Raw genomic sequence first — 72,089 nt, forward strand, 5'->3', positions numbered from 1 at the left:
TTATTATATTGATAAAAAGTTACTAAATTAATACAGTAATAACTCTACACACATATGCTTTCTACATAATGTTTGCCCTCAAATTAAAACACACACACACCAACTTCCAGTATGTCGGATTCATTTCGGGCGATGCCGCTTTTGGGTGTGATTATGCATATAGAACTGAGATTTGATACTTTGTCTATATCAGAATGCAAATTGTCTGCTATAAACACACAAAATGAAAGACGATACAAATTTTAAGCAGTAAAGAGCGTCAGTCGAGAGTGATGGGCTAGAGGATACCCTAAACACATCTTACAAAATGAGATAAAATCATTTAAGATGAAAAAGAATAAGTGATATGCAGACAAACAGTAAAAAAATAAATACTCTCCAATTCTGATTTTTAATAAACATTTCTACATTCCAAATACCCATTTCATCCATTTTTATAAAGCATAAATTATACGAACGTCTAAAATGAAGCCATCAAAAAGTTTATCTAGAAAGCAGAAATTTATTAACCAGCCTAACCTGCCAATAAAATGGCAGCTGTCCAAACATAAACCGATACCAACCGCTGAGTAGTTGGCTTAACCTTTTTCCCGAAATATCCGATTTTTCCGTTGCCTGCCAAGAAAATAACCTGAGCGTGGCCAATTTGTTAAAAAATTTGCTCGCTTCAATATATAAAATAAAAATGAAGCGCAAAAGGGAGATGTTTCGTATAAAGGAAGGAAAACATAAAAAAATCGACGCCTGCTGCCCGAATAAACGACCCATGTCAATTATGCGCTGAAAGCAAATATATTACAATATCAAAATGAAAATGAAAATGAAAATGTAAACGCAAACAGCCAAAAAGTCGACGGAACGCACAAAGAGTTCCTGTTCCATCTACAGTTTTTTTCATCGTCATTACAAAGTCCGAGAACAAAAAGAGCAATACCAACACTTTGTAGGAGAAAGTCTAAAGCTAACAATAGTCCTTACCCCATGCCATGAGCAAAATTACTTGAATATTTGTTGTACTCCCAAATTTTATTATGCTCCTTCGACTTGAATGCAAAAATAATAACAGGTTTCTTAGGAAACATTTACCCCTCGCTTTTGAAAACATTCGTCCATTGAAAGTTTTTAAGAAATATTTTATGAGTTTTTGAAATCAATAGATATATTTTTGCTCCTTCGGGTCTTGATAAGGAAGCTTGGTAAGGGTTATTTGTTTAGTTCTTACGAAAATCTTAAATTTAAATTAAATATTATATTTTTATTCCTTGATTTCAATGACTCATAGATGCATCAAATACTGCCTTACTTTAAAAGTGACCAGTTCATAATCAGAAATAGTTAAAGGTAACAGCAACTGCATTGATTTTTCAGTGAAAGCTTTAAATTGCCTCATTTTAAGGCCATTTGACGCTATGGCTAAAGCTGCCATTATCACACCCATACACACGCCATACACAATGTTGCATACGCACACATATGCAAATTGTTTGCAGATATGTATGTGTATACACAGTTGGGCACACACAAGAGCCAAGAGCGTGGCCAACTGGCGCTTGGTCATATTGAGTATAAACCAGGCCGATAGCCAGATAGTTAGCAAAACAAGGCGCCTACTTCCGTTGCCTGGCAAAAACGCATTTCCACAGACGAGGTCTCGGCCAGGCCATGGAACTGAGCCTGGTTGATTGCACTGGGTGCTGTGTCCATTGGGACTGAAGCTAGCAGGACTTGGGCAATAATTGAAATTATCATTAAGCCAAAACGAGTCTCATGCCAAAAATGAAAAAAAGGAGAAAACTTTTCTGTTGATACTTTTACGGCAACAGTGAAGTATCTGACCCATTAAATAGGTGACTAAAGGGTAGAATAAAGGGTATAATAAAGTTCGTTAGACTGGCTGTTATAGACAAAAAACGACCCTATAAATCATGTATTGAATCGAATAATCAAAGATATTTATGCATCGTCTTGAAAGGTAAAGAAAACCAGAATTTTGAATGGTTGAAATAATTTAAAAAAATTAAATATTGTCTTCCTTGTCATAATATGTATTTATTATAGTACCTTTATTAATATTTGCATATATATACAAATATTAAATGGGAATCATCCAAATTGATCTTGTGTTTCGCTTGATGGTATTTGTTATCGATTTGATACTTTGGTCATATTTATTTTTTTTCTCGTCCCTTATCGAGTCAGCTCTTAATGTTCTGTCAAATCTCATACACTCACACATACATACATAGATCAAAGGAAGTGCCTTGCATAAAATGAACTCTCGAGTTGAAATCTTTAAGCCACATTGCAATTGTTGCTGTTAGTAGTCTTGTCCTCCTTGGCTCGTCCTGAATGCATATCCTAAGTGGACCTTAAAAAAAACATTGCCTGTTTGCTTTTAAAATATGCAACAACAACAACACTCATTGGCAGCATATTTATGCGATTAGATGCAACCAGAAGCGGTTAACTGACAGCTGGAAGCTGCCTCAGACAGGACACGCACGGAATCAAGAGGCAGACTCAAAAGAAAGGGAAACTGCTACGTTGGCAGTTGGTTTTTGGCTTTGTAAAATATGCTTGTCTCCCGTTCCACCACACACACACACACACACATCCGACTTTCGAGAATCACAAAAAATGTACAGTAAAAGGACAACATGCCACCGACAGTTGCTTTTACCGTTTTGCTTCATTCTTCTTATGTAGGCTCAAAAAAAGGTGACAATGGCTCTGACAAACGAACTAAATGGATAAAATGGACGGCAAATGTGCACCGGACAATGAACATGGGAACGATGATGGGTTGGACCCAAAATGACAACTCACATATGTGTAACATATGTGATTCTGGGGCGGATCGACTTACTATTGTGAGACTTAGGCTTAAGCAGGAAAGGCGAAATGACTAGGGAATGCCCTTTGGACAGATTCGAAGCAACTCTGCGAGTATTTACCAACACTGATTTGCGCCTTACCACAAATAACTCTGGTGAGAAATTAATAAAGCTAAGGTCATGATAATATAGGTTCTATTTTGAGAACATATAGTAGACAAATTATTACTATGAATATTTATTGATTACAAATATTTAATTTAAAAAAGTAAAATTTAAAAATATTCCTAAGTTACGTTTCATATTTATAAAGATCTGAAATATCCCTTGTGTACACACAGACATGGGATTGTATACATACATATGTATTAGCACAGAGTCTTGTCAGAATATTTAATATAAGCGTTTTTTTGTTTGTTCTGACCATGTTATTGTGGAAAAAGCCATAACGAAAGGGTCAAAATCAAACAAATTAGAATTTTTTATCATTTGCAATAAAGGCTGTTACATTTCTTCAGATCTATTGAATGCTCGACTGAAGGATATGCTGTAGTATACTCTATTTTCTATTTCCTCTTCTCTCCTCAATATGCTTCCCACAGCTGACAATGGACTTTTAAATAACTCTGTGTCTTTATTATACGATCGGTAAATAGAAATGCGCATATTCAAAAGCCATAAGCACCAAAGTCATAACTTGTTCAAATGCTATTTAGCCACAATTCCCGTTCAATCAATAACGGGTGAAAATTTCATACGCTACATTGGATGTTGAATGCCACATGCATTGAGTATAGCAAATAATTAGCTATTGTATTATGTGTGCACGTAATTATAAAGTTGTTTATGTGTGAGTGTATTAATGGAATTCTGTGTGTGTGTGTATGTGTGTGTGATTTTAGCTCATATCTTATTTGATAATCAAACTACTGCAGCGGATTATAAAGCACATTTCAAAGATGATGGAGCCATTATACGAGTATTGGTGTAAATGTGTGTAGATGTAAGTGTATATGTGTTGCAGATAATGCACTCCTTCACATTGCTGCCAATTGCATCTTATTGGTTGCTGTTGCTGTTGCTGCTGTTGCTGCTGTTGCTACAGCAACCACATTAACAGCAACAGTTGCTGCAGTGTCTTGTTTGCAAATGAGCAGCCATAATTTTTTCTGGTCAACTGACTTTCTCCGTCTGCATCGATTACCTTCATGTCCATCTGCATCTGCATCTTCATCTCCATCTTTGTCTCGGTTCTCCAAGCGAATTTGATGAAGCAGCCATTGGGGAAGAAGACAAGCGCAGACACGTTGACATGCCGCTTACTGTTGGTCATCCCCCCTCCCTTGCCCAGCCTATCGCAGTGACACCAACAATGTAAAAGTTGCAACAATTTCGTTGCCAAATGAAAAGGGGGCACTCGGAACGAATTGCGAATCATTCGATCAACGTTGTCGCGACTTACAGCAAGTTCTACAGATATTGACATATTCTCCTCTTGCTGTCCTTGTTGCAATTGCGATTCGAGTGCTCTTTAAACAGCAAGAAAAAAGCGTGAAAAAAAGAACTTAACTTACGAGTACATTTTCCATAAATTGCGCTTTTTCGCCATTTCTTTTTACATACATTTTTATCTGGATTTTGCTTTTCCTTAAGTGTCTTCATCATACAAAAAAATAAAATCAGATTGAAAATTCAATTGGATATGATTATGGTAAAGTTACAACACATACAGAAAAGTTGTTTAATATTGCAAAGATTGTTGATTTAACAAAGAATTTAAAGGTTTGTTTCAGTATACTATAAACATTAGATTGTGGTACGGTTCAGGGCGATTTAAATTTGTCAAAGGTTGTGTACAAATATAATATTCTAGCTTATGTCCCAGATTTATCAATATTTTTTAATTTTTACTTTTTCAAGCGTTATCAATTTTTATATTATTTTTTCAGTTTCAAGCAGCTTAACAGCGTCCTCTGATCTGTATTTTCGAATGTTATCATTTTGCGGCTGCCATTTGCTATGATAGTTAAAGAACTACTGCTCTTTTTATAGCTGACTGTTAACATTGCGATTGTAATGATTTTATTTATAAAATAAAATGAAAGCACATTGATTATGGTTGAACTTTATGATCAAAATCTCGTACAGTTTTCAACGCGAATGCCAGTTTGCTTTATCCACAGCGAAATGTTCTTATTGGAGAACTGCAGCTGCGGTGCTAAAGGGTGAAGGGTAAAAGAAAAATGGTAAGGGTTTGCTTCAGTTACAGTTGTTGCTTCTGTAGGGTTTACTTTGTGGTTGGGTTGCCTTAGCTTTTTGTTCAAATTTCTCAAAATGACAAAACTTTGCACCCGCCAAACCGTTGCCCGTATTTGTTTGAATCTTTGCACTTTTGGCACTGGACAAAGTTTTTAATTAGTCTTTGATAGGAAACCGAAACTGAGTTGCTAACTTTAAACGTTTGGTAATGTCGATCCAGATGGCTTGTTCTCAATTGCTCCCAGTATTTCTACTACAACCAGTGCTTTTGTCTGTTGACTTAAGTTTTTGGGTCGTGTATGCCCTGCAAGGGGTTAATCAAAGTTCGGTTTACCTGGGGCTGCTTAGTGTGCGATATGGCTTTGGCTTTGGCTTCAGCTTTGACAACAGATTCAACTAAACACCCTCACTCACACACACACACACACACACACACACAGACAGAGAATTTGCTGCATTTGATTGCACACGCCGCAAGTTATGTGCCAATGCCGAAATTACGCATACGTCATGTGGCAGTGACAAGTAGCGCATACACATGTTGTGCCAATTAGGTGTGTACTACACTGCGTATACATATCAAACTACTAGTTATACACAGATATACTCGTGTATCCATATATATATCTGTATGTATCGTGTATATCTTATCTCTGTAGCAATGCACAATCATGTGTCGCCTGTCAGGCAACTATGGCGTCTGCTTCTGCTTCAGCTACTGCCACTGCTACTGCGTGTGGCATTTGTCAACTGATTTTCTGTTGCACTTTGCTTGAAATACATATGCATGCCACTTTTATTGCCACATGGCTTCGCTCTCATCTCTGTGATCCGCCATTCGCAGTGTTTTTTGTGCTTGCCTGCATTCTACATATAGCTGAGCGTAATTTTAATTTACAGTGACAGCCACGAGCCACGCCCTTCCATTCCCCGACAGCCCACCAACCCACCAACCAACCAACCATCTAGTCAACTAACCAACCAACCAACCCACCGACAATCCCACCCATCTCCCATCAGCCATCGGGCAATGTTTAGCTTAAATTGCTTTTTCGCTTAGTTTTAGTCGCTTAGTCGCGTCTCTGTTTCTGTTTCTCTCTCTCTCTCCCTGATTCTCTTTCTTTCTCTCTATTTTGTTACTTGGTTTCACAGCTGCATATCTCGCATTTCCCTCCACTCGTATCCAACGGAAAGTAAATACTTAATTATACCAAAGAGTGTGGCACACATCTCTTCTTGCTACTGGCTTACAAGCCAGCTTACATTATGCGCATCCTATTGAGGGAGCAGTAAGAGTGTCATCTTTCCCCATGCAACCATTAAAATTATAACACCGAAACGGAGACACATTTTGATTTCAATATACTACATACATTTAAGAGCCGCAGCAATAGTCAGGTTGATTATTGTCCAAATATTCTAGTTCTAATTGTATTTAAAAGGCTTATCTTATATTTAATTTTCATTTTACTCCGATCTTACTCATTTTTTTTTATTAAAGATCAGTTGATAAGTTGCAGAAAAAACAAAAACATTCCGTATATAAATTATTCATACCTGTTCAAGTCTTGTTAGTTATTAAGTTATTAATTCAGACTTCTGGATTTTGGGAGAACTTTGATTATAGGCAGAAGAAAGAATTAGTTTTATACAGTTAAATAAAAATATATATATAAAGAAACTTACTTATGTGTATCTATCAGCATAATAATATAATAAAATCTTTTTTCACCCGTAGCTATTATTTAATTCAGTATTCCTCTTTTTATACAAATTCTTTTTCTACATTTTAAAGCTTCTCCTTATCAATTTATTTTAATGCTGCAATCTGTGATGCGTTCTGCTTCTGCTTTTGCTTCTGGTTTTGATTCTACTTCTGTTTCCAATTCAACTTGCCTTTCTGCTTCTGGTCCTGTCGCACAGTGCTCGATGCCGTGAGGATTTGCTGTCATTTGCGTTCTGGCTTTGCAACTCCTTATCATCCCCTATCCCCTTATCTCCAATCACTTTCGAATCCCTGTCAAACGCTAAAGTTTGCGCGTGCTGGCAGCAGTAAAAGTTTCTAATATTTTCAACACCTCAACATGGGAGATAAGATCTCTTGCACGTTGTCGTGCTGGTCTCACAACCTTTTAATTAGTTGAATTCTATGCATTTTCCGAACTGAAAAAAATAGAAGAAAATGTCGAATAGAAATTGTGGCTGGCAAAACGTAAGAAAATGGGAAAAGAAAGAAGAAACTTTGCACTTTTAGCATAACTTTTCTAATATTTTGTTATAATAAAGTTTCGATGTTTGATAAAATGTGGCAAATACAAATTGTTGAGCCGTGTAACACGGTTCTTCGGGCCAAGCGGAAGTAATGGTTTGTTGAGTTAAGAAATGACTGTAATTTTACTCGTAATTAAATTTAAGTAACTTTCATAACTCTCGAAATTAAAATCTACTTCATTTGTCGATTAACTGCATCAAAATAAATTGCAGACATATGTTGTTCATTGGCAACTTCATATCAACGCATCATTTATGCACATTTTCCACACTTCTCTCGAAAGCATTTCTCTTACTTTTTATTATTTGGTGGACTTACGTCAATGCAACTGACAATTTTTCAATCTCAGCCCGAAGCCGGCGTCAGAAATAATTGCAAAATGCATCAATCAGCTGTCAGAGCTGATACTTGACTATCGTTCAGCATGAGCTAAGCGATGAGTAAAACCAGAAAACCAGTAGAAATGCTGCACGACTAGCAGATGCCCTGTAAACAGAGATCTTATCGGTTGGATATTATTATATATTTATCACACACAGCTGACAATTCGATTGGTTAGGCGAGAAACACTCTCTCATTGATTTTACTTGTATAGGGTATCCCAAATTGAGTAGACGTTACTTGTGTCGTTTGTCAGCTGCAGCTTCCATGCCGTGTTCATATTTTGACAGGCGACGAGACGAGACGAGTCGAGTTGTGTTGAGTCGGGTCGTTCGCTAGGGGATGATGGGTCACTTTTCAATTTTTTCCGGGGATGGGCACTTGAGCCTGTCGAAGCAGCTGCTCATTAGCTGAGATTACGTTGTTCTGAATGCCCGGTCTAGACCGCATTTCCGATAATTGTTCCTGTATTGGCAGACGTCAAAAGTTTCGGTCGGCCCCAAAAACTAATTCGAGCACAAAAGTAAAGAAACTTGCTGCGTGATGCCGCAATGCCGCAGTGGCCACAGAAGAAGACTTCGAGAAGGACGACAACAAGCCCGGAGGATTATAGGCGTATGGCAAAGCGCAACCGGCCAGTTGCCTGTGGTTTCTCTCTTCTCTGCTCTCTCTCTCTCTCTCTTTTCTGGCTAGTTGGCCAGCTAATGCGGTCGAGATGTCGTCGTCCGGTTCTGATTGATTTTACATGCCGCATTGTTGTCTCCCTGTCCTTGTCCTTGTCCCCGCTCGGCCAATACTTTTAATTGATAATTGCGGAAATGCATGGAACCAACAGACCGCAGAAAAGTTTCCAATATATCAGCTACAGGCAACAGAGCCACTTCCAATGACGATGGCTACAGTTCAATGTTCAAATTGGCGGCCAATGCCATTTTATTATATCGTATATATAGTGAAGTGGTAGCTTGTAAATGGAAATCAAGCAAATTGGTTAACAGCCAGACCGCAAAACCTTTTAATAATGGCCAAATGGAAGACAAAGCAAAAGGATAACGACAAACAATTGAAATAGTTGGCCTTGTTAAAGGACAGAAACACCAGAGTGTATTCCAACAGGTAAGAGATCCTACCCAAAGGACTCGTTGAAGAAATCGTCCCACAAGTAACTACTGAAGTTACTTAACTTATGTAACTTACCCTTTCAAATTCGACCCTCTGTGCACATTTAATATTCATGCTGCGTTTGGGTTTTCGCAACATACACAAAGCAAGGACGCTCAGAACTTTAGCCAAAAATCAATTATACACCATGAAAATATGATACGAGTGTGCTGCTAGTGTGTATATGTGTATGAGTGTGTGTGTGTGTGTGTGGGTATTCTGAAGGAGGCATAGCTAATATAACGTGTAATTAAGCCGCGTTTCGTCGACCGAATCCAGTGGGAAATGCTCAGGTCCTCTAAGGACACTGGACGCGAATGAATTTGAAATGCTGGCAACGTAATTGCCAAATTACTTGGATTTTTGCTAACAGTAACACTAAACGCATCCGCGAGTGTGGAATTTCAATAAAATATGCAAGGTACACCATGCCCACTGTCAGTCAACATTCCTTTATTCGCATTCTCATGCTCATCCTCATCCTCATCCTCATCCGCATCCGCATCCGCATTCTCATCCGCACAAGAGAACAACAGCAGCGTCTGAACAATGGCATCACGCATACGCAGCGTGTGCAATGCGAACCGAATGAAATCTGTCCTACAAATTAAACGACTCTGAAAGCTTAAAGTGTGTATGTATGTATAAGTGTTGGTGTGTGTGTGTGTGTGTATAGTCATTTGCGTAACTTATTCGTTGTTCATGGATTGCTGCTGACCGTGTTGAAGCCACTCCAAATTGATTTGGCCTATGTCCTTGATTGATTCAAGCCATTAATGCAGCCGACTGCCTACACACAGTCTATTTACTTTTCCAAAGAGAAATTGTGTGGCATTTTATCACGTTGCCTGTGATTGGCTCAAATTTGTTTGCCTTCCAAGGCGACTGAAAGAAACTTTTTCAAAAAATCAACTTTAACTAGAGATGAGTGCGTGATCTGATTGATTTGCACACATCGAAAGAAATTTGCAATCGCCATTTGATTTCTTTTATTGATATTGTAAGCACTCCTACAGCTTATTTTAAAATCACTGAAGTTTGTTACGTTAACTATTGATAGTACATATAACTACCAAAACCGTACTGCTATAAACGTTTCGGTTAATATATATATAAAGATTCATCTGATTTAAAGCAATCGTTAAATTTAGTTTATATCATTCTAAATTCTGCATAAAAAAGGAATTGCTTTCATGAACTACGATGTTGATGACTCAGAGGGATACAGAGTTTATGAATGCTGATTAAATTCAACTAGTTTTACTAGAGGGCTTTAGTGTAGATGTCTCCTAAATTGTAAAGATCATTTTTATTCTTAACTTAATGCTTTAAAGTGCTTCGTAATAGAAAGATTGTCTTCATAGCATGCATTTAAGTCAAGTCGATAAAGTGTGAGTTCCATTCGGTATTTTTACCATTTCCGCTTTGGGTTTACTGTTTACGAACCTTCTTTTTGTTACCTTTTTCCTCGTTCCCTGCACTGTTATTGTGTGGGTGTGTCCCTTTTTTTTCGCTGAGTAAAGTTTAAAAGGGAGCTAATTTTCTTATGTCTCAAATTTGGCAGATGAGAGAAAAAAGGGTTGCATAACTGTGGCTTGGGTTTCCCAGAGTTTCCAGTTGTAGTAGCTTTTATGCTAATGTGAAGAGGCAGCGCACCTTGGAAACTTGCAGTGGCCTTTAAGAGTAAACAGAGGTATCCTTAAGCTTCCTGACAGGACAGCCCTTCGGTCGCAGTTGCCACTGGCTGTGTTAATTACTGCGGCGAGCCGAGCACTCATGAGTCATGAATCATGACTTCCGTCTTGCCACGCAAATGCCACCACTGCCGCCTTCTAATTATGTCAACAAAAAGCGAGTAAGACGGCACTAATTGAGTGTGGTCGACTAGCAGATGCTCTTCATTTACTCACATACTTTCAAGCAGAGTAGAATTGATTATTTGGTGGTACACAGGGTATGCAAATAGCTTGGCAACAATTAAACCGCAAACGTATTTAGTTCATGTTGAAAGTCCTTTCGAGTTTACTGTAAATAGTTTAACCAATCTAACAAGAAACGTTCTGGGGGAAAAGCGGTTAGAGGAGGGGAAGCCAGCTGATGTAACGGAACTAAACACGACAGTACCATAATGAAGCCGTCTTTCTCCAACAATTTCTCCTCCTTTGTGTTGTGTGTGTGTGTGTGTGTGTGCGTTGGCATTTTGGAGTTTCCGCATGTGGCAACTGCGGTAAGCCGACAATTTGTGCAAATGCTTTCAGATAGCTGAGTTTTCGAATTGCCTCTGCAACTCAGAGTAGTTGTTATTTGCTTAGCCAAATTAGTCTTAACTCATTTGGATTAATCGCATAGTCGAAAGCCCAAATAAGTCAAGCAGTGTCGGACGAACCTTTTTGATTGTAAAATCACACGACAGTAAATAGAAAGAAAGAGAAGGAAGAGAAATAAATCAACAACCAGTTGACAAAAGCAAACACAACCGCATTTAAAATGTTTATTATTTATAATAGTTTTATTCACCTTTTTGCTTTTACTTGTTTCTCTATATTTAAACTTTGGTTTTTGTATATTTATTGGTATTTAAATGCAGTATGTAACAATATGTTGGCTTAATATTAATAAATATATCAAATATTCTGTTTTCACTATTTACCGTGACAAAAGTTTTACATACCAATAAAAAAAAAACATACAAATTGCATACGTGTGTAAAAATGTACAGCATATACATATAAAGATTTTTTGGCAACTGACCGTGAACTAAAAATATAAATATAAAATATGTAAACATGTTGTGTAAACTTGAAATCAAAATGAATATTTTTGATTTGTTTACTTTTTTTAATATTTTTTTACTAGATCTCTAGATATACACTAATGCTCGCTCGTATATTGTATTTTTTTGATTTCTTAAATGTTTTATTAGAGCTGGTGTGTTAATCCTTTGAATTTCCTTTTTTATTTCGGATTTTTAATTGCAACAACACACGCATCGCTTTGCATCGAGTTGAACGTATTTCTTTGGCATTTCCCTATATATAGTATATATAGTTGTATTCATAATTTTACCTTTATTTTCACATATTTAAACGAGTATGTACGTGTAGCTCGGTAGTACTATATCATTATGTTATTTATTAATGGTTTTTATAAGATTTGCTTATTTATTTGATTTTAGTTTTGATTTTTGAATATTTGATGTCGCAGATGAGTTTAACTGTAGCAGAAACTGAACTTTTAAATGCATTTTTCCTGCAACTGTTTTGCTTGAGTAGTTTCTAATAAAAGTTTATAAAAAGAAACTAAATAAATTTATATTTATATTATTTTCTAATATATTTGAGTTAGCAACAGTGAATACGTAAATAGTTTACAATAGTAATAAGTACAATCATTTTATATTTCATAAAGGTTATCTCAGTACCATTAAAATCTCTTGTTTGATATGACTTAAATAAGTTAATGGTATATTTGCAACTATATATATTAAGATTATAATGAATCTATGTACACTAATGACCGCGACACACACATATGAATGCAAAGGATACTAACACTATTATGTATGCCATGGACTTTTTATTATACTCATTATTAATTTATTTATACAGGTTTCACTTCCATTTAATTATAGCTAGTATTTTCTGTTTTGAACATTTCTACGCTAAGCTTTTGAATTTGTGCAGATCAGTTTCATTTATATTTGATAAATAATTCAATTAGTTGTTAATACAAAGAAAAAATAGTTTTATTTGAAATTGAGTTGAATATTAAATTAACATATAGTTGAGCTCGCCACACAATAGATTGTCAATTTATTGTTTGTTAAACAATTTGATCTTTTTATTATATACTCGCGCTATTGCCATACTTTATACATATATGGAAAATCAAATCAAAACGATTTCAATTAAAATGAATTTAATTAAATTTTGCTGACCTGTCACAATTTTTTTCTCTGTGTTTTCCTTTTTTTTTTTTTCTCGAATTTTGATAACAATTTAAATTGTTTTCTTTGCGCCAATTAATTTATTACAATATTTTTTTATTAAGCCCCATACTTATGCTGCCTTCGGTATTCATTAGTTTTCGCTATGTATTATCTGTAATTTAATTATAAACAAATATGTAACAACAAATGCACATAAAAAATTTCATTATGAGACTTATGAACACTTTCAGCTATGTTTCTCTTAATGCCTCGTTTTTTCCCACATTGAATTTACGCAATTTTTATACTTTTGTTTGTTTATTAAAAATATTAATCAGTCATTTGAATGCAATGAATTGCAGTGAGCACACACAGTCATCTGTTAATGTGTATGTGTGTGTGTGTGTGTGTGTGTGTGTGTTTACACACTATAAATAGTATTTAAGACTCTCGTTCTCATGCCACCGCCCATAGTTGACTGTTAACAATATTGCAATAATTTATGCCATTCATTTGCATCGCATTGCTGACAGGACTAAAACTCAGCCAACTGATTGCCAAGTGCAATTATTTGAATGTGGCCACATAAATAACATTGCATACTTTTGTGCGCTTGTCATTTGCCAATGTCGATGCCGATGCCTGCGAGCTTTTTGTGTTAAAATTTATTAAAAAATGCTTTTTGCACTTATTAAAAAATAATATAATTGCATATAGTATTCAATTACATGCTCACATCAGTAGACATTTAATTCAATATAATTCTCTTCGAATGAAATTCAATTTTAATTCTTTAATTGCATTTCTTGATTGATTTAAAAGTTTGCTGCTTTCTGCATAACTCAGGACATTATATCAATTTGTGTTTTTTAGACTCAAAGTTTCGACATTTTATTGGCACTTATTATCTAGAATTCTTATCTTAATGTGTGCCTACTTCACTTACTTGTCGTAGGGATGTGAATGCGTATGGGGATGCTTTTTAATATCTGGAGAATGGCGCATTAGCGTCGCGTTCTGACCATTGGCGGGGGAAAGCGTTAGACTGCCCTCGTGGTTGCCATTGATGATGCTACCGCCGGCCATCATCTTCTCCGTCTCCTGGCGGCTGTTGGCCATTATTCTACGGATGGTTGGCGCGCAGGGTGTGCGTCAAAGACGCGACTCCTGCACGTGCTCGTGTCAAACCTGACCATGGGCGTTCATGTGCAGAGCCTCGCCGGCATCGGAGGGAGCAGGTGGATAATACTGTAGAGATGTGCAATTGAGATACTGTGCGTTGGTTAGCATCTCTGCTCATATAATTAACATAAAATGTGCGCTTAAAATAACAAGCAATTTGAAACTCTCAAACACCCCCCAAACATCCCCCAGCTAAATACGTGTACTCACCCCCACACGACCGTTGTCGTAATCGCGACTCGCTTGAATGGTCAATTTGGCCTTGGCATGCATGCTGTCCGTCATCGCGTTCCTTTGATGTGTCGACGCCACAACGCCAGGACCAATGTTCGCCGGTCCGAGCATCATGGAACCGTTGCTTTTACTCGCCCCGAGCGTCGACCCGGAACTGTTTGTCTTGCTGCGGAAGCAAAACTCAATAATTGCCACGAATACAGAGACCATGAGACCACCGATCAGTATATAGAATATGCCAGCCACATTACTCAGCGTCAGTTCATTGTGCGAAGCCTCCTGATTGTCCTTATTAAAACTACACTCGGCCTTGTCGTACCACCATTTGTTGCGCAACTTGATCAACTCGCCGTTCTCCTTCAGCGACAGCACAGCCAAATTAATGGGATCTCTGCCAAAGAGGAAAAGAAAAACATACAATAAAGATGTGCCAGCTACTTAGCAGTGACTTGGACTTTTTAATAAAGCCAAAGAAATTGATGGCTTTCCCTTATTCATTATACACAGTCCTATTCACTTGTCCGGCTACTCGGTCTACTCACTTGAGTGCTGAGCCGAGGGGCGTGGCAATGCCAAATCCTTTTGTATCCAAGTTGGGTCCCACTTTCATTGTGTCGCACGGCTTTCTGGCATTCACGTATTCATTTTTCGGCGACTCCACCAACAGCGCATATTTCCCCTTGGATGTCCGCACCCGCCGGATGCCCTCATCGTAGGTATTTACAAAGACGTGCTTGTGTGAGTTCATATACTCCCACATTTTGTTGTGCAGTCCAATTGGGGAACGCTGTGGGTTAAAGGTCAAAGCACATAATGAGCAGATAATTATAAATACATAAATGGGCGATTGTAATTAAGAAGACAAAAGGGATATATTGAACAAGCAACAGATTCAATAACTTTGCAGGGCCCTGTATTTTATTTCCGACTCAAACAGGACAAGTACCTTAAGGCCAAGTATAATAATATTCTTTCTTTAAAAGATAAAGTTATCAAGTGATTAGAATAGCACTTACCCTGAAGAAATCCCAGGTGGAACCGTGCAACAAGGTGCCATATTGTACCTCCGTTTGCATAGCCAAATCCTCGGCTGAATTGATTGGGGTCACCATGCGCTCGACGGTAAGGAATGCAGCCAAGTTGGCCGTATAGGAGGAGATGAGGATGAGTGTAAAGAAGAACCACGAGGCAGCTGCAATGCGACCCGAAATAGATCGAGGCGATAGATCGCAACCCTGTTGCATGAAGGCCGATAAGGAGAACCAGAATGAGTTCAAGATACTGAATTCATTGACCGCCGCTGAGTTGGCTGTTGCTCCGGATGTCAGGCTGCCTGCTGATAGGGATGCCTGCAGAGCTGCCGCACAGGCAGCCGACTGTGGGCCAGGAGTTGGAGGTCCGGGCGGCGGGGGAACGGTGGCGCCACCAATGATGCCGGGTGGCTGCTGATTGGCAAGTTGTTCGTGATGTGCATGTGGATCTGTAAAGGAAGCACGAACAAATTGGTGTGAGTAGACCACAAAACGTAACCGCAGACAGCAAAAGCAATAGGAGGAGCAAACTACAAGTAAATGCTGGACACTAGTCAGTTGTCCTAGTCAATATATACATGTATGTATACTGCTAGTGCTATTGCTGCTGCTACTGCTGCTCCTCTTGGCTGTTCAACTGTCAATCATTTCGTTTGGCTTGACTTTTTGCGCCTGCTCTAATTGATATGCAATCAAGCGCACAGCAAAAGCTGTAGCCAAAGCCAAAGCCAAAGCCAAACTCATGCCAAAAGCAGCTTCAATTGCAAAATCATCGATTGCCCCGAAGTAGGAGCAGGAGGAGTCCTGCTTCTGTTCATGCTGCCGCTGACATGTTACTGCCACATGCATTCGCATGTCAGATTTTATTCTGCACTCGCTTCTGTGTGCTTGTGGCTTCCCCATTTACTCTTTTTTTTTTGCTGCCACTTTCCAGTGGCTGATAACACGTTGCCTGCATACAAAATGTTGTTTACTTTCCGCTAAAATTACATTAAGGATGTTTTGCAGGATGCCAATAGATTGTTATGAGAGGCAATTGTCTGTCTGCTCTGCTCATATGTGACCTCCGTTTTGGATTTTGATTGCCGCCAACAGTGAATGGCAGACATTTCACACTACACACCGCACACCACTCTCTACACACCCAGCACCTACAAAATTGAATCAGATAATTCAATTACATGCCATCGCATGCAAAACAAGTCCAATGTTTTGCCACAGATGCCACTGTTATATTCGTATTCCCATTCCCACCCAATTTTCCTCAGCATCTGCTGTTTTCCCAGGCAGCTCATAAAATATCAATATCGCGCATAAAAAAGAAACACTCACGTTGTCTGTACATTATTGTCTTGCATTTCGCCAAAAATTTTAGTCTATTACATGAAATGCACATTAAAAAAATGCTTTCTTCCTTTGGAGATAGACACGTGTCTTTACATAAGCTGAAGATAAAGAAAAATTTATGAATGAAATCTGGAAATATGAAATTAAAGTGTGAATAAGTCCAGATTTCTTAAAATTTTCATTTGAAAAGGTTAGATTTAAACTGCAACAATGCATAATTACATTTCTGAAGAAGTCTTTCTTATTCATTTGTTACGCTATCATCTCCATTTCTCCATATTCCTTAGCAAAGCAAATAGCTCAATAGGAAATGGAAATCCAACTGTTTAAAGCTTTTAGCTAATTTCCATTTGGGTTCAACAATATCTCAACTTTCAAAGCACTGTGCATTCGTAAATATACTCCACCTCATCCTGGTTTAGCACAGGTCGGGTGTGGATATTTGTATATGTATGTATGTAGTATAGTATAGTATGTAGGTATGTGCTCTTACCTGGCAGCTGTGATTGTTGTAGCGGCTGTTGAACGAGACGCCATTCATGTGGAGAGAAACGGGATACAAAGAAGAGCACGATGCTGACACCAATGTAGCTGAAGATGACGCTCACCTGTTGGCGGAATGAAAACATGAAAAGCTTGTAAGATACGACATGATAGCTGCCAGGCGGCAACAGCAACGACAGCAGCTGTAAAAGCAAACTCTCTATATTTCTGGCTAAAACATTTTTCATTAAATTTTCTTTACTAATTGAAGCGGAAGCGGCAATGGCTTCCTAGAAATTGCGCAACATTAGCTTAATGGGACGACGACGCCGCCACGCCAGAAACAATGGCAGACACAAGCCAGGAGCAAGGAGCCAACAGCAAACAACCAACAGCCAACAGGCAACATCCAGGACATCGACAGCCTATCTACCTGCCTGCCAGGACTCCTTACTGCCAACTGTTGCCGTTGGTTCCTCTTTGGTGTTGCTGGCGTTATCAATGCTTCAATGGTTGCCACAGGGCGCTCGCATTTTAATTTGTGTATGTGTGTATGTGGCACAGAGAAAAGGTGTCGTCATTCACACACACACACACACACACACACACGCTCAGTAGGGCACTCCGTATGTCTGTGTGTGCGTTGGTTTTTATTGGGCGTTGCTGTCAACGCGTCGACATCGTGTGTGCAGCGAAAATGCTTCATTTAATTTATGATACATTTTTTTGTGAAAGTCTTTTATATTAGCTTGCTAACTTTGGAGGTCCTTTCAGGCACCTTTTGCTCCTTTGGCGCCTCGCACACACTCCATAACTTGACTTAACTAATTTGCATTTGTAATTTTTTTTAGCTCATGTCAAAATAAGCATAAGCTTTCACATCGCTGTTCACTAACTTTGATTAGCATTTAATTTAGCGTTTGTCGCGCTGTCAACACTTTTCATACCCTGCGTAAATTAGTATCAAATTAAAGTGTGTAATGAAACACACAGAAACACACCTTTAAGAAAAGGAGCTAGAGGTAGACAGAAAAAGGTATATCCGGCCATATAAGCTATGTTTTCTAGGGTATATTAGATTTGCTTTGAATACTTCAACTAATTAAAGTATACATGATGTTGCAATAAAACTCACTGTTTATAACAAAGTTAATGAAAGAAAAAGGCATTCCCACTCCTAAGAACTATACAGAGTATATTAGTGACCTTAGAACTGTTAAAACTACGCCTTATTTTATACCCAATATTCATGAATTGAGTAAAAATGATCTCCCAAGAGATAAGAATTTGAAATTAACGATATTTCCCAATTGTGATAAGATTAAAGAGCCACTTGGACTTGGTCAACTGAGCAGGAAGATGATGTTACAACATCAGCGTCAGCAACAGCATCAACATCAACATCATCAGGGCCAATATCAACTAAATGCTCATATAATTTTTATGGCTGGCCATTATTTAAACAAGCGTCAAACGGCCAACTTTGGACTAGAGCCAAATTTAAAACTTGACGGCAACGTAATTTTTGCTTGCAGCGCTTGTCATTGTTGTTGTTGCTTATAATGTAAAAAAAGACAAACAGTAGCAAAAGCAGAGGAAAAAACTTTGTCGTTTACTCTATTAAACTTTGGGAGCTTACGAGGTACCACGTTGATGCCGAAACCAAAAGAAATAAATATACAAAAGTCCAAGTTTGCCGCAAACTTTCGCAGAGAGAGCGAAAAAAAAATGAGCCAACATAAATGAAAATGAAAAAAAGAAGCAGGAAGCACGAGCGTAAAAATTACCAGGCAATGGGCGCCAACAAAAATGAAAAACTTTACTCATTTGTATGCAGCGCAAAATTTTGCATTATTTTGACTCGTTACCAAAGCGAAAATAAACACAAACCCGATTCACGTCTAGACTTGATTCAGTTAAGGCGCAAATAATCTGAAATGGGTTTGTTTTCTATTGGGTTACATATATCGATAATAGATCAAGATAGCTTAACATTATCAAAAAGGAGCATGACCTTAAAAAGTATCGAACAATCCTTTTAAAGACACTTATTTCTCCGCAAATGCTCTTGCTTTCAGTTTGATGATACTGCTCTGACAACCCGTCATGCTGTCCTACATTTGATAACATATAATCCTTGTACACCTTTCTGCCATGTTTGGCATACATATTTATGTATATGCATGTAGTATATAGATGCATGAAGTCAGGCCAAAACATTGCATTTACATGCTGAAGCAGAAGCAGAAGCAGAAGCAAAAGGAGCAGTATTAAAGGAGGGCAAGGACTCCACTCGCTATCTCGAAGGCAATATGACAGCTTACAGCAGGAATGTGGCATCAAGTCAAAGTTGCCTCTTAGCCACTGGCTGGAACGTTGCAAAGTTTCTACTCTTTGTGAAGCTTGAGTGGGCAAAGAGGGGAGAATGCAGGTGCTAGAGAGGGACAGCTACAGTTACACACATACGCACCCAAATTTCCTGTGATAAAGGATTCATGAAGCTGAACACGCCGGGCGTCTGCTTCACTGGTTTCTTAATCATAATGGAAATGCCCAGCGACATGAAGGGCTTGCTAAAGTCGATGACACGTTCGCGTTCAGCGGTAATCGTCATGGGGGCGATGGCAATATCCGCTTCCTGTAGTTCCAAATGAGAACGGGAGAGATACAGAGACAGAGTGAGAGAGAAATAGAGAGAGAATAATTGTAGGTAGTCAGTTATGTGTGAGTGCTCAAGCTCGAATTTCTCACCTTTCGCACCAATTCGCCCACCATGCCATCCCAACCACCTTGCACCGCTGGATTCTCCGATCCATAATTGCCATCCTTTACCAGACGTAGTTCATCTGTGAGAGGGAAAAGTCATGAAAAGGTGATATTAAAAATAGTTATTATAATTATCAAACAAATTAGATTAGATACAAATTTCAAAAATAGCTCTTGCTTACAATCAAGTCCGAGCCTTTTGGACAACAAATCAGCGAGATCCTTGCAGTAGCCCTCGAAGCGATCATTGCCATGAAGTTGCTCTCCAAAGGATGGCTGCTTTATCATAATATACGGCTCCTCTAGTACAGTGGTCACAATGTACGTGCGATTCTTCTCGAACTCAACATGTGGACGCAGACGCACAAACTTCGCATTCAGAGGCTGCAGCCCTGTGACGTCATTCCACTCAGCAACTTTTACCTGCAGCAGGCAAGAAAGCAATTAGCTTGAACTTATAAATTAATTATATTCTATTTAACATTATTTTTTTCCCTTTATTAACGTTTTCCTTTTGATAAATAGCTGAAATATTTTTAAAATAGTGCTGTAAAATATCAACTGATTGTTGCGAATTGCGCCTTGCTATTTATCGATAGCTACTTATCGATAAGCAATGATTGATCGGTCTTTAGTTTATTGAATTTTAATAACTTGATAACTTGACAGAAAGTGAAAATATTTAAGTGTAAACTAATACTTAAACACTACCATGTACGATTGAAAACACAAATATCAAACATTGAATTGCGCTATTTGATCGATTTGAAATTGACTGCATTCGGCAAGCATTCATATCAATTACATAATTAATGCTAGACGTTGTAATTCATATCGATTTTGTGGTGTGCGATATCTCTTTGATGGCTCTAACTGGGCCACAGTTGTTAACTGCCTTTTCCCTGTTCTCTGCTGTCCCGCCCGCCCACACGTATCCCGTTACTTACCATGGCACTGTTTACGGTCATCTCGACAACGTGCAACGTGTAATTGACTCGTCTGCCGTCATCGTTGAATTTGATATCCCCGGTGAGGCCCTCGATTTCCACCTGCAGCGGAAAGACGGAAAGCAGGAAAAATGTGGCGTTTTAATTGCTTTGTCAGCACCGTTACTCATGATGATCAGGACAGACATTAATGTCTAACCCACCTTTCTCAAATAACGTGATATTTTATCGCCATGCTCCCAGGCATTCACCCATCCCTTGGCCGTGTTACAGTCCAACGAACGAGGTGCGATATTGAAGTTCCCGTTGCCGTTGCCGTTGCCGTTACCGTTGCCACTGGAACCAGAGCCAGAGTTTGACCCGGAGTTGGAGTTGAAGCCGGCATCACTGTTGCTGCTGCTGTTGGAGCCATCTCCAGCTGTTGAGGCAGCTGCCATCAATGTCTGACTGCGTCTCTGTACATTGTTCCTGAATTGATCCGGCTTCTTGCGGAGTATTTTGTTGAATGCCTCAACCAGCACAAAGACCGCATCGTACATGAGAGCAGCCTGAGCCTAGGTTTCATAACGGGAAGGATGTGTTAGCGGAGATTGGGATCTCTCACTTTACTTGCTGCCATTTAATGAGTGTATTACACGCTGTTTTTCACAATTTTCCCCATCATTGACAGCATTTTTCATTTTATATTTTATTTTAGAAAGGATGCTTTTTCAGGAGTACTTTTATTAAAGCCAAAACAGTGATTAAATATCTGATTAGTTCATGAAGTGAGTGGCAGACAGGCGTTAGCATGAATATCCTGTCGCATCACAACAAAATGGAGTGAGGCTCACAGACAAGTCAAATAAACAATAAGGCATTGTCAAAGAGAGCAGCAGCAGTTGGATGATGAAAAGAGAAGGGAAGAGGATAGGAGAGGAGAGAATAAAGCAAGGAGTGCTATAGCATTGAAGTCCTGGAGCAGAATTCAACTAACATTTAAGCGCCACAAAGTGAAATCTTTGTCAACAAGGATAATGCCAAGGAAATACAAATATAAACAGCACGCAAACTAAACCAACTTGCCGCTGTCGAGTAGTTTCTTTGTATATATGTGACTGTGTGAGTGTGTGGCAAGCATGACAAGGACAACGGCAACATCAGCAGTAGCAAGGACACACACATATGCCTTTGACTGAAAGTTGGTGCTGCTGAACTATGTAAAAAGTGAAATCTGTCGCCCGTTGTGCTGTTTGTGCTGCTATTTGACTACACACAACAAATAAACACACACTCAGACACACACACGCACACACAGAGAGAAAACTATGTTAGAGTCGTCAGTGTAAACATTAAATGTCAGCAAATATGTAACAGCTAGCAGCAGTGACAATACGAGTACTACTTGGTCTAAAAAGGATTTTACCGAAATCGATTCACGGCCAGCACCGACACTCATCTGCGGATCCAATCGTTTCCAGCTATCATAGAACTCGCGAACCAGACGCCTGTTCGTATCCACAATGCGAAATCCGGTGATGTTAATGGCGCCAAATTCGATTATCTCACTTTCCCAGCGATCGTCCATGACCTGAGGAAGAAACGAAGTAATGCAATTAAACGGGAAAGGGACAATGTGGTGACAACAGCAACAACAACAACAGGAACAACAACACTTACCAGACCACTCAGCAGATAGTGATAGGTGCGACGACCCAAACGTAAATCCCGCACATGTTGTATCAGTATTTGCTTGGCCATTTCCGTGGGACAGTCCAGGACAATGTGCTTCTTGGTGAATCGCCCAATTTGCTCCAGAGTGTGCAGGAACTCGATGGCCATGCTGACATTCGAGATGCGCTTAACCAGCTCCACTTGAAAGGACTCGTTGCCAGGCTTCAAACCCTGGTAGATTTGTTGCAGACGCAGCAATCCTGCAGCACAAAGTACAAAGCGTAGTAGATGGATAATGAGCGTGTTAATTAACTAGGATAACCCATACACACTCACACTCACGCAGACACAAACACACGTAGAACTGGAAGCACACAAATTATAACTATCTTGCTTTATGCCCTTTAACCCCTGATTAGCATAAACACATTAAGCAGCAACAAAGCTGTGGAAAATATTGAAATGAGCAAAGCAAAAAGGGATGAAGGAAAGTGAGAATTATGCAATCAGATATACCCGATAAGAAAGTTCAAGTGTGTGCTTCTTATTCAGCACAGAATAGGAAGAAACATGTAGTAAATTTAAATATTGAATCAAAAGACTGTTAAACATGTAAATGAGGTAATTAAGACAATATATAATAAAATTGTATTAATTCTAATATAAAAAATAAATTTTAAGGTTATTCTTATATCTCAACTAAGATATTCTGATAAATTTTAGTTATTATTACATGTAGTTCTATTTAAATTATATTCTAATCAAATTGTATGTTTTTACAGTCCAAATTGTCCCTTATAGCTTAATGTAAGTTTTACTATCTGAACTGTGAACTTTTATCGGACATTTGTTCAGTTTTGTTTTGTGACAGTCAAGACAGATACACACACCCACACAGAACAACAAAACTCGGCTTACAAGAGCTAAACCAACAGAATCAGCTTCAATTAGAAATTTCCCGAAAACGGATGCAAAGGGAAGATACACAGATATGTGCCGTATCTCACAGATACACAGAAATGGCACCTAATGCCATGCGACAGTCCACCTAGAGCTCCCTTTGCCACCCCCCCATCAGTTGGAAACTGCCCTGAAGTTATCATCATCCTTGTGTTGGTCTGATATGCAGCAGAGATTTCATTGCAAGCGCAATTTGCATTTGGGCTTATTGAGTTATGGCTGCAACTAACTGCCGCTCCATGCAGCACTCATTCGCACTTAAACAGACACCAAAGACAGCAACTGCCACCGGGAAGGGGGGGAGGCACAACTTGTGGGTCAAAACTCGACGATTGAATGCGCTGGGGAGGCCAGATGGATTGGATAGAATTGTGATATACCGCATTGATGGACAGATGATTTGTATGACAGGAGTATTGCAGGCAACGAAGAAAAAGAGACATATCCCCTCTCACTCTCTCACTCTCTCTCTCTCTCTCTCTCTCATTCTTTGTGAATGTTGCATGCAACAACTGGAATTGGCCTTCAATTTATGCTTGAGGATAAAATGGGATTTGCTTTGGTTTTGGCCCCAATGGAAAGTTGCGACTGTCAGGAGTTCTGATTTAGACATTGTTATAGCCACATCTGTACCCTTCCCTCCCCATTCACCACTTCTACTCACGGCTAAAGCGCACTCGATATATATCCAATTTGTTGCTGTTTTGATTTGCACTACTCTCTCTTTCTCTGCCAATGCCGGGGCTAAGTATTTTTATACCCCGTTTCCATTAAATTCTGTCAAAGGGTGCCATGACAATTTGCAATTCTGTGTAGTATTAAGAATTTGATAATCCAACAGAAATACTATAATTTGAAAGTTTATTTTACCATTTTTACGAAATATCGAATAATTTGTTTTAATGGTATTTATAAGATTTTATTCAACATTTTTTGTGTTAATTCCAGTACAGACTACAGGGTATCTCTTTGTCGAACATGCTTAATTGCAGCACTCTTACTTCTTTCCGTTATTTTTTGTTGCCTTCGTGTGGCAGAACCATTTTTTGCGCTGTACTAGTGCAATAAATTTTGTGCTTTGCCTTTTATACAATTTCATTTGCTGGTGCTCATCCCTATAGCCCTCACCTCCCCTCTCTAACCGCTGCCATCACCCCGAGTACCCATACTCGGTGATTCTATCTGAATCGGTGGGTTCCGCCCTATTCCCTTTCCCATTTCCATTTCCATTCCCACTGCCATTCCCATACCAAGTATCTCTATAGTCCTCACGCTTGGCTTGCCTTTGGATTTGAGTTTTGTGTTTTTCGATTTGAGATTTGCTGTTCGGATTTTCTGCATGTGCGTGTGTGTCACTGTGTGTGTGTAAATATCGAAAGTGTAATTGAGAAGCGTACTGTGTTGTGGCTTGGGCTTTTGTTTTATTTCATTTTTGATATGAAAACATTTGCCCCTCGCATATAAAATGTCCCCAAGTTGATGGCTTGAAATTGGCTTCTGTCTTTTTGATTCCTACTCTTGAACTCGTATTTCGGTATCTTTTGTTTTTCTTCCTTTTCCTTTTCATACGTATTTCGCCTTTGTGTTTAGTGCGTATGTGTGTATTTCCGTTTTGTATTTATTGTATTATTTTCGGTTTGTCGACTGTCGCATTTTGTGTTTCCTTTTTGTTTATGCTTCGAATTTAATTTACAATTATATTTATTTTTGATGGTCGTCTGGATAAATTCAATTATTTTTCAAGCGCAATTCGTCATAACAAATTCATTGAAATGGAATTTTTAAAATAGGCTCAAGATAAACTTTGTAGCACAGTGTAATCTGTATTCTGTGATCTCAATGTATGGATGTATCCCTCTGACTGACTTCCTATGCAAATTCAAAACAGCTGCCAGCTTGTTTATGCGATGCTGTGACTAAACTACTTTATTTTCACTCACATACGAAAAGTAAACAAGACAATTTGTTATGTTAAACAAAAGTTAGTTTTGCGGAAATGAAGTTTTCCTGCCATCGGTAGTGACACTCCACACGCACACGCACATACATACATATATATATACATACAGCTACAGCAGCAAATACAGCTAGCTATATACATTTACGTATACGTAATATAAGGCACGTAAGACATCAGTCGAGTCTAACAAGACATTTGCTTACATATTTTATGACTGAACAAATGAGAAAGGTAATGTAATTATTACCAACACAGTCTCCTGGCAGAGATTACGTTTCCTGGATACTTCAAAAACAAACAAATACATGGAAATATATCAGCTTAATTACATAGATGAATGAATGGTCATTATCATTATTCCCTTCGTGTGCTGCTAATTGAACAGATTTTGTTTCGAATTCTTATTATAAATATTCAAGTATCATTGCTCTCTCACAACTACTATCTTTCTATTAATGTTGTCCTACATTTTATACTTTTAGTGCTTAAAGTGGAAAATTTGCTGCGCCCCAATTAAGCGGTATATTATGGGTTATCGCTTGTTGTGTTATCAGAAACTTTGCTGGTTTAATTACTTATACAATGTCTCGTTCCTTATGCGCTGACAAGCTCAACAGAATTTGCTTCACGCATATGTTTTCAATGGCTTTTCCAACAGGCGTCTTTTAGAAGTATCCAATTACTCGAAAGTGAAAACGCACTAAAACCCATAATGGTTAAATTAATGGTAGACAAGAAAGCAAACTTGGTTCTTGACTCTACACAATTTTACATGGATTCTTACACAAATATGACGCAGTTTATTTAAATTTCTGATGTTATTCTATAAGAATTCTACGATGCATCTGCTGCTTCAATGCAGGAATCACAGGAACAATCAACGTTCAACATTTGCTTGTTATTCATGATGCTCTCAACAATCAGATTTCTTTTAAATGTTTATATACACATGCCAGATGCATAAGTCAAGTTATTAAAACTAGACTGCTAGAATATAGCATACCCTTTAGGTTGAATAAAACTATAATAAATCCTCTTTTTCCCTATCATTATTATTTCTGTATTTTCCAACTTTATCACTTCCTCCTTTGCATTTTTATGGCAGAGGGTATAGTGCAGATTTGATTGTCGGCCTACTACTCGAATATTTGAAAAGCAATCAATAACAATCAATCTTTAAATAAAAGCATTTATATAAATCTTCTCTTTTCCGAATGTCCTTTATGTCATTTCACATTGATTAGCTGCAGAGCATTCGAATTTAGTACCTGTTGTTTGGGGCATTTAATAAAAAATTTATCAAGCTCCAGGCCTGCAACTTTCATCATTCCGTATGGCAGACAATGGAGGGAAAACTCAACAGCAGATGGACAGTGTACACTCGTATGCACTGCCCGATGGAACAAGCAATTTTGCAAATGTCCTAACCAGGACGACGACAAATGCAAATGGTTGAACTCCCAGCTCAGTTGTTTGCTCCTTGTGTCCTGCGTAGTAAATCTCATGTCACAGCAAGTCGAATGTGCTTTTAAAAGCGGCAAGGGGGCAGCAACAACAATGCCACAACGCCTACGCTTCCTCAATGTGTTTGCTTCACTTTTCTCTTTTCTTCGTTTTCTTTTTTTTTTTCAACTGACACACGTAACACATGAGATTGCTTCGTACGTATAAATGTGTGTTATGGGTGTGTGCGTGTGTGTGTGTGTGTGTGTGTTAGTGTGCTTCACAATGTGCTAAAAAATAAGTGAGACATTTACTTTCATTGCAGACTGCTGATTGTCTGTTCTTAATATGAAATCAGAATCCACAAATATAACATGCAAATGTCCCTACTTTAGGAGCACATCTCCAGTGTGATTTCAGCTGCTGTTTCATCAACTACTTGATAAAATATTAAATGCTGCATTGTTATACAAAACGTTTCATTGGCCCCAGAAACGAGGTCATGTCACCAGGGCAATAATAAAATTCAAATAAAGCAGTTCTCTGGGCAAATCGAACTAAAGTCATAAAGCAAGTTATTTCTATAGATAAACTTTATTTTGATGATGGTCCTGCACTTGGCATGGGGTTGTTGAAAGGGGTATTGACCACAAACCTCTCGAGAATTGACAGAGATTATTTCTCTTATGAGATTGCCAGACAGCTTACTCATTCCTTAGGCATGGTTATATCCCCTGTAGAGCTGTCTAACACCTGTTGTGCAGTGGTTGGGTCAATGAATAGCAGTTAATTCTCTTTAAGGCTCTCAAGCAGACTGAAATAAGCTTCAGCCTTTTACTATTTTATTTTAATGAATACAAAATGCTGCTAAATATGCGTACTAACTGGCTAAGTGTTTGTTAATGATTTCTAAAACGCATGAGAAAATCGTAAGCAGAGCAAGTCTGTCGTGATAAGTTTTTCGGCAATATCAAGTATACGCAAAGTGGTGCAAATGTATTTAAGTGCGAAAATTATTGTTGCCCGGCTGCAGGCACACATTTTATAGCGGTTCATCGGCTTCAATACAAAAGCCATAATCTTCTAGCTAAAATTAAAATGGGCATACGCCAATTTCCCGTCCGAGTCGTAAATACAAGCGACAATAAACTTATAAGCCGGCAGGCATATCCGCATGAATTAGGGCCAAAAAAAAAGAAGAAATCAGAAAAAATAGAGAAAGAAAATACACAAAATATTTTGGTGGAGTGAGTTACTATAGAGTGGCTATTAGTGTTTGTTGGCATTGTTGTTGTTGTTGCTATTGTGATTGCTTTAGCGCTTCTTGTTCAACATGGTACTCCAATACCGATGCCAATGGCCATAAATAGTTTTTTTTTTTTTCGATGTTTTTCTTTTACTAGGGGGCGTAGGGCGAAGTGTGTTGTTTCTTCTATTTCCCTCAGTAATAAACTCGTTTGCGTGGCCCAAATAAACACAAGAAGCCATTTCGTATAAACAGTTGCCAGCCACATGCGCTGCTGCTAGCCAAAATAAAAGCCGTTAACTTGCGTTGGCGTTACGTGCCAAGCAACCGATGAGGATTCCAATACCCTCAATCCTCCCACCCCCTCTCAGTCACCCTCGGCGCGCCGGCTGTGTAAACATGCCCATAAAATGCCTAGCTACAATAATTGTAGAAAAATGAAAGACGACTGCGTCGATGGGCCGAACAGAAAACTCTATTTTGACTTTTTCATTTTTTGTTTACAATTTTTTTTTTCTTTTTGAATAACAGAGATATTGAGTACGTGCGAGAGTGGACTTAAGAATTACTCTGAGAGTTAAAAGTGACGTAAAATTTAAAGGTTTTAATGGCGTGATGTTGCTAGAAGAGTTCTTGCAAATAGAAAAGTAGCTGCAAAATAGATGAAATCTCAGTTCAGCTTGTGATTGTATGATAATGGCCGGATTACCCCAACTGCACTCCGCCCAAGCCAAAAACTGGCCATAAACTCGAAGGAGTCGCCGGAATGGCAGAGAATTTCTAGAGCTGCTTTCGTATTATCCCTGAAAGCGAATGAGGCAACTTAAACTCAAAAGTTGCTATCATTTTGGCAAACTGACAGCTATTCAATGTGGCACATAATCCGTCTGCAAACACTTAAATTGATAACTAATTTAAGGCACAATTAAGCATCTTATAGAAAACATCATTTGATATACAAACAAAGGCATTAAAATTCGAAATTAATTTAATGCATTTGCTCTCAAGATGGTTATTAGATCAACTCGATTCTCGGAAGTTGATTGAGCAGCATGATTTCAATGAATTCATGACGTTAATCGGATAGCAAATAAATCGCCTTAAAGCAGGCAAAACATTGCCTGAAGCCCCCAAATCCACTCACACACAAACACACATACCCAAGGACTCATAAACGCCAAGTTAACACAGACAGGAGCCTTGGCTAAAAGGAAGGAGTGGCTGTCGGGTAACGGTAAATTGATTGAGTGCTGTTCGCGACCATAAAAAGATTTTCACGTGGCATTCATTAATAATAATAATGCAGACGGCGGCTAGTTGTCCGCCCATCTGTCTGTCTATCTCTCAGTCTATCTGTTTGTCTGTCTGTCTGTCTGTCTGTCTGTCTGTCTGCCTGTCTGTTTGTCTGTCATTGCCTTCATTGAAGCCAGCAGCCAACCATCCATCTATCTATACAGTGACTCTGTTTGCGATTGTTGTGGCAGCCACATAAGCCAATTGTCTGTCAGCGTCGAATCATCTCTCTCTTTCTCTGTCTCTCTCTCTCTCTCTTTCTGCCTCTCTTGACGGCACAGACAGCTGTGTCATTACTTTTTATTTATAAATCGACTAAATGGAAAATGCTTGCAAAACTTATAACAAGGCAAATTTACACAGTCAGAGAAAACAGAGTCATCTCTCTCAGTCTCGTAGTCAAGAGAGACGGCGAAAGAAACGGATTGTGATTGTGGGCTGAGGGGGTGACAGGGGTATAGGTGGGGCAGTCAATGAACGGTTATTGACTCACTTGGGGCCGCCGGAACTCGTCGCTCAATCTTACACTATATTAAGTATGTATGCATGTATTTGTACTCACCATCGTGGGAATCGTAGAGATAAATTATTTTGCGCCAGCCATAAAATTGTATTGTATCAATGATGGCCTGATGATAATCCGGGCGCATGCTGAGGGCAAAGTCGAGGAAACCAGACGATGGCGTAAGCACCTAAAACGCGAAAATTATGGAAAACAGCGTTCATATAGTTCGTTGATAGAGACAGAATGCCAATGACAGAGCGAGAGAAAGAGAAAGGATATGGCAAGTTAGTAAACATGAATCATTATTGAGTAGTCACTGTTATTATTGTTGTTCTTGTTGTTGTTGGGCCATTGTTTTGGCTCGTTTTGGGCATTTGCCTGCTTGATTTATATGGCTCCGCCCAAATGAGGCCAAAAGTGTGTTATAAATTTTTAAAGAGCACGCACAGGAATAGGACAGAACAGGACCTTGCTTGTATTTATAATGTTTTCGACCTGGGTTGCCTCATAAATTTTATAAGCTTTTTGGTAGCATTTCCAAGGTTACCAATTTATATGAAAGTCAACTTTGCGTATGATTAATATTTCATATTAAAATAGGCAACGACTTTTCCTACTCTTGTTCTGCCGTTCTCTGTCTCTATCTCTTTCTCTCTGACTTGCTTGGCGGGTTGGCCTAAGCTTTAATATTTATTTGGCTTTAACGCTTACCTTCTCCGGAAACCAGGGCGTCACAAAGGGCATCTGAAACGTATTCGAGTAGGAGTGCAGTGTATCGAAGGAGTCGGGCGATACGGCGCCGAGCATTGAGTAAACCCCACGCGAGAATTGATTGCAAACTGCGGAAATAAGTAAATGGAAAAGGGTTGAGTCAAGCGAAAAATTATGAAAATTGTTTTCGACGCGTTGCGATTGATAAAAAGGCTTTAAACGAGTCACTGCAGATGTCATATTTAAAGAGACACTACTCTTTGTAAATAATTAAGAAAAAATATGTGAATTTTATTTAAATTAAAGATAAAAAATATACTTAAAAATAATAGTGCAGTAGATTTTTTGTAAAAAAGAAGAGAACTTCTAACAATTTATTCAGATAGCTATATAAATATTCTGATATTTTTTTAAGAAATTTTCAACTAGAACGCAAATTAAATTCTTAAATTAACGTGCATGCTAGTTTAACGAGTTTTATACTTACTTAAACGTGACAATTTAAATGCATCCGCCGTGTTGATGACATCCACATAAGCCTGCAGTTCAAAGCGTCGCGAGGATACGTTCAGATTGTGATTGAGCATTGCATACTTGAAGGCTGATTGAACCTCATCCGTGCCCTGCTCGAAGATGGCACCTGTCGCGACCATATGTGTAAATGTATTAAAATATATGTATGTTAAGCAAAGGTTAAATTTAATTGTGCTACTGTTGCTGCTGTTGTCGCTGTTGTCGTCGTGAGCGAGCGAAATTGTCAATTAGGTTCAAGGCAAAGGCACTTTAAACTTTGTAATTGCTTTTTTGCTCAAATTTTATTTGAGTTTTTCTTGGTGAAAACTTGAAATGTTTTTGTTGTTGCTGTTGCTGTTGCTATTGTTATTGCTGCTGCTGAACAAATTCTTAAATGTCGCTTTCTGCAAGTTAATAAACGTGCCGTTTCAGTTTTCAAAGCTTCAATGGAACTGGACTTTGGAGATTTTTCATGCTCTCAGCTCAGTTTATTCAATCCTGAAACAGGCAGCAACTTTATTGCATTCAAGCTGCAAGATTGTGTCAATTCAACAGGCAGCAACAGAAACGGCAACAGAAACGGAATCCCAGGGGAAACGAAACCAAATTACTGGATGCCACATAGAGGAAATGGGGCGTGGCACCTTAATATAATTTTGTAGCACAGCGAGCAACGAGCTAGACGAATCCTGTGCGGGTTTATGCTTCCACTTTCCACTTACCTAACGGTATTTTCTCGGTTAATGATGGCTGTGCGTTGACTCGACTGTTGCCACTGCCACTGCTGCAAGTTAGCCATAAAAGGAGGCAGCTCAACTTCAAGCCAAAGTCCATGTTGCAACTGTTGTCACTCTCCTTGTTCTTCTTCTTGTTGTTGTGCGTGTTGTTTTTGTGGCAATTTATTTATATTTTACTTGTTCACTTATTTGTTTTTGTTGTTGCATTGTGCGAACATTTTGTTGCACTTAGTGTGACATTTGCATTATTTGCTTGCTTTTGTTGACAATTTGAAATGTTAGATTTGAAATTTGGTAGGTCACTCAATATTAATATTGACATTTCTCTCTATATCTGCAAAATATTTACACAACTTATTAAATTGAATTACAAGTTATCAAGTTGTAAATAATAATTAAACTTTTCATAGGGAGTATTTCCGATTTATATCTATTAACTCAAAAATATATTTATAATTAAAAATATAACTATTTATGTGACCAGGGTAACAGCTAGTCGATCGTACTATGCTTGAGCAAGCTTACTTCTTGAATTCATTAATATTTTTGGGGATTTTACAGCTACTTTGCTTCAGTACGCCTCAGTTATTTGGTAGCCCTTTTAAGGTGCTTAATTTATGTGCTCTCTATTTGAGCTGTCGACAAACATACACACACGCACACACACACACACAAAGGCTTATAGTGTGGCACACACTTTCGCATTCACGCTTCGACTTGCACGTGTCTTTTACACCCTGTACAATGGGCCAAATTGAAAACAGTCCCATTCACTTTCCACTGATGTTCACATTTATGTCTCTTCCCTTCTCCACTCCTCTCTTTTTTGTCCAACCCTTTAAAAAAGCTTGACACTTTGTAGTCGCGTCTGTGCATTTGTATATGTATGTGTGAGTGTGTATGTGTGACTGTGTCTGTTCAGTGAACTGTATGTAAATATGTACATATACTTGCCCATCTGACTGGCTATCCCTCCCATACCTGTCTCTTTCAGTCTCCCCCTCTTACCCTCTCCGTCCCTCCTTCTGTCCGTCAGATGCGTTCCGTTGCACTCTTCCTCTTAATGCCACTTTTGTTTTTATTTTTATTGTTGTTGTTGTGTTTGCATGATTGTTAGTGTGTCAGTGTGTGAACAACTTGTACCCTTATTGTTGCTGCTGTCGCTGCTGAGTCTGCTGTGTCCTGTTACCTGCAACGGCTCAGCAGCAGCTCCTGTTGCTGCTGTCGTTATCCTTTCGGTTCGCTGAATGTTTTTGTGCTGATTTTGCGCTTATTTTAAATGTGCTTTTGTTTTTCCGCTTTTTTATATACCCTCTATAAGTTTAATATATGCTAAAGGGTATTATTGAGTGTCAAAAGCACTAACTGTTTGCTAATACAGCTTTTGAGCATCATTAATGGGTATCTGCTAGTCAGTGTATCGCTTTTTCTTTGTTGCTGGCAATTATTTACACTTTTATTTTTGAATTTCAGCAATTTGGCTCACCTGGCAAAAGGTTCTTCCGGCCTGTTCAATTCAGGCATGTTTATTGGAATTTTATTATTTCTTTGAAAAAACATTTTTTGATTTTTGCATCGTTTTCCGCTTTACATTTTAAAGCGGCTTATTTTTGGTGCATTGTAAAGAGAGATTATTTTACAGGGCATTTGTATACCCTGCAACCAAATAAAAAAGTTTATAAATAATATTAAGTCAGCTGGCAAGTTGATATAGAAATATCTATGCAGATAAAAATATATAAAATAAGTTAACTTTTTGATGCCTTTTACTTGCTCAACTTTATACAACTTGAGACTTAATTATGCCATAAACTGTAGTCAAAGCACAGTTCTAATTGGTATTTATTCATTAGTTAAATATTAAAATTTCTATGGCATAAATTTGTAGACTACTTAACTCTCAGTTGACCATAAAAACAAAAGGCGAACTCGGAGATAGAGAAAGGGAGATGGGGATAGAGATAGGAAAAGGGATAAGAACAGCGACACTGGAGGTCCTTAAATTGGCCCACTCATCAGCCGGAGAGGAGCATTAGTTGGCGCATTTGGAAAATAGATTAACAGACGCTTAATATTCATAAGTAAGTATAGCCCGAGCCATTTTAGGCACTTGGAACTTTATTCATTATAATGACGATGGCTGAACGCAAAACTAACACAAAATGCAAAGCTGGAACTCTACTCAATGGTCGATGGTCGAGTCTAGGCCTAGGAGAGCCAGAAGCAACGCGTAGTCAAGTGAGCTCCACTTAATTAAATTTAAATTAGAAGGCTAAAGTTGCACGTCACGGTTGTTTTAGAGTGCCTGGACAGAAAGACCGATACACAGACAGAGTGGAAGTGGGAGAATGGGATAAATAAAGGACAGACTGTGGCTACGCTGCAGGGGCCTATTTATATGGCAAACAAAAAACGACTATGAGCATCACACACCCAGTTAGATAAATGAAACGAATGAATGGACATTTAGAGTAGCAGAATGCCAGGGATGCCGGGCCAAGCTGCCAGTCTTCCACTTGGCCTGGGTTGCCAGCTTTTCTATGTCTGTATGGCTTACAGCCTTATAGCCCCACTTTTGTTAATTAAATAATTATTTTGTAGCAACTTGCTAATTACTTTTTACTTTATTTTTTCTTTACATTTTATCTATTTTAAAGAGTCAAAGTTTTCCCCCATTCATTCGCTACTTGCAACATTTAACAGCTGCTTACGTCGACCCTTGCAAGGGGTTTATTTACGGTGCCACCCACTGATAAATATCAGTCAGCCTTAAATTCGTATTACCATTTCGCATTGCATTAAGTTGGTGCAAAATAACAAAGTTTAGCAAAATGTTTATGCTTATAACAGACAACAAATGTTGGGCCAGGTACGAATATTCGTATTAAGGCAAACGTTGCGTGATAAAAATGTAGCAGGAAAATTATTAGACCGCAAATGCTGGCGATATGTAAGCCAGCTCATTAGCATTTTAATGAGGCTATTAGTATGCCAAAAAGAAGTTTAGCTTTTCAATAATTAAAGAGAACAAAAGAAGGCAAATCCAATTTCCGTAGAATTTTAAATGTTGCATAGAAATCGTATAACTATTTGAATACAAATTCTCTATTCTATATACAGAAATAAGATAACAAATAATGGACAGCGAGAAGATACTTTCTTTAAATCTGATAACTTACAAAAGACAAGCGGGTGAGTTCGTTTCCCATTTATTTTTATTTTTATATTTTTTGTTTCATTTATTGTTGTTAATGATCACAAAACAACGCACATAATGTAAATTGTACCACGCCACGTTGTGCGGTTAATCTATGTACATTTAGCCGGCATTTTTTGTTGGCTCGCGAATTATTTGCAAATTGGCTATTAAGCGACTATTTCATTTGCATAAGTTGGCGCAATTTAAAAAATGATTGCCGCTTCTTTATTATCACGTAATGGCGAAAGGCCAACACTAAAACACAGACCACTTTTTATCACACTGTTCGCTGTTCTCCTGTTGATGAACCACGACGATGTTTTGCTTAGGGACTCGGAGCTGCCCGTCAGCACTCGGCCCGCTCTTTGGATTTATCTGTCCGTACATCAACCACAATGAACATCCGCCGAATTCGTCCTGCCTGACGCGCGCACAACTGAGTACTGAATATGACAAAGCATCCACGACAGAGCCTTGGCCGTCAGCCAGCCCGGCGACAAAGCTACAAAATCCTAACGGCTCTCTTCTCTCTTGCTGGCTACTCTCAGTGTACTAAAAAGGGCGGCACAGCTTCCATTTGAGAGCCAGAGAGTCTGCAAAGTGCGAGAGATGCCGAGAGAGCGAGATGAAAACGATTGTCGATGTTACTGACCTAGTAACCGTTTTTCAAGTTTATTCGTTGTGGCTGCTGCGAAAAGTAACAACAACAAAAAAAACACGAAGCCTACAGCAAAAACAACAACAATATAACGTCCAGACGTCGTTGTGCTTTTAATACCCTATAGAACTTTTAAAAGGATCTAGTATTATAGTAACACAGGCAAATCAAGACCTTAACAATTGCGACAAATTAATAAAAACAGATCAATAATACATAATGTTTTGTAACTCAGACTTCTAGAATGCTTATATTCTTGTGTATGTATATTAAATTTGTTGTATTTTTATATATGTTATTTATTTTATAGCAAAAAACTGAATTTATTTTCAAGCAAAGAGTAAGTCAGAGAACCAGTCAGGTAAGCTGATACAAAACTGGTCAAAGTTAATAATATTGAAAATTTTATCTAAAACAGAAAACATATTTATTTTATGATAAAATATTTTTGTCTTCAATATGTCGCATTTTACAAGAAAAATATCAAGGACCAATATTCTCGATTTTAGAAACCAGTAAGTATTTCTGTTCACAAAATGCTTGCTTATTACATTTATTTGTTTCTTTCAAGAGCATTTATGTTAAGGACATGATATATAACATATTATTTCATATCTTACGTTTATGAAATATTCGCCTTTGTGATTTTGGGATGTTCAACAAAATTGGCAATTCAATTTAATTTTTAATATCAGATTGCTTATATTTCGACATGCAGTCAGACAGTCAGTAAGAGGACTTAAAGTTAGAACTCATGAAAAACAATTCAGCTGCAACTCAATCAGTTACAGAGCGGAATGCTCGCACTTGTCCCGTTTCCCATTTCTCATTTGGCATTTCCCGTGCCACTTTTCTCGTTCGCATGGTCAAACTTTGTGTATGTAAAATCTGAACAATCATTTTAGCATTTCAACGTGCAAAAGCAGTGGCAAAATGAAAAGCGAAAACTGAAACAGAAGCAGAAAAACAGAGAAAAAGCGAAACAAATCCAAAAACAAAAACAAAAAACAGCAAGCATAACAAAAATACATGCAGAAAAACTCAATCATATGAGCAACATGTGTGCACGCGTGAATACTTATTGGAAATTCAATTTTCAATAAATGCACACAAATTGATTTCAGCACAGAGTTGCACACACAGACATTCATAGAAAGTAAGGGGGTGTGAGACACACACACATACACACACACACATACATATATTTCAATCACACACGCATATGGATACACCTCGTATTAAGTGTAAAACTTTTCAATTTACGTTTTGTTTCTTGGCATCAAATATCCGGAGCTGTCAAAAGTATTTGTCGAGAGATTTTCAAGTGTGCTCCTTTCGTATCCTTTTGACTTCGTTGGCTTCTTTTTTGGTGTGTGTGTGTGTGTGTGTGACACACTCTTTTATTAGATTTTATTTCTTAAATTCCATTGGCAATTTGTATGCCTCTCATGGGCATAAGCTGGTGGGCAGAAGGGATGTCGGGCTGTCGGGCTGTCGGGCAGGTGTGTACTCGTATGTGATCCTGGAAACTCACCTCCGACATATGCTGTTGCTTATCCGCGCCTGAAATTCCGCATCATGCAGAGCAAACACTTGTTAATTACTTTTATTATATCCACGGCTACAGTTGCACAGTCACGCAATTTGACCCGAGACCAGTCACCACGACGGCATTATTGCCTGTTGCTTTTCCCCTGCTAATGGGGCGCTCTCTGACGCCTCAATGGGCACTGGAGTGGGTGTCGCTGATGCCGGGTGCCGCTAGCTGGTTGCCGTTGCCATTGCCGGTGGCATGCTTCATGTGCTCACCACATCTGATGTGGTTGGCCGTAAACAAGCAGCCTACACTCACACTCACACCCACACCCACACACACACTTCAGGTATCCACGTACTCGTGTAAGCAACCCGCTGTCGTTCCCATACAAGTAATTGCAATCAGCACCTTGGCAACGCAACTCGCAGCTGCGCCAAAAAGTGTGCTACACATGTACATGTATGTATTTATTTAATGCCACGACAGCGCGCCTCTTAACACTATAAAGCAAGTGATTTTATTTTTTATCGAATTTAATATTGCTCAATTTACTGCTATCAAATTGAGTTGATGCCATCAAGGGCTTTGCAACTCAATCAAAAGAATATTAATAATGTGAGTATTCAAATATATATAAATGCCGATACCGATTTTATAAATGTAATAGGTTCATCAGGCATGCTGTACAAATCTTTTGGTGTTTCTGAAACCTAGCAACCATTGATGTTAAAATATTTGTAGAGAGATTTCTATGATTTTAAATATTATTAAATTCCAATCATTTATTTTTAAATTGAATAAAAGTTTTAAAATATATTTAAATTAACTTATTTATAATTAAATGTACTATGCTTATATGAAACTCCTATTTTTCTTTTCAATATATTTTTGCCTTTCTGGTGTTAAAGTCAGTAACGAATATCCATACGCTTGGAAGGTGGCGCAATTTATATGCTAATTAACAATTCTTAATTGTAATTTCTTTGCGAATGCAGCTGACTAAAGAGAAAAGAGAGGAAAAACACAAGGCCTGTCTGTCTACAAAATAATGCTCGTAATATCAGATACATCTGCAGTTTGGGTAACGTTGCGTATGCGTAATAATTGGCATCAATCGTCAGCTTAGCCTTAACTCTCATTCAACAGAATAACAGACTGTCTGTCTTCTAGCTTTTACACTCGTACAAATGTGTAATTATAACATGTTAGGGCACGGATAAAGGTGCGTATGCGCTATAATTGGCAGCAATCTGCCAAACAGTTGCCAAGAGTTGTCAGCTTAAACAATTTATGTACTTTTGTAGGGCCCAGGAGTGACAAGCTTCGAACAATGAAGCGTATGCGCAATATTTGACATCAATGCCCATGAAGTGACGGAAAGTGCAAAGTAGGAACATGTGTATTATAATTTTAACAGTCCGTTGTCAGTTTAGCCAATTTTGAAAAAGCGATTGACAACTCGCACTTTGTATTCCGTGTGGAAATTAACGTGAATGCTGGTCAGCTTGATTGGCATTGTTTTCACCGCCTGCCGCCTGCCACTTGCCACATGCCGCGTGTTGCGTGCTGCGTGCGACACGCACCAATATCAATTGAAATCAAATGTGCGACAAAACTGTATTGGGACTGTCACTTGAGGTGTGTTCATGTCAGTCAGTATGCTAATTATTAAGCATCTAATTAAGCGACAGCATTGCGAAAGGGGAGGAATGGAATCTGGTGGAGCGACAAATGATCAGGGAACAATAAATACGTAGACTACAGCGGGACGGCAGGATAAAGCTATTCCAATTAAATTTATTGCTTATTTATGACAGAAAGTAATCTTCTTTAGGCATTAGGTGATGTAATAAAAATGATTGAAATATAATTGACAATTGACATAAAAGCTGAACAAACACATGCACATACACATACACATACAGACACAAATACACATAGATTCAGAAACAGACACAGACACACATACATGCATCCATTTTGCTTGTAAAATCCTGACTGCCGCCTTGGCAGGCACTTACAATCAACGATTACCTTTACACCTGCCATTTTGAAAATAAGCCATAAGCGGAAATGACATCAAAAGGATATTGTTATATCGATGAGGCAAAGCCAAGGAGCTGTCGTCCTTTCCATTGCCCGTAAGCAACCGTGAAAAAGTAGCACGAAAAATAAAGTATAGCAAAAGGTGCCATAAAATAAATAACATAAGAAACCAAATAAACATTTTGGCAAAGTCAAAAGGAAAAGTAACAGCAAAAGCTCACACCAAAAACTTGCAACTGTGTGTGTGTGTGTGTGTATAAAATAGACTGCTTCCGACTGTGTGTGTGTGTGTGCATAAAATAGACTTATCCTAATGAAAAAAGTCTTGCAGGCACGTTAAGTAAGATATGTATGTGATATCACACAAGGTAATGGTCGGGCTTGGATCCACACAGAGTTCCATTGAGCTCCACTGAGCTAGCTGCCCCGCTTAAAGGCGTCGAAACGTTAAAAGTTAGATATGGCAATAGAGCTTGTTAAGCGGCTTATGTCAATAGCAAAAACAACACAGAGAACCCAACACAAAGGTTGAAAATATGCCTTTAAAAGTCTTCTGTAAATCTCCTTATTTCCCTTTCACATGAAAATTAAATGAGAACTTCAAGTTAAATGCGTGAATTGGATTCACTGCACTACAGATAGTTCGAGTTATAGATTGTATAATATAAAAAATGCTTATTTTTATAATTCCGCATAAATTAAAGTTGAAATCTTTGACTACTTTCTGACCTTTGACTGGGTTAAAATGCAGTCAAGTCAAGTGTTTATTATGCAGATGGCAGACACCAGTTGTTAGACAACTGAACTGACAAATAAAATAGCTCAACGGTCATTCGAGTTGTGACACAAGTAGCAACATCCTTTGGAAACTGTTCGATTAGTAGCTCATAACTTAGTTAACTATTGAATGCAGCAAGAAATTAATTTAAATGACAGCAGTGACAGTTTAGGGTTGCCATCGTAGAAATAGCTTCCGGCGAAAGCCATCATCTTCTTCTTCTCCTTCGGCTCCTTCATTTCCTGCACCTTCTGACCTAATTGCTAGCTGACCTGCATTTTTGGCCAAGGAACACGGCAAGTGGTTAAACGGTCTCTGAATGTAGAACAGAAAAATGAAAATTATTAGTACCTTTTGGAATTTGTATACCCTGTAATTAAAATATATTATATGTATTGTGTATGTACAGAAGTATTTTGTTTGCAATTATCTTACTTTTGAAGACTTTATAATTAACGTGTTTTGTTAATTGAATACCTTTGATTAGCATAGTCTATTCTTAAGGGTATTGAGACTTCGAGCTTGCTCTTTTATTACACTTTGCTGCGTAGATGTTTGTAGCTCGCGGCTGGATTTTCATTTTCCTTTTCAATTACGACGCCACGACTCGCAGTTGGCGAGTTTCTCATGTTTTGTTCGTTTTAACTTCTTTTTTTTCTTTTTTTTTGTTGTTTTTGGTCTGGCTGTTTGTTTGTATAACCGTTGACTGGGTTCATGACAGGGTCTACCGCTGTCTGTTGCCAGCAAGGACCTTTGCATTTAAGTCTAATTGCTGAAGCGCACTGTGAGCTGCAATGATATTTCATTTCGTTTAGCTGCGACTTAGGCTAAGCCCTTAAAAATGCCAGCTAGCTAAGCTATCTATCTGAGCAGGGTCTCGGGCATGGGCTGCATTGCAGAAATCAGAGACCAACTGCAAGTACTCATAAATAAAATGTTGAAACTGCCACCTATAATGATATAATGCTATCGAAATTGCGAAATGAAAATTAATGATCCATTGCCGACAGGTACGCCCCCAAGAAAATGGAAACTAATAATACAAATTTTTGTTGGTTCATTAAAATTGCAGTCCAGGCAAATGGCCAACCATTCCCTGTGCCCCACCGCACCACCCTCATGCCATACGTGAACATTTCGTACTGCGGATGCAATAAACTGCAGAATTTATGTGCCTGCCGCCTGACAATTGAATTAAATTTCCAATGCGTCTTGATGTGAAGCAAGGCAGGCAAAAGATGTAGACGAAGACGTGGCTAAGGATGGGAATGGGAATGAGGATGAGGACATTACATTACTGGGCGACTGTCTGCAGTAATAACTGTAAGTTTTGGCAAACGTTCAAGCTCTTTCACTCATTCACTCTCCATTTGCCTGGTTGTCTCCTTCTCAAAACCGTAGCTCATCAGAATCCACTTACAATATGTTTCTGGTTTCTGCACATTTCTCATGCTTCTTCTGTCTGTGCCTAATATTTATGTCTTAATATACGTATGAGAACGCACGTCCTTTATCACCCAAAAACAGTCCCGAATATTTCTTAACATTGCAAATGTCCGTGCTGGAATCTTTGACACACACTGGCAATGAATTATTAAACCTTTATTAATTGTATATTGTTGTCTATGTTATTGAAATACTTTTGCATTTCAGTTACGAGTTTTCTAGAAATGATGATTCGGCTTTAAAACTGTCAGTGTTTAATTTAATTGCATGTTTAAAAAAAATAATTTTACATAAAAAGTAAGTGGCAGCGTTTTAAGTTATTAAATGGAAATCGTTGAACGTATATTAAATTACAATGTTACTTCTGGGAATTTTCACAGGGCAGCAAAAAAACAATTGCAACACAATAAATATCGAAAAAATTGCAGGCGCGTTCCGAATTCCACTTTCAATTCAATTTTATAGAAACATACATTTTTGGAACAGTTTAATACTGAAAGAAAACTGTGAAATTGTATTACAGAATGATGTACATGTAAATACATTTAAATTGCAGTGGCAAAACTTTAAATGTGTTTGTGTTTAAATAATTTATGTAATGCATTTTTATTTTTGTTTAAAGTCAGGAGAAAAGAGAAAGTGAGAGAAAATTTGTATATTAACGGGGTGATTAAACGGCTTTAACACCTGAACCCTATTATACCCGTTAACAACGTATTATGCTTGCAGGGTATAATAAGTGGGAAAACTAAAATGGCGGAAGCTTGTGATTTTTGGCAAACAATTTCCATTGAATTTTGGGAATTTATCTAGAAAAATGTTGCCAAAACAGAAACGGGTCGATGTAGTCCAAAGTCCGTAGTTCGTAGTAGAAAAGCGGTGTCCAAAAGGAACAGGCCATGCCAAAGCAGATATAATAGCTTTTGATTACAGTTTATGGATGTCGCCTTTAGCTTCTATTTTTTGCGAGTGTGTCTGTGTGTGTGTGTGTGTTGGCCAAAAACTTTGTTGTTTAGTGGGCGTGCGCCACGTCGGCGTCGCTAAAATGGGCGGCGGGGTTAGAAGTCTGAACTGAAGGCAAACTAAACTGAACTGATCCCAGACTAAACTGGACTGAAAGTAGATGAAACAGGCTTTTATCGTGGTGGCACAGTTGGTGCTGAAAATATATGGACGGTCATTTTGCAACTACTATTGAAATTGTTTCATTGCGCAAAGCCCAATTGACTTTTATGCAAATAAAATTATGTGATTGCTCTCATTTCTGGGGTAAAAAGCAAAACATTGATTTTTGTTTACCGTCGTGAATTAAGTGCAGAGACAGAGAGAAAGAGAGACAGAGAGAGAGCGAAGAATGGTGACAGAAAGTGGGGGAGAAAACTGCGCCACATTTTCATAACGTAAGTGAATAGAAAATTGAATAAAATCTAATAATAAATGCTTTTATGCAGCCCTTAAGCACTCTGAAAAGATGACGACGACGATGGCGACAACGATATATACAACGCCTGAAGGATGCAGCAGGAGAGACTGGAGTGGTGGGAGTTTGGATGTTGCCGAGCTCATTGGTGTCGCTCGACATGCTCCAATAGCTACACGCCACATGCCACATGCCACACACACAACATACAACATACAACATGCATACAAGCACAACATTTGCTTTCTGTGTTCTTGGCAATATGCATAAGTATCTTCAGCTATGATGTGTATATATCTGTATGGGTGTGAGTGTGTATGTGTTTGAGTGCGGCATGCCCCATTTGGCTGCCTCATTGTTTGTAGTTGTTGTTTTTGTTGTTTATCTCGCTCTCGCTCGCACTCTCTCTATCACTTAGCTGCTTACGCTTTTTACATGGCTTTTGCAACGCCATCGCTTTTGCCTTTGGGCCAGTCCTTCAATTTGGCTTTAAACAATTTAAACGAGTTTCCATTTAGACTCTCGGCGTTAGCTTTCTCGTTTGCGTTTGCGTTTGCGTTTGCTTTGTTGCCTTGCCTTGGATTACAACTCAGCTCGGATGTCTGGCAGCCGCACTTAACTAGTTTGACTTGCAGTTCATTTAGCCTGGCATCTCAAATGCTGCTGCTGACTCTGTTGCATGCAACATACATACAAACACACACACACACACAGACACCTGGCTACGCATCTCCTCTTCATTCTACAGACAGACAAATGGAAGTAAACTCGATTTAGAAATGTTTTTCTTATTCGTACTTCATATCCCTGGCATGTGTTTTGCTGAGTGCTGCTCGTCAAATTCAATAATTCAAGTCGAAGGAAGCACAAGCACATAGACAACAAAGGAAAACGAATGGGAATCAGGTAACATCTAGCAGGTAACAGCTAAAAGCCAACATATACGAACTGAGAGATGCAACTAAGTCATTTCACTCTGTGTAACTAAAGCTCTTGCCAACAGCTCAAAGAAAAACAAAAGTGAATACATTTTAGCCTTATGAAATAAAGCTGTGAACACCAATTAATTAACATACACTCATTTTTACATTCAAATTCGGAAAAAGATTGGTAAACTGTTGAATAAATTTTGTTTGCTAATTCTATTATCCTATCTATTATCCTAACCTATTTTAAGTGTCTCTCAAAAATAATTAGTAATATCTATGAATTCAGTTGTTTAATCCTATCATTATTTAGCTGAATTTGAAGTGCAGCAAAGTTTATTAAAATTGTTGGCAATCTGGAAAATATAAATTTGTCATGTCATTGAGAACATATATCAGCGAGTTTTCTCTATTCTTCTTGGCCGTTTTGTATTATTTTTATCGACGCTGACTGGTGGGAAAATAAAACTTGTTAGACCACATAAATTGCTGAGCATTTTTTATTTACTGAGCGTCGTTTATCAGTTACCCAATGGGAGCCAATTGGACAGAGAAGAAGGGCGATAACTATTTATATATGACTATATATATATATCTTTTGCAGTTGCTTAAATTGTGGGCACTTGAAAGCGTTTATTTATTTGTTAGACTTTTAAAAATATTGTTGAATACTGGTACGTATACTTATTTATATTGCCTTGAGCTTTAATATTTATTTCCGTTTCCGCCTTGTCGCATTCGCAGTTGCAGTTGTTGCTTTAGTTTTGTTTTCATTTGCAGCTGTTACTTCCTTGCTCATTACTTCACTTGTGGCGTACGTAATTCAAGTGCTCCAGATGGAGCCTAGGAATGGGTCCAGCAACAGCAACAACAACAACCACAACAATCGCAAATGATACTCATTTTGTCGCGCTGTGTATTTTGCATAGCTGGATGCCTTTTACACTGTCCAGTCTAGCTGCTGTTGTTGTTGTTGGCAATGCGACTAAAGATTTATGTGCAACTTGCTACTTCAAATGTAATTTACAACAGACGCTCTGCAAATTTATGTGAACTGAGGCTGAACACGTCAGCAATGCCGAGCCAAGAGCCAGCTTCTGAGCTCGGCGAATTAAAATGAAATCAACAAAAAAAACTGTATTTATCGAAATCAATTTTACGACTATTCCAGACGACCAAAAACCGATAATTCGTAGCATCAATAAATACGCTAAAATATCAACAATTAGATAAAGTCAGTCCAGTTAGAGTTAGAGTATTTTCTAAATGCTGTCTCGTTCTCGTGTTCTCGTTTTCTGCCAAATTGGACTCTTGAGTTTACGACACAGACAACGCGAACTTCAAATCGACATTTGCACCAGTTCATGTACCACTCACCAGACAGACAGACAGACTGACACAGAGGGGAGGCACAGTCAGTTGAGAGGAGAGGAAAGCCAAACAGAGACAGTAGCTTCATTTTTTGCTTCGTTTTGCCGTTATGCTTTTTAGATATTCATATTTTGCCATTGATGATATTTTCACTACTTTCGTATGCATAACACGTACGTATCCCACACACACCCACACACACACACATACACACACAGATACAAACACACTCATACAAACAGACAGCCCAAATAGACTTTAGATATACATAGAGCATAATGTATAAAGTCGTGGCTGGTACCTTTTGGGCGTATTAACTCTACCAGGCCGTGCGCATCCTATCTATGGATGTGTCTGTGTGCTCCTTAAATTTGCATATTTTTTGACTTAACACATCCTTCAAAAATTGCGAAACGCGTTTGCGATAGCTTTGGCATTTCCTTGGCCTCTTTGTCGCTTTTCCGCTTTCCGCCTTTCTCTACATCCATACTTATTTATCCAGTCTATCTATTCTTATTCCCTTTTTGCTTTACTTTTTGATAGGGCTGTGGCTTCCCTTTTGTACGATAAGTTAAAGCGGCTCTTTAAAGGGACATTTGAATGCCAGGACTTCACTTCGTTCACACTCCACCCTCTCCTCCCCTTTTGCTCTCGAGTGTGTGAGTGTGTGTGTGGTCAAATTGAATTGCTCGCATTGCATGTGCACTTCTGTAAAAGAGCCAGAAATTCTCACTCGAATGCAAATTGGTTCACAGTTAAATTTAATCGCTTTACTATACTGTTTTTAAATTACGCTTTTCCCCTTTTGCATTCCCTTTCGCAACCAGGCCGTGGCTCAAGCTGAAGCTGAAGCTCAGGCTGTGACTGGAGGCCTCAATGGCGGTGCGGTGCTCTTAAGACAAGTGGCGCTAATCCTTGACTTTGCTGCTAATGCACGTCGTATGTCAAACACCAAAAACGTTTACAACTGCCTCTTTTCCTCTTCACTCCCTCCCTTTAACCATCTTCCGCCCGCACATAAGGCAACGCAATTTATATGCCTTCCACTTGCTGCTCTCAGCTACTTGTTTGCCTTGGCAGCGTCTTCGTCTTCGGATGTCTCCTCCTCAGCGGATGCCCCATCCTCGTCTTCGTTTCGTTCTCATCCTCAGTCTTAGCCACAGCGCCGCTTTGTATGCTATGCATTTTTCTGCACTCTTGACTCTTAAGCGTGCACTTGGCCAGTCAGGCAGAGATCCAAACCCCCCTCCCCCCTCTTTGCTCACTACCTTCCCCCGCTCTCCCGCTCAACCCCAATCCGCATCCCATGCCCGCAGCGTCTCCATTGCAATGTAGCTGCCTCGTCAGCATCAGCTCGTTTTCGCTCTCATTCTCTCTCTTTCTCACTCTCTCTTTATATATATATGTATTAGTGTGTGTTGTTTGTCTTCAGGGATATGTGCACCATGGCTGCGTGTATGTGTGTGTGTGCGTGTGTGTGTTTGCCAGCACTTTGCCGCAAGCATTTTGATAAGAAAAACAAACAGCGCGCTTCAGTCATACATCGAGTTAGTGCAAGCGAGAGCGGAGAAGGAGCAAAAGAGAAAAAACAGAGAAACCTACAAGCTTAAGTGTCATTTATGCGTTTTAATGCTGGAATTTAATTTTCAAATTAAGTAAAGTTTGTGTGGTTTTTACAGAATTGTGGAGTGCCCCCCACCCCACTATTTAGCCTTTCTTTGCACCACAGCAAACTGTTTTTCGTAAACTTTCCTCAATGACAAATTCCGCTCAGTTCAAACTTCAAATCTCCGTAAAAAATGCTCAGCTTATAGATACTCTACACGTAGAACTAATGCAAGTGAATTCAGATTTTTTAGACTTAATTGACTTATTGACATAGGTTTAAAGAAAGTAATGTTATACAACTCTTTTTCAATTCTATTCATTTTTTACAGGGTATAAACTGCAACGTACTTGAAATATTATGCTAAATGAAAATAAATTGCTGAAGTGCCAGCAATAAATACCTTTAAGATTTGAACTAAACGGGGACAAATATAAGTGCTTACTTATTTACAAGAGGCTCTTAAGATGCTATACATCATTAAATGTGTGCTTATGAGAAAATTTCAGAAAAATCTTTTATTAAGTAGTTAATACTTGTACACTACAAATGTAGTTGCTACATTTCGCTGTTGTCTCTTCAGATTTTCTCATTTTATCTGTATTTCTGGGGCAATTTCTTGAGTCTGTATCAATTTGCAATTATGTTTCAATCAATTTGATACAAGTTTAATCTGCTGTGGCAAATAGATTGCTTTCCTAGCTGGCAATTGTCGAGAGCACAGACAATCATGGCATGCCATGCTATTTTAAATTCCAATTGAGCGCATTGCGCTGGCGTCTTTCTTTATGGCCATTACCCAATGTCCAATGTCCAATGTCCATTGTCCATGGTTCATAGTTCATGGTCCATGGTTTACTGTCCACAATTCACCGAGTTCCTATTGCCACTTTCGCTTGTTAGGCTCAAGTGTCGCACATAAATAAATGACAGAGCTTGTTAGCCAACCCAGCCACAACAAAAGTGCAGGCTAACAAGAGTCCCAAGTCACACAAGTTCAACAACACGGCAAAAGGACTCATTAGATAGCAGACTCATATGTTTGTGTCCTTCCCGCAATCCACAATCCGTGAACGGACTCGGCGCGTTCAACCAGAATAATGATAACTCGGCAAATAAGCTCTCAGGTATGGGAAAATTATATTTATTATCTTGTTTAAATTGTGCGCGAAAATTTTATTTAAATGAGGGCATAAATGAATAAAAAATTTAAAATTAAACTGTAAAATTATTTCTGTATTCCGGGATTTCATCAATCTCAAATAGGTTCAAAAGTTCCTTGAATTACTTGATTCAAATTCAACATTTGGAACATTACAAAATAACCTTGTAAATAGAGAATTTTTTGTTCAAATGGAACATCTCGTCATCCTCATAAACGTTTTTCGCTTTATTATTATAATCGATTGTAAATGTTTTAAATGTTTGTGCAATAGCACTGTTGCTCTAAATTTAAGACCATAAATAATTGCAAATTCCACAAAATCAGACTATGGTTTACAGACAAAAAGTGAATTGAATTATGGCCTGGTTTAAATTCAATTGAATTGCAATGTTTTGTTGTTCGCATTTGGCTTTTATTTTTAAAGCATGCGGCAAATATTGCTATTAATTTTTAACAACAACAAAAGCAACACAGCAACAATGCAATTGCCGCAAGTCTGGGATAAATAGGGTATATGTATTCTTTGTAACAACGTTGGTGCTGAGCATTTTTGAGTGTTTGAATTTCTAACAGGGTATCTGCTAGTCGAGCATTCTTGGCAACGTATTCTCACGAATGAATATTTTTCATTTTGAGGCTTAAGAGCAAATTTATATGCACACTGAAAAAAAAGACCAAGTTCTAAAATCAAGAACATTCATCTTAAATATTTTGTTCTTAAAATAAGATTATTTTAAGACCAAATTACTAAAACTAAGATTATTAATCTAAAAAATCTCAAAATCTTAATATAAGAATAAAAATCTTAAATTTTTAGGAAAGGTACAATTATATAAATAGGTACTATTTCGTATTAAACGAATGATGGCACCGTGGCGCTCTGGTTAGAGAGGCCGCTTCAGTTGTGAAGCAGTAGGCGGCGGTTCGAATCCCCCTCGTAACAAATTAAAATAACATTTATAAAATTACTAAAACAGAATAAAATATAAATAAATCAAAATTTAAAAATAAAAAAAAAAAAATATATATAAAAAATAATTTTCATTTATTTTATTTTTTGATTTTAATTTTAAGAACATTTATTCTTAAAATAAGAACTTGGTCTTATTTAAAATGTTCTTAAAATCAAGATGCGTTCTCTTAATTCAAGAATTTGATGTTCTCGACGCATTTTTTAGACCAAAAATCTTAGTTCTGAGACCAAAATCTTGATTTTAGAACATTTTTTTTATCAGTGCAGGTGCGCGTATTCAATTTTGTTGCATGAATTCAATACTTGTACATTTCATAAATTATACTACTTAGTTGTTGTTGTGGTTGTTAATGACACTCTTTGCATGTTTGGGTATCAACATAGAATCTGAATTTCCTTTAGTTAAGTAGTCGCTAAAAAGTTTTTCAGAAAACTAAGTAAATCGAAAGTAATTTTGTGAAATCATGACTGACGATCTGAACGAACTGAGTCGATTTTTGCACTGGGGTCCCATATCAGCGCTGTGTGTTACCTTAACCGTTATCTTGACAACATGGGCTTGGTGGCCGATGGATTTATCAATCACAAACCGCGCTCACTTTGGCCTCTTTGTGCTGCTCAACCTTTTGGCCGTCTACAACTATGTTATGGCCGTGATGGTGGGTCCTGGTCTTCTGCCCAGGAAGTGGCAACCGTTCCACCCCAGAGAGGCCAAGTTTCTGCAGTTCTGTAAGAAATGTGATGGGTTCAAGGCCCCTCGATCGCATCATTGTCGTCAATGTGATCGGTGTGTCAAGAAGATGGATCATCATTGCCCCTGGATCAATCACTGTGTGGGCTGGTCCAATCAAGCTTACTTCGTCTACTTTCTGTTCTTCTACATGTTGAGCAACCTGCACGCCTCTGTGGTGCTCTGCCTTAGTGGATTTAATTACTTATACGGCATCCTTTTGCATGGGGATATCAGACGCATTCCACTTATCGGTCCTTTGTTATGTGTTTTTAGTCTTGGCCTGGCTGTGGGCATTGTCCTTTGCATGCTCAAACTGCTCTTCATTCAGATTGTGTGCATTGTGAAGAACATGACGAGCATTGAGCAATGGATTGTGGAGAAGGCACGTTGTCGTCGATACAGATCCAAGCGACGGCTGAAGCCCTTTGTTTATCCCTACAACATGGGCTGGTACTCCAATCTTGGCCAGGTATTCAACATTGACTCCCAGACACGGGGCAGGGGCATCGAGTGGCCGGTTCTCAAGGGATGCGATCCATTTACGCTCACAAGGGAACAGATAGCCCAAAAGGCTGAGAAGCGTCAACGCACACGCACCTTCAAATGCACACGACACGTCACAGGACATTGGCTGCCCATCCTATCTCAAGGTTTGATGGTGACTCTATGTGTTCCCTGCGCCGATGATCCTCGTATTTGCCTAGAGCCCAACGATCTCATCAGAGTAACGCGCATTAGAAAATATTGGTTGTTTGGAGAGCGTGTGCTTAGCGAAGTTGAAGATCACAGCAAAAGACTGCGCAGGGGACCCATTCGTGGTTGGTTTCCACGTCGATGTGCCATCGATATCACTAACTCCTTGCCCTCCACTTTAAGCGGAGAGCCAGATGCAAATAAAACGACTGAGAAAAGGAAATGTATTGGAAAGCAAAAACAGCTTAAGTTAAATCAAGACTAAATGAGATTACTCATTGATTAAATATATTTTTAAAAAAATATTTATTCAGTCGATTTAAATCAGGGAATCAAGCCGAAACCAATTTCCAGAGGAAAACAAATTTTTATAGAAATTAATTGAGTTTGAATGCAGACTGAATTAAGAGTTCAAACAATGATCTAAACGACATTCCGCTTGACAATCGGTTTAGCTTTAACAAATTTATGAAAGTTTTAAATTGCTCGAAAATTGGACTTAGCAACTTTACAAGTCAAAATTTTTCTCCAATTTGCCATGATTTTTTGCAGAAAAATGAAACGTCTCAGAATCAATTTTAAAGTGTTGTTTTATGCTAATTACGATATAAGGAGTTGATTTTAAGTGAAAACTTGAGATTTAAAATTTTGAATTTTTAAAATATCAAAGGGGGGACCCTTAGCATCGAACCCATGATTTAGAGAAAAATAATTTTTTTCACAAAATGAATTAAATTTGAATGCAGAACGAATTTTAATGCCAAACCAAGATCAAAATGACATTCCGCTTGAAAATCAGTTCAGTTTTGAAAAAGTTATGAAAGTTTGAAGTTGGTCCGATTTCAGACCTAGCACTTTACAAGTCAAAATTTTTGTCAAATTTTCCATGATTTTTTACAGAAAAATGAAACGTCTCAGAAACACATTTAAAGTGTTGTTTTATACTAATTACGGTATAAGGAGTCGATTTTAAGTGAAAACTTGAGATTTAAAATTTTGAATTTTCGAAATTTCTAAGGGGGGACCCTTAGCATCGAACCCATGATTTAGAGAAAAATAATTTTTTTCACAAAATGAATTAAATTTGAATGCAGAACGAATTTTAATGCCAAACCAAGATCAAAATGACATTCCGCTTGAAAATCGGTTCAGATTTGAAAAAGTTATGAAAGTTTGAAGTTGGTCCGATTTCAGACCTAGCAGTTTACAAGTCAAAATTTTTGTCAAATTTTCCATGATTTTTTACAGAAAAATGAAACGTCTCAGAAACACATTTAAAGTGTTGTTTTATACTAATTACGATATAAGGAATCGATGAAAAGTGAAAACTTGAGATTTAAAATTTTCAATTTTCAAAATATCAAAGGGGGGACCCTTAGAATCGAACCCATGATTTAGAGAAAAATAATTTTTTTCACAAAATGAATTAAATTTGAGTGCAGAACGAATTTTAATGCCAAACCAAGATCAAAATGACATTCCGCTTGAAAATCGGTTCAGTTTTGAAAAAGTTATGAAAGTTTGAAGTTGGTCCGATTTCAGACCTAGCAGTTTACAAGTCAAAATTTTTGTCAAATTTTCCATGATTTTTTACAGAAAAATGAAACGTCTCAGAAACACATTTAAAGTGTTGTTTTATACTAATTACGGTATAAGGAGTTGATTTTAAGTGAAAACTTGAGATTTAAAATTTTGAATTTTAAAATATCAAAGGGGACCTTAGAATCGAACCCATGATTTAGAGAAAAATAATTTTTTCACAAAATGAATTAAATTTGAATGCAGAACAAATTTAAATGCCAAACCAAGATTAAAATGACATTCCGCTTGAAAATCGGTTCAGTTTTGAAAAAGTTATGAAAGTTTGAAGTTGGTCCGATTTCAGACCTAGCAGTTTACAAGTCAAAATTTTGTCAAATTTTCCATGATTTTACAGAAAAATGAAACGTCTCAGAAACACATTTAAAGTGTTGTTTTATACTAATTACGATATAAGGAATCGATGAAAAGTGAAAACTTGAGATTTAAAATTTTCAATTTTCAAAATATCAAAGGGGACCCTTAGAATCGAACCCATGATTTAGAGAAAATAATTTTTTCACAAAATGAATTAAATTTGAGTGCAGAACGAATTTAATGCCAAACCAAGATCAAAATGACATTCCGCTTGAAAATCGGTTCAGTTTTGAAAAAGTTATGAAAGTTTGAAGTTGGTCCGATTTCAGACCTAGCAGTTTACAAGTCAAAATTTTTGTCAAATTTTCCATGATTTTTTACAGAAAAATGAAACGTCTCAGAAACACATTTAAAGTGTTGTTTTATACTTATTACGGTATAAGGAGTTGATTTTAAGTGAAAACTTGAGATTTAAAATTTTGAATTTTTAAAATATCAAAGGGGGGACCCTTAGAATCGAACCCATGATTTAGAGAAAAATAATTTTTTTCACAAAATGAATTAAATTTGAATGCAGAACAAATTTAAATGCCAAACCAAGATTAAAATGACATTCCGCTTGAAAATCGGTTCAGTTTTGAAAATGTTATGAAAGTTTGAAGTTGGCCCGATTTCAGACCTAGCAGTTTACAAGTCAAAATTTTGTCAAATTTTCCATGATTTTTTTACAGAAAAATGAAACGTCTCAGAAACACATTTAAAGTGTTGTTTTATACTAATTACGATATAAGGAGTCGATGAAAAGTGAAAACTTGAGATTTAAAATTTTCAATTTTCAAAATATCAAAGGGGACCCTTAGCATAGAACCCATGATTTAGAGAAAATAATTTTTTCACAAAATGAATTAAATTTGAATGCAGAACGAGTTTAAATGCCAAACCAAGATCAAAATGACTTTCCGCTTGAAAATCGGTTCAGTTTTGAAAAAGTTATGAAAGTTTGAAGTTGGTCCGATTTCAGACCTAGCAGTTTACAAGTCAAAATTTTTGTCAAATTTTCCATGATTTTTTACAGAAAATGAAACGTCTCAGAAACACATTTAAAGTGTTGTTTTATACTAATTACGATATAAGGAGTCGATTAAAAGTGAAAACTTGAGATTTAAAATTTTCAATTTTCAAAATATCAAAGGGGACCCTTAGAATCGAACCCATGATTTAGAGAAAATAATTTTTTTCACAAAATGAATTAAATTTGAGTGCAGAACGAATTTTAATGCCAAACCAAGATCAAAATGACATTCCGCTTGAAAATCGGTTCAGTTTTGAAAAAGTTATGAAAGTTTGAAGTTGGTCCGATTTCAGACCTAGCAGTTTACAAGTCAAAATTTTTGTCAAATTTTCCATGATTTTTTACAGAAAAATGAAACGTCTCAGAAACACATTTAAAGTGTTGTTTTATACTTATTACGGTATAAGGAGTTGATTTTAAGTGAAAACTTGAGATTTAAAATTTTGAATTTTTAAAATATCAAAGGGGACCCTTAGAATCGAACCCATGATTTAGAGAAAATAATTTTTTCACAAAATGAATTAAATTTGAATGCAGAACAAATTTAAATGCCAAACCAAGATTAAAATGACATTCCGCTTGAAAATCGGTTCAGTTTTGAAAATGTTATGAAAGTTTGAAGTTGGCCCGATTTCAGACCTAGCAGTTTACAAGTCAAAATTTTTGTCAAATTTTCCATGATTTTTTACAGAAAAATGAAACGTCTCAGAAACACATTTAAAGTGTTGTTTTATACTAATTACGATATAAGGAGTCGATGAAAAGTGAAAACTTGAGATTTAAAATTTTCAATTTTCAAAATATCAAAGGGGGGACCCTTAGCATAGAACCCATGATTTAGAGAAAAATAATTTTTTTCACAAAATGAATTAAATTTGAATGCAGAACGAGTTTAAATGCCAAACCAAGATCAAAATGACTTTCCGCTTGAAAATCGGTTCAGTTTTGAAAAAGTTATGAAAGTTTGAAGTTGGTCCGATTTCAGACCTAGCAGTTTACAAGTCAAAATTTTTGTCAAATTTTCCATGATTTTTTACAGAAAAATGAAACGTCTCAGAAACACATTTAAAGTGTTGTTTTATACTAATTACGATATAAGGAGTCGATTAAAAGTGAAAACTTGAGATTTAAAATTTTCAATTTTCAAAATATCAAAGGGGGGACCCTTAGAATCGAACCCATGATTTAGAGAAAAATAATTTTTTTCACAAAATGAATTAAATTTGAATGCAGAACGTATTTTAATGCCAAACCAAGATCAAAATGACTTTCCGCTTGAAAATCGGTTCAGTTTTGAAAAAGTTATGAAAGTTTGAAGTTGGTCCGATTTCAGACCTAGCAGTTTACAAGTCAAAATTTTTGTCAAATTTTCCATGATTTTTTACAGAAAAATGAAACGTCTCAGAAACACATTTAAAGTGTTGTTTTATACTAATTACGATATAAGGAGTCGATTAAAAGTGAAAACTTGAGATTTAAAATTTTCAATTTTCAAAATATCAAAGGGGGGACCCTTAGAATCGAACCCATGATTTAGAGAAAAATAATTTTTTTCACAAAATGAATTAAATTTGAATGCAGAACGAATTTAAATGCCAAACCAAGATTAAAATGACATTCCGCTTGAAAATCGGTTCAGTTTTGAAAAAGTTATGAAAGTTTGAAGTTGGCCCGATTTCAGACCTAGCAGTTTACAAGTCAAAATTTTTGTCAAATTTTCCATGATTTTTTACAGAAAAATGAAACGTCTCAGAAACACATTTAAAGTGTTGTTTTATACTAATTACGATATAAGGAATCGATGAAAAGTGAAAACTTGAGATTTAAAATTTTGAATTTTTAAAATATCAAAGGGGGGACCCTTAGCATCGAACCCATGATTTAGAGAAAAATAATTTTTTTCACAAAATGAATTAAATTTGAATGCAGAACGAATTTAAATGCCAAACCAAGATTAAAATGACATTCCGCTTGAAAATCGGTTCAGTTTTGAAAATGTTATGAAAGTTTGAAGTTGGCCCGATTTCAGACCTAGCAGTTTACAAGTCAAAATTTTTGTCAAATTTTCCATGATTTTTTACAGAAAAATGAAACGTCTCAGAAACACATTTAAAGTGTTGTTTTATACTAATTACGGTATAAGGAGTCGATTTTAAGTGAAAACTTGAGATTTAAAATTTTGAATTTTCGAAATTTCTAAGGGGGGACCCTTACCATCAACATTAAGCCATGGCTATGATGGTCGAAAACAAAAAACAATGGCATTCTACTTGAAAATCGGTCCAGCTTTGACAAAGGTATAAATGTTTTAATTATTTTCATTTGTATAAATTCTTAGTCTTTTGATCTGAGAATTATTTGCAATCATACACCTATTTTGTATGTTTAGCTATACTTTTCAGTTGTGTCTGCATATTCGTGATTGTCCAAGGATATCAAGCAATTTGTAATGCCTCATGGCTGTTGTACTTTTTTCTAGTTAGTTGTCGAACAACTGCAACTATTTGTGGCCCTGGCAACAGTTGCAGGAAACAGGAACTTGCTCGCATAGGTTGCAAAGTGGATTTTTAGTTGAAATGAAAAGCAAACTCCCAACAAGGCTGAGTGCAGCGGCATTGAAACTATATTGAAAATGAAACATTGGAATTGCAAGAGTTGCAAGTCGCGGATTTGCTATTGTATTTTAAACAAGGCCATAGAAATCAATACCAATTCTATTCAAAATGAAACTATGTGAGTGTCAGCAGGTGTGGATGTGTGTGTAAGTTGTACAACGCAAACAATGACCAACTGATGTAAGCTCGTTCACTGTAAGCATAAAGTTATCTAAATGATCGATGATATTCCAGCTAGTTCATTTAATGATGATTCAATGATACGAGTATCTTTTGCAGATGCCGCAGGAAAACAGCAAATTGAATGTTGTTTTCGGTAGTTTACAGGGTAGCTGCCAATCAATCAACTCAGCTTATGCAGCCATCTGTCTGGACGCCTGGGGAAATCACAGAAATCCAATACAAGAATACAAGAATGTGTTGCTGTTTAAGTATCCTTTGTTGCAATTTAAGCCATTGCCTCTGCTTATCGTCCTTTTGCAGTGCCGTTCGTGTTAGGTTAAAAATTAGATAAATATAATTTGAACTTGCGTATGTGTAAATTGTTGCAAATAATCCACTGGGAAATCACTTGTCGTTGTCATGAGTTAATAGTCGCTGGGAATTATGTGTCTGACAACAGCTCACAAGCTTTCAAGTTGCAGATAAATATGATAAATCAATGCTAAAATCGTGCAACACTTCATAAATATAAATATGTATTCAATTTGCATAAGGAAATATTTTAACTCATTTTTTATGGAACCAATTTGTAGTAAATGAAAACAGTTTTAAGTGAACTTGGTATACTTTTGATCTGAACACAGTTGCATGTCACATTTAATAACTGTAGAAATTTTAGTTGCTGCCACAAAACATGCAACACAGCTGCGCTTATTGCTTTTACTTTGCGGATACAAAATAAATTTAACATAAATACAACACATAAAAAACTACAACTACAAAAAAAGAGAATCAACCTTAATGACTTTTGTCGTTGCAAAATAATTGTGCGTGAATTGTATGATGCAATACTGTTGGCAAACAAAAGCCATGGCCAAGAGCATAACCAAAACCGACTTAAACTAAAACTAAAGCTGTAGCCAGCAAGAGACGGCAGTTCGCTTTCAATGTCCTGCTGACATTTAATTTCACGCACAGTCGTCCATTTTGTGCCTTGGCAACACTTTTTGACTTTTATGCGACAGCTGCGTTGCCGTATTTTTTTTGGGCCAACTTTGTTTTTTGGCAGTGTCTATTTCTAGTTGAGTACATAACTCTCTACACCATTGTCGCTATATGATACTTTCATTTTCTGAGCCAACCAGGACAGCCAGGACGTGGCTTTGAGGACAACGCTTTGTCTGTTGTCTGTTATGGCAATTATGCTGTACGTTAAACGGCGACAGCGTTTATCTCCAACAATGATGCACAGGTACTTGTATCGCTTACAGTCATGAGAAACAATGGCAATTATGATGACGTCATTAGTGGAAGGAAACAAACGGAACTCGTATCCTACATCAGTTGAGTGCATACCTCAAAAACCCAAAGAAACATGACGATATGCGAAAAGTAATTATATGAAATAATATAGGGTATATTTAAGCTTGAGTTGAAATATCTGAACCGCAATTGGTTCATACAAAATTCAATTCATCTTTCTCTTTTGTATTTTCAATGTCAATCAATTGCAAGTTCAATTTACCGCACTGCCCTTGTGTGGCATGCAATAAATTTTCAAAATTGATTCTATCGCCCACATTCAATCAATTCAAATGCCAAAAGTCGAGAATCGCCCTCGCGTGTTTGAAGCTTTCAATTTTGTTTTTTATTTATATTTTTTTCGTTTTTTGTTATTAATTTGCGCCTTGAAGCATGCCCCCAAAACGCAGAGCTACAATCGGAATTAGAATTAGTATGGGAATCCAGAGAGAATCCCCTGGAGCAGCAGATGATTCCGCACGGAAAACTGATGGACGTTCTGGATCATTGAGAAACAAGAAATGCAGCTTTGATTAGAAGCCGGGAATGTTTTCGCTGTATTTGTTATTCGAATTTTGTGTGTTTGCTTTTGCTTTCCATTTAAAAGAAATATCATTTCTCTTTTCATCTGCTTGTTTTGTGCTTTCGTCTATTGACTGTTTATTTATGACGCTGGCAAGAGCCAAAGTAATTTTTCATTATTTAAAATGAAGTGAATTGCAGTTGGTTGTCCTAGCTGGCAGCTTCTCCTTTTCATTTATTCTTCATAAATAATTTATTAATTACAAAAGTTTTGTCCACTCTGGGTGCATGCAAATGCTCCCTGAACTTCTCTCTTTCTCTCTCTCTCCCGGTTCCTCTTTCTCTATTGCGGGCAACAGTTGCAAGTGCCCGATGCCTGTTGCCAAGTTGCCCAAATATAGCCAAAAAATATATTACTTGCAATGTCCTTTTGCGTCTTTCGCTTGCAAAACTTTTATTAGTCGAAGCTGCCACTCGGACTTTCTCTCTATCTGCCTCTTTCCATCTCTCACTCTGTTTGGTTTTGTTGAATGCCTGGCGTATTTTTCATATTTTAATTGACAAAAGTTTTGTGCAACTGGCCTGATGGGTTTCTGCCAAGTTTACGTTATTGCACACATACACTTACCAAGGAAAAGAAAATATAGTGTACTTAGTTGAAAATATTGCTGGATACGACTATAGATAGCTGAATAAAAACAAAACAGATTTGTAGTGTCAGAGATGAAATTATTAATATGAAATTATTAACTTGTATATATATAAATCAACTTCGATTTGAACATAAGCAAAGCAATTAATTAAGAAGTATGCTCAAATATTTAGATGTAGAAAGACCAAGAAATCCTTTTATTCTATGAGTATTAACTCCTCAACCCAGCATATATTTCAGATATTTAAAGAGCTAATTAAAATAAATTACTTAATTTTCATTCATGCTTCAATTTGTGAATAGGGTACTCACTCTTCGTCTTGTATAGCCGATAGTTTGACTCCTTTTCGGTCAAGTCTTGCATGTTGAGTTTATAGTTAATTGACATACAACTTTTTGGTAAAATTTGAAATGAATATACTTCAGTGAACTGGCATCTTCAGTCTGCCCGCCTTGTGGCACCTCTATTATTTATGCAGCCAGGTTTGCAGCTTTAAGTGCTGCAGTTTGATGCCGCGATTCTATTTCTCAGAGATTTGTATAGAGAGTCGAGTCTATCGACAATTGTAGACAATATCTTGATTAATATTATTTGACTACAGCTTTAATTTTAGATGTCACAATAAGTTAGCACACACAGATGTTACATCAAGGCTGACAGATAGCTGGTTGCACGAACAGACTTTGCAACATTATTGAATTGTGTAGTTTGGTCTCAGTTTGGTCTAGGCTTTTCTCACACCATTCCCATTTACATTTCTACCCATATTTTATCATGTCATTAATGTGTTCACTAACGAAATTAACAGTAAATTTAAGCGGCTTCGTTGTGCGACTAACTCAATTTGCGTGCCGTGTATGTGATGGCAGCAGGACGCAGAAGGAGAAGGAGAAGGAGCAGGAACAGGAATAGGGGATATGAGACAGGGGCATGTCTGGTGGTATTGGTGACAAGGCGAGTAGCATGCTTTTAGTGCGTATGTTTATAACAAAGGACACTGATTGCTGTTGACAAGACACCTAATGATGTGTACATAAAGTTATTTGGAGCATTGTGTAATGCACTTAACAATTCGTCTTACTGCAGGAACGCAGGAGCGCAGGACTCAACAGCAGCTTGAGCTGAGCATGTGGGTCCTGTTTGCCTATCACTTACATCATTATGCTACTAGTAATTAAGACTGCTTCCACTGATGCAGCCCGCTTTCATATTTTAATTGGTTTCAGTTTATAGCTCACTTTGCTTACATATGACGAAACAAATAATAATGCCCACAGCACAAGTCCCCGATTGAAAGATACCCCTTTAATGAAGACAAGTGACAATCAATTTTTAAATACTTCTACCAGACAAAACCTTAAATATATTAAGTATACATTAGTATACACAGTCAGACATGCCCAGCACATAATTTATTTCATTACGGGATATACACATTAACATGCACATTGAGTAAAAAGAATAATTTAAAAAGTCTTTGAAACCGCACTGTATGATACTGCGGTGAATTCCGTTTTGAGTTTCATTGGCATTGTGGCAACCGCTTTAAAGTGCGGCAAGTGCTGGTCAAATTGACTGCTCAACTTTATAACGCATACGATGCGTGGTACACGCTGCTCTCACATTAAATGCGATTTAATAGCCGAAAGCGAACGGACGGCTGATTCAATATTTATTAACGATATAATTAATAAATTTTCCATTCAATTTTAATAGGATTAAAGCAGAGCAACTAAAAAGTTAATGCATTTATGCACGCCCCGTGCCCCGTGCCCCATGCCACAAACTTGCTGCAACACAGTTTTTTTTTCTGAGCTCAACTTTTCTACACGAACGCGCCAACTTTAATTTCCGCAAAACTTTTGAATTTTCAAGTAGTCATAAACTGCTCGAACAAAAAAAGTATATAAATGTATGTAGAATTTGTGTGTGTGCGGGTGTGTGTGTGTGTGTGTGTATGTGTGTGTTTGCCTGGTTGCATAATTAAGTGACTGCTTTTTGATGACATTAAGCCAAATTGAAGCTGTTGAAATTTTTTTTTTGGTATGCCCAAATTTTAGTTTTGTTTTTCTATTTGGGGCGGAAAAACTTAAATACTTTTCATTTGACTTCCAGAGTTTTCCCCCTTTTACCGCTTACATACAATGATAACAAAGTAATAAGCCACAGCCAAGTAAAATATAAGCCTCTGCTGTACGGATTGCTTAAGCTAATTGCCTTTGAGCCAAGTTGAGCCTTAGAGCCAATTTAAAAGCGTTGATACTGTCTTGACTTTCAGCTGTTTATATTTGTTTATAATTAACCAGAACAGAATCAGAAAGAGAACAAATCCAGATTGAGATTGAGATAATGATGTGTATGTGTGTGTGTGTGTTTGTGTGTGTGTGCACAGAAAACTCTTCGTCTTACAATACAATTAGGAATTCACAATTTGATATTTATTACGTTTGATGTATGGTTATTAAAGTGTGGCACTGTAAACATAATTTGTATAAATATAGACTTGGCTTTGAGCAAACATATTCAGTGAATATTTTAATTGAAATACTTTAATTGCAATGTCAATTGATTTGAGTTTTGTACCACAGCACTTAAATGAAAATCATCACATCATTTAAGTCTTAAAAAGCTGCGGCTTTACCACTTTTACTCTTACACTTTCTCTATCGGCGTAGTCATATAAATGCTTGGGGCTTGAAACATTACAACAGAAATCATTCAAACGCGGATTTGACTGCGGCATTGTGGCTTAAGGTTGCAAGGGGGAAAGTGGGCAAAGGGGCAGCCACAGTTGCGGCCGTGAGGTCAATCAGCGCAATTACTTTAAGGGACTTTCAGCTGAATGCAGGAGTTTCACTTAACCAACAAATGCTCAAGAATTTCTCGACACGAAATGAGGCTGAGGTTGAGGCTGTGGCATCTGCACCCTGTCTAAACTTTTGGGGTGAAGCATTTTTCAGTCTGCCTGTCAGTTGGATTTGTCGAGCATTAAAAACTTGACAATTCGGGCAAAATAATTTAAATTATTAAACGAATTGCAAACACACACGTACACACACAACAAAACACATGTCAAAAACTTTTGGCACTGTGTAAAATTTATGGCAATGTAGCAGAAGATTTGCGTCCCTTTCTCTCTCGCTCTTCTCTCTTCGGGTTTCTCTCAGCCAGCCGGGGGCTGAACAATGTGCAAAGTATTGACAAACCAAATGAGCAAAATGAGCAAATGTGGCACATTGTTTGCCAAGTTTCTTTGGCCATATAAATAAATAAACTGAACATGGGTAACACATTTCCCTGCCAGCTAAAACTGTAGCTGTAGCTGTAGCTGGCTGAATCAAAAGCAGCTCCTGCATTGGCCAGAAACCAGGAACATGACCACAAACGCAATTGTTTGCACGTTGCGTGGTCATGTTAGTTGGGTCAATAATTGGTTTTTTCGATAGCTGCACAGTCGGCAAACAAGTTGTTTGTGATTGCCAAATGATTATACGGTATCATCGTAGGCAAAAGCTAAAATCTGGCCAACAGCCAGCCAGCAATAAATTCATAGCCAAAAAATGCCTTCGGGCCCAGCAGCAGCATCTAGATATTTGGTCGGCCAACCATTTTCGACCCTCTCAGAAATTAATGTGTGAAATTAAGCATGTATCATCTGTAACTGTATATGAATGTGTGTATGTATGTGTGAGTGTGTGTCTGCTCTTCTAAAATTGAGAAATTTGATCAATTTAAGCTGTTGCTGCTTTTAGTAAATTACGTATACGCACTGAATGCTTCACTAATGAACTAAATGTTCGAATAGTTCTCATGCTTCCGTGGGCAAATAAATAACTAAGCTACGAATTGTATTCAAAACAAAAGAATTTATTTACAATAGTAAATATTTTTCCTCTTATCAATTGAAAATGTAATAAAGTAACGCAAAATTTTTAAAGAGTTATTTAGACTACTTCTAGGGCTGGCTGAAAACCAAGTCCAAAGGTTTATGGCGAACACTATGCAATACTTTTTAGCTGTTCGCGGTTTGATTGCCGCGTTTTATGAGCAAAAGTTAAGGCACTTTAAGCGACATCAATAAAAAAAAAGGGGAAACTACATAGCAACATTTCATTGCACATTTCCTGGCACTTGGCATACGAAACGAGAGTCATGAGTTTCATTTCGAGTTTCATTTTCAACAAAAATAGTCGAGTTGTGCGATTGTAGGCTTTGGCTTAAAGTGTAGCTTTATATTGTTCTCAGCTCCCAGATTCTATGGGGATAGCAAAAGGTGTCGACTGGGATCGGTGTGACACTTAATTTTGGACACGAGTCGGCTGGCTTTTATTGCCTGTGCTTGGCTGTGAAATCCGAGTAGTTTGTGTGAATAGTCGTACCGGGTCTGTCTAACTGACGTCTCGACTTGGTGTCACACATCTTTGTCAAAGGCTCATTATGCAAATTGTGGACGAGTCAAGCCACGCACTAGGCTAATTTGTTACTGTCTTCGGTTGTCAAGCTGCGCACTTTCTGCAACCGAATGCTGTCCAGGATATAGTTGGCATGCAGAGCCGGACACGCGTCCGTCCGTTCGTCAGTCCGCTTAACCAACGACTGCTGCTTTCAGCTCTATCACTTTCAATTCCCTGGCCATAAATTAGGAACACGCCCACGCACCATTGTCGCTGCCGTGTATAAAAGGTAACTATCCTATACTGTCAGCTCACTCACCAGCTTCCCTCTGGACTGACTGACTCACTGACTCACTAACTGAGTGACGGACTGACATAATGTGTGTGTGTGCGGAATTTATGATTACATCCGGGCACCTTCAACCTCTCCAGCCTTGCTATCTGTCCATCGTTCTGTCGGTCTGCCTGCTCGTCTGTTCTTGCCACATGCATATAAACAACTAATATCTGCAGTTCTTGCAACACTCAACTTCATTTGCCGGCATTGGGGCTGAAAAATGCAGCTCCAGTGAAATAACAGCCAGTTCTAGCCCCACCCCTAGTGTTAGCTGCCTGCTTGCCACTTGCCACTTGAGCATTTGCCGCTAAGCTTGCAGCTTCTTTTGCTGCACTGCTGCTGACAGCAAAGACAATTTTCAATTAAATAAATTGCTGCTTTTTTATGCCATCATGCACAGTGTGTCAAACTCACAATTTCACCCGCTCCCTTTGTATTGTATTGTATTCTGAGAGGCAGCTTGAAAATTAATAAATATTTTCTTATTTAAAATTTGTATAAAATGCAACACTGACAATTTGCCAAACTCACTTTATTATTTATTTATATTTTCTCTATCTCAAAAAATTCCCTGCTGGGCAGCTTTAAGAACGTGGCTCAATTAAAGCACTGACCATTGGCCGAATACATGTGCGATCGAGATAATGATATATAGACGGGCAGCATGCTGACCTGCTGACTAATGAGCTAAAATGAATTGTTAACACATCAAAAATCAACGCAATTTGGCACACATTATGTAAAGACAGGCGGCAAAATGAAGCAAGGGGCAAGGAGCAAGTGGCGAGTGGCATGTGGCAAGTGGCAAGCTGAAACGAGGCAAAGGCAAAGTTAATTTTATTAAGGAAATGAAAAAGTCATATATCATTTTCACAATCTTCTAACATGTCCATTACGCCCGCAGCCGCACACTCACCCTCACCCTCTCACACACACATACACTCTCACACATTCTGGCAGCTGGTCGGCCATCTTGGGCGCCATTGTACGAGTTGGCTGGCACGCAAGGCCAAGAAATGGCCGAGGAAATGCACTGCGCTAAACTAAAATTAAAGTGCTGAAAATAGCCAAGCCGGTAATAAATGTGCCACGCCGTTCGCTTTGACGTGCCGGCCCAAAATTAAAATGCATAATTCAAGGGTTAGTCATTGAAAGGTTCGCCTTGCCATAAGTAGCAAGTATTTTGGCTTAGCCTCCAGTTCAGGTCTCAGCCTCATCCCAACCATTATATTACAACCATTTACATACATGTGAGCTTTCCAAGCTTCTTAGTTTAAAAAGCCAAAGCCCCCGGTTGTCGACGATGGCTAAAGTGTTTCACGTTTCACGCACCATTAAACACCGATTCGCCGAGTCATTCTGGGAGCAAGGGAGCATGGCAGGAAGGGGGACTTATCGCTTTGGCCCCGCCCGTATTGTGCCGCCTGATTGATTTCTGTATGCGTACGGGCTTTTGGCCGTAGTCGGGGCATTCTTTTGGGCTTGAAGCTTGGAGTCTTGCAAGTGGATCAGGTGCCGATAACAGCAAAAGAATTTTTTAATAAAGTACAAAAGGAATTTTCACATATTTCATAATTATCGAGTCAAGGAGATAAGAATAATTATATACTTTACGTTTTTATCTTATGAAATTTATATAAACATGTTAAATTTCATATATAAAAGAAAACATTTAAAAAAAATGTTTAATGAAAACTATTTTTTTACCATAGTAGAAAGTAAATCAGTGTTTAATATTCTAAATGTTACCAACAACTCAAGCCAAATCGTGGATAATTATTTATTAATTAAGTTTATAATCGAGTACAAATTAAATGCAAAGTTTTCGATGAAACATAAAATAATATTATGATTGAAATAAATTCGAATATCTTTTTCTTAGTGTCTTTATTTGTTTAATGTTGGTCATACAAATTCTTATTATTTTTGAAACATTTTTATCTGCTCTCTAAGTTGCCCCGTCCCCTTTTCTCATTCATTTTGATATCTTCGAGCCCGTTTTCAATTTGAGTTATGAGCTGCCTACTTTCCAATAGACAACCTTGCCCCCAGTGGGCTATTCAGCATTTCCTGCATTTATTCGGCGTAATTAACGAAATTCCCAGGTGTATTGAATGCCACTGTATTGGCATTTGAAATTCAGGCAGCGTAAATCTTTTATTGGCACGAAATGCTTAGGCGAAAGGTTCATTCATTCGTACACCAACACAGAGTTGCATAATAAATTATCGATGTGCTGTTAGAATTTTAAGTGGTGTTCCCGTTTTGCGCTAATCAGTGGCCAGAAGAGTAGTACGATGAGTCAGTTGTTCAATGCCATTAACAGCTTTGACAGCAGCAAGACGAGTGAGTTTTGCTTGTGCAGCCTGAGCTGCGAGGATATGGCTGCCAGGATGTCTGCTCTTGTCAATACCCGCAGACAAATAAATTCAGCTTATCGCTCAGTCAACCCTTTTTGCATTTTCCTCTTTTCCCCGTTTTTTCATCTTCATCTTCTTTTCTTTTATGATTCTGTTTTTTACAGCTGTGCTGCTTCTACTTACAAAGTGCACTTGGCGAGACTTTTGTTCAGCCCCTGCTACAGGTCCTGAACTCACTGCTGCTCCTGCTGCTCCTGTTGCTCCATTTGATGTTGTCCTACTGCTGCTGGTCGCAGCTTTCAATGACAACCCTTATAAGCATAAAAAAGAGAAAGAAAGCGCAACGCAACGTAACGCAAGAGATAAAACTTTGGCGCACCTTGGCAGCATTGAGAAAGGGTCCTTCGTTCGGTCGCTCGGACGGGGGAATTCCTTTTGCTCTTTTATGGTGTCATCGCAGTTTATTGTTTTTATTGTTTGATAATTATCGCACGGCACATAAAAGTACCTTGGCTTTGGTCAGTGCAAATAAAATGGAATGAAATATACACAATGGAGCCGCTACAAAGGACCTCACTGGGCATTGTTAAACGACTGCCCGACTGCCTCTCGACACCTAAGCAAGGACTTTAAGTTCCGGTGCTACTTGAAGGTCCTCAGCTCTTATTCAGCTTACCAAAGGCGTAGAAAATCTGGTTTTTCTTCCTTGCTGTTGTTGTTGTTGTTACCATTTGTAAGAGCCTTAAGTCGCTGTCCTTGTGGCCACTTGGGTTCCTATGACAATGCAATGATCTAAGCCGAGACCAAAGGACACGTGTCTCAAGTGCCAAGCGCATGCTTTTGATCCGCAATTTTTTCAATTACATTTTTTTTTTGTCTTCGCTTCCAGCTTCATAAAATTTTGAAATAAGTAAATATATAAACTGATGCTTAGAAACTATTCTTCTAGTTACAGAGCAAGAAGTTCTACATACACATACTTATAAACAAAAATCTAAAAATAAATATAATTTCTGAATATTAGCAAAATTTGCTTATAGAAAACTATATTATAATTTTTATTAAAACTTTAACGGTTTTCTAAGACTTTCTGAAGCACTGCAAACTTATACGAATTTTCAACACATGCAATTTTCATGTTTGTTTTCTTCGAAATTAGCAAAAAGTCATTTTGTAATCAAATGCAACCCTTTGTGTCACGTAGCACAAATCCGCTGCCTGAAAAGATTGCAGGTGACTGCAGCTAATTAGAAATGGCTAAAAGAAAAAATTTTATGGCACCACATGCACGTGCCACAGACAATTGCCAACTCATTAGCAGTAGCAAGAAAGCGCCAGTTGTAAATAGAAAATTATATTTTGGCCATAACTAGAAATGTATGTAGAATGCGAATTGCCTTAATCTGTAATGTGCAATTCTCTAAACAAATTTATATTTATGTGTGAGTACGTATGTGCGACCTGCTTAGAGCTGTCTAAATATCAAATTTGTTATTAATTCAAAACTGACTAAGTCGGAGGCTGAGACTTGGACAGTTGGTCCATATGGCTAATACTAATGCGATAATACATGTCCTGCTGTCTTGACATGACCAGAGCGGCTCGACAATGTCTTGAGACAAACAGCCGCAACTTGAGTGCATTTGGTTCAATTGAAATCTGTCTGGCAATCTGTCTATTTGTGTACATGTCTTTGTCTTTATCCTGTCTCCCAACCTCCCAGCCTGCCTGTCTGCCCATCTGACATGGTAAGTCATATATGGTGGCCCCAGTGCATTCTCAATCTAATTATGGCGTTTATATAAGATAAATTCTACCTCGCAAATACTCTCATTTGCATCAGACATCAGCTCGAAATATTGTCTGCAAATGCACATCAATTTTATATGACGACTCGAGCTTGTTCCATGATTAATTCACACAGATATTAATAATGTGATAAATAAGTTAAAGGCACACCATTGCTTGCAGATATAAATCCTCATATTAATGGAATATACATTTTAATAAATACTTAAATAAATTAAATATTCTAATCGGTTTTAAAATTTTTTTTTGTAGATTTAATTAGATAATTTAATCATCTCATTTTGTGCGTCAATGCTAATAAGCGAAGATAAATTTACATTTATAATAAAATTGAGTGAGAAAAGGGGGACTGGCAGGAAAACTTTTATTATTTCATCAAAGTTTTGGAAAAAAATGCATAAAATATTGTACTAGTATATATTTCATATAAATGATAAAGTATTAATTATAACGGGGAGAAATATGGTTTGAGCTTTGTAGTTTTATTAAACATCGCTTAATATCTGACAGATTTGTAGCTCTATAAAATGTGCTTGGAGGTAACAATTGCGATTGTTTATTTTTATTAACGATAGCCAAGCGAGCAAGTTGCCTAAACATTATATACAATCAACATAAAGTGAGTATACATTTACCAGGACCCGCAGGACTCTGTTGCAGTAACTGCTGCCGCTGCTTGTCCAGTGGCAACTTTGTCGGCTGCTTTTACCTCACAAGTTGCCAGAGAAGTTTCGGCTTTGGTTTGCCGTCTATGGACGCTGCAAAAGTTTAAACAATTTCACGCCCTTATTCGGTGGAGTTTAGTGGCCATAAAAGCGCAAGCAGAAATACGAGTACGACACATTAAACTTTAAACAAGCGTCTGTTGCACTTTAAGTACATTAACTTTAGTAGTGCTTGTCCTGATTCTAGACTGCAAATACATTCTCTCGTTAGTTCTCCTTCTCATCATCGTCATCTTCATTATCATCATCATCATCGTCGTCGCGCAGTGTATAAAAGGCAATAAAATGCAATTATCTCAAACGGCATAAATGTCGCTTTTTGGCAACAGTTTGCTCAGTTCATAAATTCCAGCAGCAACTGCCAAAATAATAAAAGCAAAAAGAAAAAACAAACTTGGGATGAGCCTGGATGGGATACAGCCAAATGGGAGATGAGAACTTAGCCGGCAACTCGATTTAGTTGCAGCTGCAACGACTCCTATCTAATTTGTCTGCCAATGAAAGCAATTTTATGTTGATTGTTGCAATTTTAGGCAAAGCGAGAAAAAATATTGAATAAAACGCGGGCTCAACAGGGATATACCCTGCAAGGCTACTGTTTAAGCTATATCATAACTTTTTTCTTCATCTTTAAAAATCAAAATGACAATGATATCACCCATTTTTAACATTGAAAAAGTACTGCTTATGCTGCTTACATTTCATTAGAACTGAAAAAAATAATTATTTTCATTGGAATTTGAAAAAGTACTGATAATAATATTGATATTTGCTTTAGGCTTAAATTGCAATTATTATTATTTATTATTATAATGAATTATTTATTTTACTTACATTGCTTATCTTTTTTTGTAATTTAAATTATTCAATATTTTGTATATTTTTGCATATTTCTGTGACACAGAGTATAGGAAAACTTTGCTGGCACTTTGCGCCGATGGGGAACAAAAGCGCAACCCAGTTTCCTCTCTTCTTGCAGTTACTTTAATGTCTTGCCAAAGTTGTTGTGCCTCTAGGGCACTCTGTGGCATTACCTGCTCTGCCAGGGCTGTCAATGTTTTCAAATAAGCACGTTGCACGCTTTATTAGTTTTCATAGGCGCTGTTCTCTCGCTGTATGTGTGTGTGTGTGTGTGTCTGCTGCCATCGGCAAAGGAACAAAACTTTTGCACACTCATCCTTTCCATACACATGCACTTGCACACAAACAAAGAATATTTCAACAATGCGCAAGTCAAACGTGCAACATGCAACGCTGTTGGCAACAAATGATACACAGAATATGCAACATGTTCAAAGAGCTCTTTAAACTGTTTAAATTTATAAATTTATATTTTTTTATAAATATTTTTCAGTATTTAATTTATTTTAAATTGAAATTATAAATATTTATTTAGAGTTCAATTCAAAATTGATTGATAACTAAAAAATTCACATTTAAATTTAATTAATTTTAAGCAACTGAATTTATTTGAATTGCTATTTATAAGTAATACTACGATCTGCACAAGATGTGAACTGTGACAGCTGGAATATCCATGTAAGCAAGGCAAGTAATGGCAGGAAATGCTAGCATGTATTGTAAGTATTTTTATTACCCAGCTGCTAATTGGCAAGCAACATTTTTGTAAGAAAGCCACATAAGCGTAACTACGAGTACAACAACATGTTCAATTAAAAGGCAAGGCAAGTGGAACAAATGCTTTGCAGCATTCAACATTCTCAGCTAGATGCACACACCTACACAAACACATGCCACAAAACTAAACCGCTAAACGCTGAGCTTCTCCGCAGTTTCCACACTTCACTCAACGCGACTCAACTCGACTCGATTTGCATTGCAATGCAAAATGCCGCTGCCATTTGACAGGCAGACAGCTCAAAAGTATGCAACGCTTTTTTATTTTTATTTGCAACTGAGTGTGAATTGCATGTGAATGTGCATTTTGAGTGCGAGCGAGAGAAATAGAGTTGGCAGCAACGGAAACGTCTGTGCCACATCCGTTTCCGCCTTAATGGTTATAACTTCTTTTTCCGGCACAGGCCAATCAACGTTTTGTGACCTGACCGTGGACTTGCAACTGCATACAGAGCTCCAGCTGTTACCACACAGTTTACAGTTTACAGTTCTTAGCTGAGGTTGTTGGTGATGTTGTAGTTGTTGCTGCTGCATTTAGTCAGTAAACTTATCACTCTTGATGGCTTTGTGGCAGCTGCACCTATTATTGCCACTGCGGCTAAGCCTTAGCTTTTGACTTCACTGTCTACTGTCACAAACAATAACAAGCACACAAAAGGTTGAACAAAGCAGCTGTCGTCGGACACAAACCAACTGCAGAATATGCAGCTCAGGATATTTCTGTTTAGACGAAACTTACACGCACTTGCAAGAAAATAAGTACAGGAAGAGTAAATACTTAGTGATCAAATAATAAAAGGTTAAAAAGAAAAGAAACAAAAAAGGTTTGTAAGTTACAACATCAAGTCCTTACCAATACATAAATACACAATTTTGGTTATTCGATTATTTTAAGTGTTTAGTTAATAAACGTTTTGCCTTGTTAAAAAATATATTATGAAAAAATTCTCTGCGCCGGATATATCTTATTTTATTTTTAGTATAGTTGCCAAGCACCTTTAATAGTACTCTGAACAAAGTGTTGAGTTTATTTAAGCTTAAATAAAATGTTTGGTTTACAACAGAGAAAACATATAGTGGTCTATATTTGTTGGTCTTTATTTTATTTGTAAACATTTTTTGTTTTTTAAAAACTAAAATATTTAAGATGAATATTCCAGATTTTAGAATGGAGTCTTTTTATCAGTGTGCAGATTAAGCTTAACTGAACCTGAACATGGCAATCTTTATGACATTTTTATTGTTCAATAGGTAGGCAGTGACAAAAGGCAATAAACACTATCTGCACGTCAAGAGATTAAAAACTTAATCGGACTATGCTTTGTATTGTTAAAAATAAATATAGATACTATTTTAAATGTCGGCAAACAATCAGACGAAACAAAGGCTGGTAACTGTTTGATCTACACATTTTGGTTGCCAAGCTCGTTAGAATAAATACACACATATGTACGTATGTACGAGTATATCCATTTTTATGGATACGGTATGCCAATTGATATTTGCTGTTGGCGGTGATGGTGGCGGTGGCTGTGGTAGTTGTGGCACTGCCAACTCGGAGCCAGATCCAGTGCTGGCCAATTCACAACAATTGCGTTGCATGCGCACAGAACTTGTTACTCAAGTGCGGCATGCCACCATATTTGCACTTGAATTGCGCCGTTCATGGGGGTGCATGGTGCTGGAGGGAGAGGGGGGCGGAGAAGTAGGTTAGTAACTGCAGCAGTTTGCATGCAAATTTTTACGTTTACCCCATTTGCATGCACTGCATAAAGAAATAAAAAAAATATAAAAAATGTAATGTGTTCGGCCTGGGACTGGAGCACATTGTATGAAAATTGTACGCCAAATTTCAGACGCGTCGACGTGGCAATCAATTTGTCCGAGTACGAATCCGAGGGCCGCAAGTCAATCGCTTCCAAAATTTTAAATACCCCGCAGCCCCTTCTGTTGCTCTGAGCCAACTTTTTGATGATACGACTCACTGCTCGCTCAGCCGATCAGTAACAAGAATTTACAATGCTCACTTCGAAGCTGCTAAGCTGCAATAGAATTAAATGTACTCGATTTATTTAATATTATTGTGATATAAAATTAGATAATTTCTGTTTTGAAGCCAAGGAAACAAAACATAATAATAATTTCAATTATTAAATTTAAAAGCAATAATTGCAGATTGCTGCCATAAGCTGTTAGTAGTCTTCAAA

General features: G+C 37.6%; 2 protein-coding genes and 1 long non-coding RNA gene across 3 annotated transcripts; 1 reads left to right on the forward strand and 2 right to left on the reverse strand.

The window, feature by feature from the left end:
* Nucleotides 1-13,761: 13,761 nt before the first annotated feature.
* Nucleotides 13,762-31,973, reverse strand: LOC117787416 (glutamate receptor 1). The gene is made up of 16 exons (XM_034625935.1): nucleotides 31,832-31,973; nucleotides 31,084-31,236; nucleotides 30,597-30,724; nucleotides 29,943-30,072; nucleotides 22,485-22,738; nucleotides 22,231-22,395; nucleotides 21,029-21,379; nucleotides 20,826-20,927; nucleotides 20,061-20,301; nucleotides 19,864-19,958; nucleotides 19,583-19,750; nucleotides 17,123-17,237; nucleotides 15,268-15,731; nucleotides 14,794-15,038; nucleotides 14,228-14,642; nucleotides 13,762-14,107 (listed from the first exon to the last, which is right to left on the reverse strand). The coding sequence occupies exons 1-16, from the start codon at nucleotides 31,941-31,943 to the stop codon at nucleotides 14,018-14,020; spliced, it is 3,228 nt and encodes a 1,075-aa protein (XP_034481826.1). The 5' UTR covers nucleotides 31,944-31,973; the 3' UTR covers nucleotides 13,762-14,017.
* A 65-nt stretch (nucleotides 31,974-32,038) lies between these two features.
* LOC117788071 lies at nucleotides 32,039-35,477 on the reverse strand. The gene is made up of 2 exons (XR_004617720.1): nucleotides 35,026-35,477; nucleotides 32,039-32,180 (listed from the first exon to the last, which is right to left on the reverse strand). It is a non-coding gene; the product is annotated as an uncharacterized LOC117788071 (long non-coding RNA).
* A 13,958-nt stretch (nucleotides 35,478-49,435) lies between these two features.
* LOC117788048 (palmitoyltransferase ZDHHC6) lies at nucleotides 49,436-50,702 on the forward strand. The gene has a single exon (XM_034626703.1). The coding sequence runs from the start codon at nucleotides 49,436-49,438 to the stop codon at nucleotides 50,660-50,662; it is 1,227 nt and encodes a 408-aa protein (XP_034482594.1). The 3' UTR covers nucleotides 50,663-50,702.
* Nucleotides 50,703-72,089: the final 21,387 nt, after the last annotated feature.

The sequence above is a fragment of the Drosophila innubila genome (genome assembly GCF_004354385.1).
Source record: "Drosophila innubila isolate TH190305 chromosome 3L unlocalized genomic scaffold, UK_Dinn_1.0 0_D_3L, whole genome shotgun sequence".
In the NCBI taxonomy this organism is placed as follows: Eukaryota; Metazoa; Arthropoda; class Insecta; order Diptera; family Drosophilidae; genus Drosophila; species Drosophila innubila.

Bases quoted from the DNA above. Each gene is read 5' to 3' on its own strand.
- LOC117787416 (XM_034625935.1), bottom strand. From the start codon at position 31,943: ATGGACTTTGGCTTGAAGTTGAGCTGCCTCCTTTTATGGCTAACTTGC. The intron at 31,237-31,831 runs GTAAGTGGAAAG...TGGTCGCGACAG, and splicing joins AACCGAGAAAATACCGTTAG to GTGCCATCTTCGAGCAGGGC. The intron at 17,238-19,582 runs GTGCGTATGTGT...TTCCGCCAACAG, and splicing joins CTTTATCACAGGAAATTTGG to GTGAGCGTCATCTTCAGCTA.
- LOC117788048 (XM_034626703.1), top strand. From the start codon at position 49,436: ATGACTGACGATCTGAACGAACTGAGTCGATTTTTGCACTGGGGTCCC.